This window comes from Triticum urartu, chromosome 2A (genome assembly GCF_056163025.1).
Source record: "Triticum urartu cultivar PI428250 chromosome 2A, HENAU_Tu73, whole genome shotgun sequence".
In the NCBI taxonomy this organism is placed as follows: domain Eukaryota; kingdom Viridiplantae; phylum Streptophyta; class Magnoliopsida; order Poales; family Poaceae; genus Triticum; species Triticum urartu.
In genome coordinates, this window is record NC_141874.1 from 36,361,287 (window position 1) to 36,428,852 (window position 67,566).

The 67,566-nt window shown below is 45.0% G+C and overlaps 2 pseudogenes; both read left to right on the forward strand.

Moving 5' to 3' along the window:
- The first annotated feature begins 12,148 nt into the window (after positions 1-12,148).
- On the forward strand, positions 12,149-60,487 carry LOC147983330 (F-box/LRR-repeat protein At3g26922-like; annotated as a pseudogene).
- LOC147983331 (serine/threonine-protein phosphatase 7 long form homolog) lies at positions 28,849-31,198 on the forward strand (annotated as a pseudogene).
- Positions 60,488-67,566: the final 7,079 nt, after the last annotated feature.

Sequence of the window (67,566 nt, forward strand, 5' to 3'; positions counted from 1 at the left end):
TATTTAAGCTACCGTTGTTCTAAGCAAATAAGATGTAAAACATGGTAAACATCACATGCAATCAAATAGTGACATGATATGGCCAATATCATTTTGCTCCTTACGATCTCCATCTTTTCGGCTCCATGATCATCGTTGTCACCGGCATGACACCATGATCTCCATCATCATGATCTCCATCATCGTGTCTTCTTGAAGTTGTCTTGTCATCTATTACTTCTACTACTATGGCTAATGCTTTAGCAATAAAGTAAAGTAATTACATGACGTTTATGTTGACACGCAGGTCATCAATAAATTAAGACAACTCCTATGGCTCCTGTCGGTTGTCATACTCATCGACATGCAAGTCGTGATTCCTATTACAATAACATGATCAATCTCATACATCACATATATCATTCATCACATCCTTTTGGCCATATCACATCACACGGCATATGCCGCAAAAACAAGTTAGACGTCCTCTAATTGTTGTTGCAAGTTTTTACGTGGCTGCTATAGGTTTCTAGCAAGAACGTTTCTTACCTACGCCAAAACCACAACGTGATATGCCAATTTCTATTTACCCTTCATAAGGACCCTTTTCATCGAATCCGATCCGACTAAAGTGGGAGAGACAGACACCCGCTAGCCACCTTATGCAACTAATGCATATCAGTCGGTGGAACCTGTCTCACGTAAGAGTACGTGTAAGGTCGGTCCGGGCCGCTTCATCCCACGATGCCGCCGAATCAAGATAATACTAGTAACGGCAAGTAAATTGACAAAATCGACGCCCACAACAACTTGTGTTCTACTCGTGCATAGAAACTACACATAGACCTAGCTCATGATGCCACTGTTGGGGATTATAGCAGAAATTTAAAATTTTCTACACATCACCAAGATCAATCTATGGAGTAATCTAGCAACGAGGGGAAGGGGAGTGCATCTACATACCCATGTAGATCGCTAAGCGAAAGCGTTGCAAGAAAGCGGATGAAGGAGTCGTACTCGTAGCGATTCAGATTGCGGTTGATTCCAATCTAAGCGCCGAACCACGGCGCCTCCGCGTTCAACACACGTGCAGCCCGGTGACGTCTCCCACGCCTTGATCCAGCAAGGGGAGAAGGAGAGGTTGGGAAGACTCCGTCCAGCAGCAGCACGACGGCGTGGTGGTGGTGGAGGAGCGCGGGACTCCAGCAGGGCTTCGCCAAGCACTACGAGAGACGAGAAGGGAGAGGGGTAGGGCTGCGCCAAGAGAGAGATCAAATCGTATGTTGGGCAGCCCCCATACCTCAAGTATATATAGGGGGAGGGGAGGGGGCTGCGCCCCTTCTAGGGTTCCCACCCCAAGGGGTGCGGCAGCCCCTGAACCCATCTAGGGTGGCGGCCACAAGGGGGAGAGGGGGAGGCGCACCTGGGGTGGGCCTTAGGGCCCATCTGCCCTAGGGTTTGCCCCCTCCCCTCTTGGAGGCGCCTTGGGCCTTGGTGGGAGGCGCCCCAGCCCACCTAGGGGCTGGTCCCTTCTCACTATAGGCCCATGTATACCTATGGGGCCCGTGGCCCCTCCCGGTGGACCCCCGGACCCCTCCGGTGGTCCCGGTACACTACCGGTGATGCTCGGAACATTTCCGGTGGCCAAAACCATACTTCCTATATATCAATCTTTACCTCCGGACCATTCCGGAACTCCTCGTGACGTCCAAGATCTCATCCAGGACTCCGAACAACATTCGGTAACCGCGTACATACTTTCCCTATAACCCTAGCGTCATCGAACCTTAAGTGTGTAGACCCTACGGGCTCGGGAGTCATGCAGACATGGCCGAGACAACTCTCCGGTCAATAACCAACAGCGGGATCTGGATACCCATGTTGGTTCCCACATGCTCCACGATGATCTCATCATATGAACCACGATGTCAAGGATTCAATCAATCCCATATACAATTCCCTTTGTCTATTGGTACGATACTTGCCCGAGATTCGATCGTCGGTATCCCGATACCTTGTTCAATCTCGTTACCGGCAAGTCTCTTTACTCGTTCCGTAACACACCATCCCGTGATCAACTCCTTGATCACATTGTGCACATTATGATGATGTCCTACCGAGTGGGCCCAGAGATACCTCTCCGTTTACACGGAGTGACAAATCCCAGTCTCGATTCGTGCTAACCCAAAAAACACTTTCGGAGATACCCGTAGTGCACCATTATAGCCACCCAGTTATGTTGTGATGTTTGGCACACCCAAAGCACTCCTACGGTATCCGGGAGTTGCACAATCTCATGGTCTAAGGAAATGATACTTGACATTAGAAAAGCTTTAGCATACGAACTACACGATCTTGTGCTACACTTAGGATTGGGTCTTGTCCATCACATCATTCTCCTAATGATGTGATCCCATTATCAATGACATCCAATGTCCATGGTTAGGAAACTGTAACCATCTATTGATCAACGAGCTAGTAAACTAGAGGCTTACTAGGGACATGGTGTTGTCTATGTATCCACACATGTATTTGAGTTTCCTATCAATACAATTCTAGCATGGATAATAAACGATTATCATGAACAAGGAAATATAATAATAACCAATTTATTGTTGCCTCTAGGGCATATTTCCAACACCTGACCCCTACTCCCACTCCATCATCTAGCCATGCTCCTTCGTCCGACTCTTCTGCTGCGCCGGACTCACCCGTACCCACCATACCCCCTCGTGCTATTCCTACAGCAGCCCCGATTAATGATCATCGCATGCGTACTAGGGCCAAATCAGGATTTCATCAACCCCAAAACCGCCTAAACCTTCATACCTCTGTATCTCTCACTTCCCTCCCAAAGAATTACAAAACTGCTCTACTTGATCCCAACTGGGCCGCTGCCATGCAAGAAGAATATAATGCTTTACTTCAAAACAACACCTGGCAACTTGTTCCTCGTCCTCCCAATACAAATATTGTTTCTGGCAAATGGATTTTTGCCAGGTGGGTTTGTCGTGGCTTTTCTCAGCAACAAGGAATTGATTACGAAGAAACATTTTCTCCTGTTGTTAAACCTAGCACCATTCGCACCGTTCTTAGTGTTGATGTCTCCTCTTCCTGGCCTATTCACCAACTTGATGTTAAAAATGCTTTCCTCCATGGTTCCCTTCAAGAAACTGTCTACTGCCAGCAACCTCTGGGTTTTGAAAATCCATCCTTTCCAACTCATGTATGTCTTCTTCAGAAATCTCTCTACGGTCTTAAACAGGCCCCACGAGCTTGGTTTCAACGCTTCTCCTCCTTCATCCAAACAATAGGCTTCACTCCATCTCTCTCCGACACCTCTCTTTTTGTGCATCATCAAACTTCTGACACTGCCTATTTACTTCTCTATGTAGATGATATCATTCTTACCGCATCCTCTCAAAAGTTCTTAGATCATATTGTCTCTCTTCTTAGATCTGAATTTTCTATGACTGACCTAGGACTCCTTCATCATTTCTTAGGCATTGCTATTGTTCGAGATTCCTCTAGCCTTTTTCTTTCCCAACGCTAGTATATTCTTGATCATCTTAATCGTGCTGGTATGCTTGACTGTCAATCATCTCGCACTCCTGTCGATACTAGTTTTAAACTTCCGGCTACCGGTGAACCCTTTCCCGATCCTACTCTCTATCGTAGCTTAACAGGTTGACTGATTAATCTAATTTTGTGCAGAGTAAAAAATGTGATGAACCCACTGGTGAGCCCCTCACCGTCAAGTTCTGGGAGGAGTCTGGTCCCATTGAGAACGTCGTCTCGCGCATCAACATGGTGACTTTCCGTGAGTTCAAAGGTGGCCGAGGCGAGGTTGGTTTCCTGGAGTTCGTCTTTCAGAGTGCGTGCGTTCTGGAGATGGTAGCTATTTTCATGGCCAATCCAAGCTTCACGCCGTTCTCGACGGACGAGGCGCTTGTCAAGGCGCAATACAGCGCTAGAAACCTGGCAAGTAAATCCTGCAAAAAGTGCATCATCTGCAGTAGCCGTCCTGAAGGCGGCAATCCTTGGAGCCTGAGAGTCGGGGCAGATTTCTCCTTCGAGGACCCGTTCACGGTGAGGGAGGAGGACAGCTGAGCTTATAGTTTCCGTGGAGAAGTGGACTCGCTTTTTGATGCAAACTATGACGTGTGGTGGTATTTGTTGCTCGCTGTGCTGCACTTGCGATGGTCTACTTTCAAATTTGTGGCTGGGTGCCTGGTAAACAGCAGACTAATCAACTGATATTTTGACTTGCTGTGTAATGCAACCCTGAAACGTTCCATTTCTGGTTGTGATTTGGTGATGATATATTCATATATTGCTCATCTGCACCACTTGATCAACTGCAAACCTTAACGTCTCTTTCTAGGCCTTCTCTAGTGAAAAATTCCCCGTTCTGGTGCTTATTTGTGAAGACATAATGCGTGACGTGTGAAAAACAGTTTGCAATAAGAGTAATACCATAGTTGTTGCATTTTGAATTGTCATGTTGCATTCAAATTTTTTGGCGATTATTGCCGGCCAAGTTCTACAAGTGCTGATAAGAACTAGCCGCCAGGTTGATAGTTTGTACTCGATTTTTTTCTTAATGTCTGTTCAAACTTGAGTAAATGAAGTGTTTGCTATAGTAGTGGATTCTCTAACATTTCAAATTCTCTTACCCAAGTTTTTGACTTTTTAGTTATTTATAGATGAGCCCTTTCTCAGTTTATGAGTAGCAAATCTTTTTCTTTTGGTTATTGTTGAATTATTTTCTACTAGTATGGTACACGTGCATTGCAAGCATGAGATTTGGCAACTAAATTATAAATAAATACCACACTAGCATGTAAGCTTTGAATCATATATGCATGATGTAGATGTTCGTTTAATTCTTATAGTTCAACTCGTTCAAAATCAATTAGTTTTTATAAAAAAATAATCTATTTAAGATTCATGGAATCGTGCGTTGTCAAGCATAAAGTAAAAACAAATAATGGCTATTCATCTAGAATTTTTTTTGGACAATTATGATACGAAAGATTCTAGAACAAAGGAGAAGTGTTTGTGTTTTGAGGTTTGTGCATTATGCTTAAGTTCAACCATGGAGTCTTCTAAATTGTACATGTGGCAGAATTTGGTGGAATGTAGATGATATCCAACGGCCAGTAGTGCTCGTATTTGGCATCTCTACACTGTCAGATTGGCTTCATCCAACGACCATCTTTCAAAGTTATTCACACACCATGTAGAGGTATATTATTTCCTAAAGTTGTTAATTTTTCGGATTTTTACTTTGTTTCTAGAGTTTATTTGAATCTTGTTTCGTCAAAATGCCAACAATTATACTTAGGCATCATAATATAAAACCATATTGAGAATGAGTGAGTCATCCGCAAAAAAAGAAAAAGAAAAAGAATTGAGAATGAGTGAAGTAATGATTTGTAGAGTGACGTGATGTCTTCTACCCTGTAGATCCGGTCCATAGTAAGTGAAATACAAATAAATGAAAAATTAAGAGAAATGAGACTTGGCTCATGTAGTGCTAAATATTTAAGGATCACAGAAAATAAGAGAAAAAATGGCGAACACAAATGAGAAAAAGAATACAAAACATAGTAAAAAGCAAAAAAAGTTGACGCTTCGTGGTCGGAGGAAGTAGAGGCCATGCACCATGGTGGATCCCCCTTTTTTCGAGCATGCATTCAGGTAGGGGGCGGAGGACCCGGAGGTGAGTCCGCACCAAGGGTTTTCGTGTCGGTGTGTGATTCAAACGCAATTGCGGCGGCACCATCGTTGCTGCAGCCGCCAGCGACGCCGAAGCGCACAGCTCCAGCTCATAAGAACCACTCACTCGCGTCGCAAGCCCCGAGAGGCAGCACCGGCCCTCGTCTATTCCTCGGGGGAGGAGAGGATGCGGCGCAGCGCACGCTTCTTCTTTGAAACTGCCTGGTTCGAAGTACCAGGCTTCGAGGAGATTTTCAGGGAGAAATGGTGGGCGTGTGTTAATTCGATAGGACCCCAGAGGGGCCCGATGGAATTTTGGAACGCGGTTGGGGGTCGGCTCAGGGCTAGCCTCAAGGGATGGGGTGCAAACCTAGGGAGGAGTGACAAAGAGCAGCGAGCCGCGATCCTAGCGGAAATCGCAAGGATTGATGCTATGGTTGATGCTCGGGCCTTTTCGGAGCAGGAATGGGCTCATCGCTATGATCTGGAGGGTCAGGTCGAAGCTTCACTTCGCGCGGAGGAAGAATACTGGCGCCGACGAAGTGGTCTGAAATGGATACTGAAGGGCGACACCAACACTAAGTATTTCCAAGCTTATGCTAACGGGCGTCGTCGGAAGTGCTCCATCCCGAGGTTGCAATCAGAGCAGGGGCTTCTGTTGCGACAGGAGGACATCTCTCGACACATATATGAGTTCTACATCAATTTGATGGGTACGTGTGAGGCCCAGGGGGCGGGCCTTCATGCGGACATTTGGGAGGACTCGTAACATGTGTTGGGCTGTGAGAACGACGCGCTGGGTCTCGCGTTCCTGCCAGAAGAGATTGACGCCGCTCTTCTTGGTATGAAAGTGGACACGGCGCCGGGCCAGACGGGTGGCCGGTGGCTATGTTCAAGCGCTTCTGGCCTCTCCTTAGGGGCCCTATTTTCAAGATATGCAACGGCTTCATGCGGGGGATGGTTGACATATCGCGCCTCAATTTTGGAGTCTTAACGCTCATCCCGAAGGTCCAAGGGGCAGACAACATTAGACTATTCCGGCCGATTGCGCTCATTAACGTGCCTTTCAAAATTTGTGCTAAAGCATGCGCCAATAGACTAGGACCGATAGCGCACCGCTCGATTAATCGTAACCAATCTGCTTTCATTCGCGGTCGCAACATTTTAGAGGGACCGCTCGCCCTTCAAGAGATTGTTCATGAACTTAAGCGCACTAAGGAATCGGCGGTGTTGTTGAAACTTGATTTCGAAAAAGCATACGATCGTGTGAATTGGGATTTCTTGTGACAGGTGCTTACCAGTAGAGGCTTTTCCGCGGTTTGGGTACACCGAATTATGCAATTGGTGTCGGGAGGCCAAACTGCAGTTGCGGTGAACGGAGAAATAGGGCATTTCTTCCGGAACAAACGCGGACTCAGGCAGGGTGACCCGATGTCCCCACTCCTGTTCAATTTTGTTGTAGATGCTCTGTCCGCAATGCTTCGGAAAGCGGCCGGGGCTGGCCACATCCAAGGGTTGGTAGGCCACCTCATTCCAGGGGGAGTGACGTATCTACAATACGCAGATGACACGCTGCTTTTGTTTCGCCCAGAGCACCACAACATTGCGTCGGTCAAGGTGATTCTTATTTGTTTTGTGCTCATGTTGGGGCTCAAAATAAATTTCCACAAATGTGAGGTGCTCACGATGGGGGTTGAGCCGGAGGAGGGTAGGCGCATAGCCGATTTGCTCAATTGCAAGGTGGGCAAATTCCCGCTGACATACCTTGGCCTCCCAGTTGACACCAAAAGACCTACGATGGAGGATTGGGAACCTCTGTGTGCTAAGGTGAGGGGTAGGGTGTGTCCTTGGAGGGGTAAATTCCTTTCAAAAGCGGCCAGGCTAGTTCTCACGAACTCAAGTCTCTCTTCCTTGCCAATGTTTGCTATGGGCCTGTTTTTGCTTGCAGAAGGGGTGCATGCGAAGTTTGACACACTCCGCGCTACGTTCTTTTGGGAAGGAACTAGCCCGAACCGTAAATACCTTATGGTTAAATGGGCCTGGGTGTGTCGACCCAAGGACTTGGGGGGCCTTGGGATCACCAACTTGAGACTGCTTAACATCGCTATGATGTGTAAGTGGATCTGGAAAGTTGTCCAGGGGGCGTCCGGTCTGTGGGTTGATCTCCTCAGGGCCAAATACTTCCCGAATGGGAATTTCTTTGAGGGTAGGGCAAGGGGCTCGCCTTTTTGGAATGATCTCCAGACGATCAAGTCGGCCTTTGCCTTGGGGGCTAAATTCTCGATTGGGGATGGTCGATCAACACGTTTCTGGACAGATCTATGGATAGGAACCCGCCCCTTATGGGAGGAATTCCGAGATCTGTACGACATCGCGGTGGATCCAGGCATGTCAGTGGCCGATGCGCTGCGATCAACTCCTCCGGAGATTTAGTTCAAACGTGAACTCCAGGGGCAAGAGCAGGCCAGCCTAGTGGCCCTGCGGCAGTTGATCGATCGGGTGGACCTTTCGGACCAACTGGACTCGGTGAGCTGGGCACACACCAGCTCGGGGAAGTTCTCGGTCAACTCTTTATACCGAAAGCTGTGCCCGGGGCCGTCGCAACTTGTGGTTGCAGGGTTATGGAAAGCGCGGTTACCACTGAAGATCAAACTATTTTTTTGGCAATTGTTCCGTGATAAGCTTCCCACCTCCCTGAACGTGGCCAAACGCAATGGTCCGGCCAATGGTCCATGCGCGTTGTGTGGGGACCCAGAGGATGCGAACCACGTTTTCTCTCGGTGCCCCTTAGCGCAGTTCGTGTGGAGCACAGTGCGGTCGGCGGCTGGGGTCCATTGGGACCCCCGCTCGGCAGCCGAGCTTATTCACATTTTAGACGTGTTGCAAGGCCCAACGAAAACGGGTCGTGTGGAGTTGTGTTGGGGCACTTCTTTGGTCCATGTGGCTTACTAGGAATAAACTCACGATTGAGGGTACTTTCCCAACGCATCCGGCTAATATCATCTTCAAATGCAATGTCCTTTTGCAGCAGTGGAGTCCGTTGGGGAGGCACAAGGATGCTGATTTGATCAAGATCGCTCAAGAACGAATCCTGCATGTGTATGCAGCGGCTAGGGAGCCGTGACTACGGTGGTCTCCGTGGTCTCTTTTGAGTGCTTGACAAGCCTGCGCGCTCTGTACGGGCTAAGCCTTGTAATGCGCATGTAGCTTCTTAAGCTCCGTCCGAACCTTATGCGTGGGCCGGTGTGGCTTCTGGGTGTTGTAAGACTTATTGGTGTTACTCTGCCGTTGGGGCTTTATTAATTTAAAGCCGGACGCATCTGACGTCTTCGTTCTAAAAAAAGGCAGCACCGGCCACTACTTCTGCCCTGCCACCGTGCTCGCCGCTCGGCATCACCCAGCAAGCACCCACGCCTGCACAAGACTTCTCCCGACAAAACCAACCAGGCCATGGACGACCACGATGCCATCGCTGGAGCTGCTCCTCCCGCAACACCGGAGCGGAGGGCGGCTTGCCTTATATTTCGTCGACCACACACCATGAGTGCGCCAGGAGCAACACCCAGCCAGCACGCCGGACGCCGGCCCATCGTGGTGGGCTCACTTTCTGCCACTTGGTTGCCAACCTTTAATACTGGGCAAGACGGGAGATTCACCGTGTATAGGTTCTGCAAGACTGTCATATATAGCTGTGTTTGGCTCAGAGTGTTTGAAAGAGCCAATTGTCACTGATACACCACGGTTGATGGCAATGAATGCCAGCAGGGGGTTTTCGGGGATGCTTTGTAGTATAGATTGTATATGCATTGGAAGTGGAAAAATTGTCATTCTGCTTAGCAGGGGCAATATAAATGCCATATCCAAGCTTGCACTGCCATACTTGAGGCCGTTGCTTCACAAGATCTCTGGATTTAGCACTCTTTCTTCGGCGTGGCCGGATCTCACACCGATATCAATGTGCTCCAGCGCTCTCCAGTGTTTCCTAGGATGGCACAAGGAAATTGCCCGAAGGTCAATGTTGAGATCGGTGGCCACCACTACAACAAAGGATACTATCTAACTGACGATACCTACCCACAGTAGACTACTCTTGCCAAGACAATTCCCAACCCTGTAGGAGAGAAGAGAAAGAGATTTTTTTCCAAGAGCAAGAGAGTGCTAGGAAGGATGTGGAGCGTGCCTTTGGTGTTTTGCAATCTCGATTGGGCATTGTTCGGTATCCTACATGAACTTGGAGCACCCAGAATCTTTGGAAAGGCGATGACTGCATGTGTGATCATGCACAACATGATCGTAGAGAATGAGCGTCCAAAACGTCTCTACAACCAAGGGGTTTAGTTTCAGGGTGACAACGTTGTGCCTACGCATGGAGGAGCGGCAACGTATGCACAGTTCACCGAGTTTCATCATCAAATGTGTGATTGGGAAACTCACATTCAGCTGCAAGATGATTTGGTTGAGTATATATGGACTCATGTTGGCAACCAATAGATGTATCGGCACTTTACTTTCAAATGCACTCCCTCCGTTCCTTTATATAAGGATTATTTGTTTTTTGACAAAATTTCAGAATGTAAGGTGCATTTCTTCTAATTTCTTATAATTCCATTGTTAGCCCTCCAAAAAAAGGAAATTATCTCTCTCCTGATTGTCTGTATCTCTCCTTGTAGCAAAAGAGGAAAAGTATCTCTTTGTCGATTGCATGTATCTCTTACTTTTTTGGACTAACTGATTTACTTGCCACTACCAATAAATTTGCCAAGGGTAATTTCATCGTAACATGTCTATAATTATGTGCCTTGGTCACCGTCCCGAAAATAATAAGAGTATTTGAGACAATTTAATGTTTATTTGGCTTGTAAACTATGAGATATTTATATGATTCTCGAACTATGCAATATTTTTATTTTTATTGAACTATGTTAATCTAGGGTCAAATTTTATACATATGTGTCAAAAACGATAAAAAAAATGTCTGCAAGCCCGCCGATCCAAACAAAAAATGTCTGCAAGCCCGTGTTGGGCGCACAGCTGGCCCAAACAAAAAATTGGACGGACATGCCGATCCAAACGAACAAAAGGCGGACAAACCGCGCATCTGTTTGGGTCACCCGGTTGGAGTTGCTCTAAGTTTCGTAAAAAGTATTACGTACGTATATGAAAGCGTGCTTCCATGGGCGTCCAAAAAAATTTGTTGTTGTTTCTGTTATATTTTCTTCCTTTCCAAGCTTTCCCCTTTCTAACCTTTTGTATATTTCAAAATTCTAAAAATATTTTGTCTAAAGGTTAGTTCACTTAATTTTATTTTTTAATCATATACTTACTTCCTCCATTCCATAATGTAGTGCTTCCTCTATCCTCGTGCTTCAACTTTGACCGTAAATTTAACTACCAAGACCGATTGCGGCGGGAGCAAAAGTTATATCAGTGAATTCGTATTCGAAAGAAGTTTTCAATTATACAATTTTTTTCTTCCACCACAGTCGGTCTCGTTGGTTAAATTTATGGTCAAAGTTAGACCTCGTGAAGCGCGGGCGCACTATATTTTAGAATGGAGGAAGTATAAAATGTTCACCGCTGAAAAAAATTTGTCACATATTTACGAAATGGACACCGACTAGTTATTTATGCTTGATTTGCAGAAGAACAGTTTGCAATGACAATAATATATACCCTAGTAGTTGCAATTTCATTTGTCAAATTGCATTAAACTTTAAGCCTTTACCAATTGTTACCCGCTAAGTTCTACCACTATTACCAATAAGAATTCTTTATTGTGTCCACCTATTCATTAAATTTACAAAGTGATGGTATATTGTTTTATAGATAGATATTGAAAATCAGGATTAGATGAAAAGAAGATATGATAGAAACTACTGCTTCTAGTTTACTAGCCATCGGTTTAGCAGTTCTATATTCAATTATTTCCTAGCAATGTTCGTTAAAGACATGGCGTTAAATGGTTATTGTTTTAGGGGGTTCTCTGACTTTAAATTTCTTCTATCCACTTTCTGAATTTAATATTCATTAATGAATGATTTTCTTTCTCCTGTTCACTTTAATAAAAACTAAAATTAATGTTCTTTCATTGACATATATATTTTTTTGTTAGATGTATTATGTTTGATGAATACGCTCTGACCATAGTTAAGAGAGGTACAAGTGATAAAAAATACCAGAAATGACACTTGACTCAAGTAGTATGTCTATAAGTTCACAAGCATGATAGAGATTAAACACTTCTTTTTTCTGAAATCATAAATAATAGTGTAGAAATTTAAAGGCTAGAAGGGGTAAAAACACACAAATAAGCGTCTGACTCGTGGGCCCGCGAGAACCCTATATGGGAATTTGGCCCAACTAAGCGACGGCCACGGACCATTCTCCCCACGGCTTCACTTGCCAGCCGCCACTCCCCCAAATCCCCAGCTTTCCCTCGTCGTCGACCATGGCCGGGGGGACACAGTTCGCCACCATGGACGTGGAGACGACCGCCGACCTCCGGAGCATGGGGTTCGACCCCTACGTGATGGACCGCGCCGCGCATCGGATGCTGATGTACATCCACACCTCGCTCGTCCCTGACCTGCCCGTCAGCGAAATCGGGCGGCTCACCGCCCTCCCGGCCTCCGACGGCGTCGACCGCATCAGCCTCCTCCCCGACGTGCTCCTGCGCGACATCATCTGCCGCCTCCCCGTCACAGACGCCGCGCGCACCACCGTGCTCGCCTCGGGCTGGCACCGCCTCTGGCTCTCCGCGGAGCCTATCCTGGTCGATGCCTACCTCCGGCCGGACGACCGCCGCAGGCCACCCACGCCGGCAGACTCGCCGGCCATCACCGCCACCATCGCCCGCATCCTCAAGGCACACCCGGGGCCCTTTCGCTGCGTCCACCTCACCTGCAGCCACATGAGCGCGCACCAGGCCCAGCTCCGAAAACATAAAATAGAACACCTGCACCAGGCCCAGCTCCGAAAACATAAAATAGAACACCTGCACCAGGCCCTCCTTATCTAGCCATCCATTCCGCGCATCGTGATCGTGCAAATACATTTCTCTTTTTTGTTTCTCTCGCTTAAAACATGTTTTGAAGTACAAACCTTTGTAGCGTAGCCAAGTTTTCTATCCAGAATTTAGGATAAATCTTTCAGATTTTTTTGTCAAATATAAATATACAAATTACGATTTTCTAGATTAAAAAATTATATTTTGTATATTTATGTTTGACAAAAAATTCTGATAGATTTACCCTAGATTCTAGATAGAAAGCTTTGCCACACTGCAAAGGTTTGAAATTCAAGACATGTTATGTGAGAGAAACAAAAAAGAGAAAATTTCATATGAAAAGTTAGTTATGTTGCACAGATCTTATAACAATATTGAACAGTCAAGATAGCAGGGCCAAAGTGCAGATGTTCTAAAGATCCACACTCGGCCCAGCTCGCGTGCTGGCTTCAGCTCCTCGCCGCCAAGGGCGTCTAGGAGCTCGTCCTCGTCAACCGCCCGTGGCCATTCGACGTGCCGCTTCCGGCCACGCTCTTCGCCATCTCCACCCTCACGCGCCTCTACGTCGGCGTCTGGAAGTTCCCGGACATGGCCGGGTTACCGCGCAGCACCTCCTTCCCACACCTCCGCAAGCTCGGCATCTGCGGCGTCTACATGGAGCAGGGGGACGTCGGCGCCCTCGTCGGCATGAGCCCCGTCCTGGAGATCCTGAGCATCCAGGGAATCATGTAGGGGCTGCGTCTCCGCCTCGTCGGCCAGAGCCTGCGGTGCGTGCAGAGCATCACGGTGCTGAAGGCTCCACAGCTGGAGCGCCTCATCCTGCAGCTACCTGGCAAGACGATTCGTGGCCTGATCAGGATTCTTGATGCCCCCAAGCTGCACGTTTCCGGGCTCCCACAAAATCATGTCCTTGAGAATCCGAGACATTATCATCATGCACAACTAGGGAAAACCTTATACACAGAATTTTAGCAGTAGCGCGTGTCAAAGAAGCACGCTGGTGCTAAGTAGCAGTAGCGCACCTGTGTAAACCGCGCTGTAGATAAAGTTTTAGCAGTAGCGCGTCTTGTTCTAAACACGTTACTACTAAAATTCCCACGGCTTAGCCGAAAGGCTATACATAGTAGTAGCGACCTATATCGAACCGCGCTACCGCTACTTTCTTTGTAGCAGCGCGTTTTAATCTAAACTCGCTACTGCTAAAGGATATAAAATTAAATGGAAAGCACATAGAAAGGTAATTGAAAATGAAAGAAATAGAATAAGGTGAAAGGAAAAAAATAAAATGTGAAGAAAACTAAATGAAAAAGGGGAAAAAAAGAAAGGAGTAGCAGTAGCGTGTATCCCAGAACGCGATGTAGCTAACGTAGCAGTAGCGCGCTTTCTGAAATGCGCTACTGCTACTTCTGACTTAACCGCGGGGTTCGTCCTTCCCCACGGCCACTTCCCCCAAATCCAGCTCTCCACTCTCGCCGCCGCTGTCGCCCGTCGGCCGCCTCGCGATCTCCGCACACCCTCTACGCCGCCCCGACCCCAGATTCAACGCCGCCCCCGCCCCCGACCTCAACGCCGCCCCGGACGCCGCCCCCGACCCCGACCTCGACGCCGCCATCCGCCGCGCGCCCGAGCCCCGACCCCGACCTCGACGCCGCCTGCCCCTCCCTCGTCGCAGGCACCCGAGGTGAGCACGCCTGCTCCTCCCTCTCCCCTACCTCTGCCTAGGGTTTCTTTATATTTTAGTTGCATCAAATTAGTTAGGGTTCATGTAAGAGTGGAAACGAATCGGATGCGGATGCGGCTCAAATGAGTTAGGGTTCATGTAGGTGGAAACGAATAAAATTTTTAAGATGAATCATAAAACGAGTAAAATTTGACAACTTATTTCACTTTATAGTTGGATAATTGGAATATCCACTACCACTTTCCACCCCTAGCTTCATCAAATTAGATGGTAATTAGGGCAGTAGTTCCTAGGTACTAATTAGTTAGTAAGAACTAGGTACTAATTAGGTACTAGTTTATTTTTATTTATAGTAAGTTTATTTTTAATAAGAACTAGTTGAATTAATAGAACTAGTTAGTAAGAACTTGTTGCTACTTTTTTAGTTAAAGCAATTTTTCCCGCATCGACGTGGACGATGCCTATCCTGCATCCTCGTCGTCGAGTCGGCGGAGGACGACACTTGCTTGACCAGATGGGCCATGTCTGGGACTAGACTCCGTCGGGGTGGTACTGGGAGGCGCTACCTACCGGGGGCGCAGGTTGGTGAGGAGCCAGCCTGTCGTTGACCCGAACCTTCTTTGGTGGCGGTCGCGTGGGCCAGTGACGGTCCAGAGGCTCGAGGACCCCGCGGAGGTGGTGCGTCACCATGTCAGTGAGGAGGACGCGCACGTCCGTCGCTACTTGTTTGCGTTGGAGCACAGGTTCTCCAATACCTGGCAGGATCTCCAGGGATCTCACTGGAGCTATGATCCCGTGATGGTTCCTTCTCTGTGGGTGTCCACCGCCCGCACCGATACCCGTCGTGTGCTAGGGTTATAGTTGTATTAGTGATGTTATATGTATGACACTATTCGGGATCTATTAGTGATAATATTCAAAGATTTATGGATGCATGAGATGATTTACTTTTGCTTATTGAATGCATGCTAATTTGAGTCCTATAAGATATTTTGAAATGTATATCTTGTGTTGCTCAAATAGGATATATGCTTGCCCAAGTGGCCGGTCATGTTTGCAGGTTACACCTCCGAGTGGCCTATGTTTTGCCGGAGTGTTGATTCATTTCCGTTCCGGAAAATTTCAGGCGCTCGATATGTCCTATTTTAGCAAAGGTCATGCCAGATTTTTCTGTGAATTTTGGCATGATTTGTGCCAAAAGATATAGGAAATATCGAGTGCCCCGGATTTGTGTGTTGAGTATCCTGGTAGTTGTCTTCGATTGATTTTCAATTAATGTTTTAACTATGAACATAGGAAATGTCTGACGACGAAAAGGATTTCGGTATTTGCAAATACTGCGAAGACGAGCGCAGCCTGTGCGGCGGAATCGCTACTCCTAATATCTCAGTTGGTAGGTCGCGTTCCGGTTTTTATTTTCGTCCCACCATTTTCGTCCGGTTTTTTTTCGCTGGTTTTTTTCGCCCTCTTCCCACCTCACCCATCCACGCAGCCACCCAAAAAAACCCCACCCCCCAAAAAAAAACTCCATCGATCCCATCTATCGTTGCCGCCGCCGCTGTCTGAGAGGGAGACGCCGCTCCCGACGCCGAACTCCGGGAAACGCCGCCGCCAAGTCTCTGGGGCAGGGCGGTTTCAATCCTTGCCGCCGAACTCCGGGAGACGCCGCCGCTGCGGCACAGGGTAGATTTCGCGTCTCCACGTGGTCGCACGCACACTTGCACCTCCACTCCCCCCCCTCGATCCCAATCGGATCTTTCTCTCCACAAAAATCGCCACCGCCGGCCTCCTTCGCTCGACTCGGCCATGGTGAAGCTACACCTCCCCCAATTCCTCCCGTCGTCATCGTCATCCTCCGTGTGACCCTGCCAAATTCCACGATTTGGGGATTCCCTATGAGGAGCCGGCGCGTCATCCTCATCGCAGGCGGGCGGGTGTTGGCATGTGCGCGTACGGAGGAGCTCCACCTCACCCACTTCAGCTTCCTCCTGTCGTCATCATCGTCCTCCGCGCGACCACGCTAGCTTCCATGGTTTGGGGGAGCCTTCCCTATGAGGATCCAGCGTGTCGTCCTCGTCGCACCCTAATTAAGTTCCTGGTGTGTCCGCACTGCCGCGCCCTAATTTGATTTCGACTGGAGTCTAGGACGTTAGCGCCACCAGGTACGTACATCTGGCTGTTCATCTTTCTTCCTCCGAACAAGCAGCGACCTATGCGTTTCTGATTCTAGATTTGTCCAGCGATTTGCCTGATTGTTTCTCCTCTCCGATCTCTATAGTTTACCAATCAGGTCGTTAGCACTGCCGTCCAGGTGATAATAAACGTCGTTCATCACAACAAGAGGTGAGAGGCAGATTCTAGATAAGGTATGCCTAGCAGGTTTTATGAACCAGAGGCGAGAGGCAGATTCTTGATGATGATTTTTAACTGGATCTTATATTATCATAGCTTTATGCTAATTTCTAAAAATAATTGTCCTTTTCAATTTTAGTACTGTCATGCCATCTCGAAAGTATGCATTGAGAAGAAATTGTTGGATGAGATAGATAGTTACTATCATTACTAATTTACTAATTTGCATCTCGGATGATTTTATTATTTGATATGCTTAATGATTTTAGATGCCCTTTTTTGGCCTCTAAATTTATGTCTACATAGATTGATTATTATTTAGACCTTTATACTAAAGGCCCTGGATTTTTGTTTCGCCCTGGGCCCCTAAAATCCGAGGACCGGACCTGCCGGCAGCACTTGATTCTATTTTAGCTGCAACCAAGTATCTACTTTAAAGTTATATAGACACTATTGTATATAGATCAGATTTTGTCGATAAAGCTGATTTTCCTGATCCTATAATCCTTGTTTTGTCAAGCCAAACATGTCATTTTCTTTAAGTTTGCATGACTGTATTTTTGATTTGTCAATTTTCTAAAGTTTTATGAACAGTTCTGTTTTTCTGTCGAGCACTAATAGAGAGAAAACTGTTTTCTTATTTTTTAATAGGGAGCAAACTGCGTAGCAAGATCAATAATGAATGGTTCAAGTCATGTGTTACAAGTTACAATGAGCAGGTGGTACTCAAGTCCGTTGATGATAAGGATATTATTCGAACATTTACTGCAATGAGGTCTCGGAAAGGGCATTTGCCTCGTGATTGTCTTTAGTGCGCTGTCGGTATTCGGTATGTTCCATCTGACCATCTCTATTCTTGCAAGCTTTTGATTTGTAATATATTCAAATAATTTGTATTTAAAAATTATGGGTTAGTAGATCCGTTTTAATTTGCATTTCTATTCTTACAAGTATTCGGTATTTGCATTCTTTTGTCCATGCTTTAATTCCTAGATCCCGTTTGTTTCGGCAGCATTGTTACTTTGTTGTTTCTTCTACTACAAGGCCCATGGTTATAGTAAACCTTCTTATTTTAAGCATCCTATCAAACCTACTTAAACAAACGTGTGCCTTTTTGCCCACATCTTCATGCTATTCATCTGCATGTTGCCTTGCATATATATATTTGGTCAAAAAGCATACGGTTTCACCACAACAAGTAACACACAGGCCATATGTGTCCTCTGCTTATGGATCTGTACTTGTGTTTCGTATATGCTAACCATACTTTTTGTTGCTCTCGCCAAACTCTCGTGTTAACTGTTGAGTGATGGGATCAGTTCATGACCTAACTAAAACCTCTGATCCAACACCTCATCACACTTTTGGTCAGACATGCATATTAGGCCAACGGCACATTTTAGTGAATGAAAACTATGAGATGAGAATAAATAGGCGCTCTGTTTGGTTCAGATATTTTCATACATAATTTGATGTACTTCTCATGGATATCTTCTTACTCATGAGCTTATTTTGAAGATGATAATAAGTTTCTGCCTTAGAGTTAATGCATAGTTTATGACCGTCAATCTCCAGTTCGAGGATGATTTTGGAGCAGCAACATACAAGCAGAGCTAAGATTGGTCCAGCCACTTCATTTATTTTCTAAAAAGGAATTGATGAATGAGAGTATATTTTGAGAGATCCATCTATATGGTACGTTCAATGTTGATTTGATAATTTTGCGCATGTCTCGTGCAGGCATGCCAGCGCCTTCGTCGACCTCCACTCGCCAATCTGTAACGCCTATGCCCGTGGTGGCGGGTCACACTCTGATGCAGCCGTGCACGCCGCCGCTACCAGACGACACCCCCATTGAGTAATACACCCCAGTCGAGATTTTCTATATCATCTCTGCCAAGGCGCAGTCATCGGAAGAGATTCAGGTAAGATTATCCTTGTTTTCTACATCAAATTTTGCATGTTCATCTATCTAATCTTTGATACTACATTTCTTAGCTAATGTCCTCCTTGCCTGTACCATGTTCATATGATTAAAGCCCGTTAGGTGGATATATACTACTCCCTCCATTCCTAAGTATAAGTCTTTTTACATATTCCAATATGGACTACTGAATGAATCTACACTCTAAAGAATGTCTATATGCATCCGTATGTAGTCCATATTGAAATTTCTAAATGGACTTATATTTAGAAACAGAGGGAGTACTTCAGTTTGCATGAGAGAATAATCACTTATATGTGTGCCTTGATATTATAGTAGGATTGCTTGGATTATTTCTGTAGTACTTTGTCCAAAAATGTTTTTCTAATCCCTAGCTCACTTGAACCTGGGTGAATAGTAAAATAATTAAAAAATCTGATTTTTTGTGTGAAACATTGACAAATGTTTTCATAGCGAATAGAAATTTTTCACCAGATGACATTCGTGGAAAATAGGAAGTTAGAGTTATGGAGACAAACCCGTGAATCGAAAGGGTTTAGGCTTAGTAGAACTAAAACCGAGTACATGATGTGCGGTTTCAGTACTACTAGGTGTGAGGAGGTGGTTAGCCTTGACGGCCAGGTGGTACCTCAGAAGGACACCTTTCGGTATTTGGGGTCAATGCTGCAGGAGGATGGGGGTATTGATGAAGATGTGAACCATCGAATCAAAGCCGGATGGATGAAGTGGCGCCAAGCTTCTGGCATTCTCTGTGACAAGAGAGTGCCACAAAAGCTAAAAGGCAAGTTCTACAGGACGGCGGTCCGACCCGCAATGTTGTATGGCGCTGAGTGTTGGCCGACTAAAAGGCGACATGTTCAACAGTTAGGTATGGCGGAGATGCGTATGTTGAGATGGATGTGTGGCCACACGAGGAAGGATCGAGTCCGGGATGATGATATACGAGATAGAGTTGGGGTAGCACCAATTGAAGAGAAGCTTGTCCAACATCGTCTGAGATGGTTTGGGCATATTCAGCGCAGGCCTCCAGAAGCTCCGGTGCATAGTGGACGGCTAAAGCGTGCGAAGAATGTCAAGAGAGAGCGGGTAGACCGAATTTGACATGGAAGGAGTCCGTCAAGAGAGACCTGAAGGATTGGAGTATCACCAAATAGCTAGCTATGGATAGGGGTCCGTGGAAGCTTGCTATCCATGTGCCAAAGCCATGAGTTGGTTGCGAGATCTTATGGGTTTCACCTCTAGCCTACCCCAACTTGTTTGGGACTAAAGCTTTGTTGTTGTTGTTGTTGTTGTTGTTGTTGTTGTTGTTGTTGTTGTTGTTGTATGACATTCGTGGAAAATATGTCCAAAAAATAGCTGCAAATTTATCACCAGATAACATTGTGGAAAATAGTTGCGTCCGTACAGTGTATTCTTTGTCGAATTTGTGTTTGATTTTTTCACTATATATTACTTCTTGCTTGCGCGAGGGTGGTGTAGATTTGTTATTTTTTGCCCCGAAAAGAAGGTAGCCGGATTAGTAGTCTAATTGAGTAGATGCTGGTGAGGGAGGGTTACTTGATTTTTATTGAGTACATTATGCTCTGCTTTGTGACGAGGTTTGAATTTGATGGTTCTCATGTGTAATAGAGGGGGCAAAAGTGTTATCCATTTCATTGTTTCTGTGCATGTTTACGTTGACCATCGGTGGCGGGAGGCGGCATTGCTGGCGGCCGAAGGGGTGCTTGTGGAAGCAGGTGGAATAGTCGGCAGCTGTGGGGATTCATTATTCTCCGAGGTTGGCGGGCTCGACGCGAGGCTCGATGGGGCTGCGGGATTGTCAAGTAGGTAAAGTTCGTCAACTCGTCCAGTTTGATGCTTTTCAACTGCTGGATAATGGTTTCGTGCCATGCGTCGTCTCCATGTATTTACTAAAACATTTACTATGCTCTTCTATTTGGAGAAAGAAGCATGGTGCAGCCTACCAAGCTGGGGAGAGCCATATAATGCCCATCTTGGAATTAGCTGTTCGACTGAGATGTGCTGGAAAAAAATATTACCAGTTCCTTTGAGTATGCTTGACTTGTATAATGTGATTTTCATTTTTTAGAGTGAATTACATAATATATAGATATGCATTATTTTGGCTTTAGTAACTAATTTTCTCATGTTTAGAAACATGCGAGGTTGGGGGGGGGGGTCTTCTAGCATTCCAATCTGCACTACTTTTGCTTTGTTTCATCGACAGACATCATGCAATTGAAATAGTTTGATTTAGGACACCAAGCGTTTGGGAAAGTGGCATGATGCTGGTCCTTGAAATTGATGTTCTTAGTGATTTATGATGGAGTTTTATCTGAATTTAACATCGCTGTCCTCAACATCAATTTTGTTGACTCATAGGCGGGTGATTGCTCAACGATGACTGGAGACGATCTTCGGTATTACAACTGGTTTATACCAATGGGTTATTTGCATCTCAAGTTAAATTAGTCACTGTTGATCAACAATGAGATGTGGCCATTGTTTGATGGATCATTGATGGTATGGATGTGCAATGAAACAATGATATACCCACTATATTGGACCCAAACACCTTCCTGAAAATTGTTCTGAAGGGTGAGACACTGGACCACCACACAATTTCAGAACTATATCTTTATATTATATCTCTTATTTTTCCCTTATTTGAATTTTATAATCCTTACTTTTCAATACATATCTAAATAGACTTGATGTTTTTGACTAATGGGTTGCAGGGTTAGCACAAGGAAACTATTGTTATGACTTGCGAGGTCTGCTGGAGGTGACCGGATCCGGACGACTTGAGCAAAGCTGTGAAAATTCACGTATACCGTTTACCAAACTCAATTTGTTTGGTCTAGATGCATGACTTTCAGAATAAATTTAGATTGTATGTTTACTCATTGTCGTGATCTTTGTACATCTGTAACTACACCCTACAACCTGAGCCACTTGACGACCTGAAATTAGATGTTACAAAATATAGATACAATATGTTAATTCTAAGGTGGCATCAAATTCCTAATAATTCATACCTGAAATAAAATTGTGATTTATTCACTACTTACTATCATATCCGCGTCGAGCACAACCGAATGCCTCTATTTCCGGTGAGGCCAACTATCCAGAATCCTCCCACCATCTTAAATCCATTGATGTTTTCTGTTAAAGGCTTTGCTCTATGTAGATACTGAAATTAGCAACGCCAAACTTTTATTTTGGAAATATCACATTTTTGTGTGAACTGGAAATATCACTTTAGAGTACTTTGGTCTGTAAGTGTTTTGCGCTGCTGTATTTTAAAGACGCGGTTTGTATTGGAAAAGATTACATTAAAGATGGTGTCGATCCTGACGACAGGCTGCCTTGCAGGGCAAGGGATGGGGGTACAAGGCATGGGTCTGCGGCGCCACACCTTGCTATTCCCTGCCGGTGGCCAGCGAGCTGTGGCGGTGCTTCTCTGTTGCATGGCGAGGGACTGGGGTGCAAGGCGTGCATCTGCAGTGCCACTCCTGGGGCATGCCTCTCCCGCGACATTGCCGGCATACACAACATACCTTACTACACGGGGATTTCCTCTCTGAACTTAATATTATGTCAGAACTGAATATTACGTCCGAAGACTGAAACATCCAGAAAGCTTATTGAGACTATTCATTGATGGTGTTTCTCTACTACACGAGGAAGGTAATTGTCGTTTATGTGCTTCTTTTCCTATTTCAATGCACCATTGTGTTATTTTGGTTGAAAAATTAAAGTTTCTACATATTTTCATGGTTTATGAAAAGTAGCTGAGATCCGTTGTTTTATTCCTACATATTGAGGAAATTTTGGTGAAGCTAAAGTTGGTGTTGTTTCTCTTTTTTTCTGCCATTTAGTACTGTTGACATAGTTGCTAAAATTTATCATTTCAAAAGATCAGTGTAGTGGTGCAGGCTAACAAAATCGTATTGTCTACAAGCCTGAGGTACACAAAAATAACAAGTGATGAAAGAAGAACATATTTGTAACTTGTTGCCCGCTGACTATAAACAGAAGAACATTGAAACACTCGTTATTGCATTATATATTTTAGTTGCAATAGTATTTGATTTTGCATGAAGAAATATGTTGAGTGTTTCTTCGTTCAGTTTCATGTGCCAATTAGGCATGGACGACGACGGCCATGATCCCATCATCGCAAGCTCACGGGAGGGAGACACACGTCTCATCCAGTGTAATAGCACGCTCCAAAAAATCCCGAACCCTCCATGGAGCCATTGCCAGGGTGATGAGATCAACACCACCCACCAGCACCACCACCGAGCTGTAGACGGCGTGTCATGGTGCTCCCTAGCTCTTCCCGCCTCTTAAGAGACCACATGGCGTTCTGGCAGTTCTGGTGCAGTTTTTGGCCAAGGCCGGAAGCCAAGAACACTTAATTTTGTTCATGGACGTGACATTGTGGTCGGCGTTGTGTGGTGCAGTTCAAAGTTTTCTTGCCTGGCGTATAACAATGCATGTTCAATGGGGTAGCCTCTTCTCAGGCACGAGTATCCGAGGCAGACCACGACATCTATTTAGAATAGCTACAGCAAAATTGTGACAGAGATGGTTAGTGGGAGAAGGAACTTGAGACCACAGTCAATTCTGTTGTAGGGGCTGTGTGTAGAAGATAGTAGTAGCAAACATAGAAGTCACTTTGGAAAAAAAGTGTGCATATATTGTTGTACTAGAGATCCATTCCTATATTTCACTGATATGCATGGTTGAATTGTAGTATGTGTGGTAAGTGAGAATAATGTAATATGAAGCGAAACGTGGTGGAGAGGGCTTCACATTGTTGTTTTTCAGTAGAATATGATGTTCGTCTCTTTTTCATATGGATTACAATATGGTCAATGGTAGCTTGCTGAATAGGTTAAGCTAGACCCAAGACATAATTTCACAGCGAGAATTTGACATGTTTAATTTTTTATGGAAAGAATATTTGCTACTAATAATTAATGATACAAGTTCTAATTTGTTAGCGCAACATTATCTTCCATGTATATAGATTGAACAAAATATAAGCTAAAGTGGAATGTCAAGCCTTAATTTATACTAAAGAATGATATAGGTTTTCTCTATGTGTAGAATAGGATTATTTTTCCTTGGAGAATCTACTGGCTGGAGTGGTCAATGTCGATATCCTTGTGAAAGTTCGCATGATCTTAGCATGAACCAACTCACAATGTTATCTCGAGCAGTGCTTTATTCACTTAAGTATCATTTTTAGGAAAATACTAGGTAAAAAGCCTATTGCAAAAAAATTAGACACGAAGTTTATAAGGGTTACATGTATGCAATCTACACGGGCCTATCTAATGTTAGAGTTTCATGCCTCTAATTATTTGTATTTATGTATTCTAGCTATGGATACCCGTAGCCTTAGTTCTTTTAAAGTACTGCATCTATAAACTTTACTATTTAGATATTGTATATGAAAATATCAAGTAATTATAAATGCCATTTATGATCACAGACAATCTTGTTGTATGATTTTTTTCATGGCCTTCAAAGGAGAGATATCCAAGAAGTTGAGTGCAGTTGGAGGGGCCTCGGTCCTTTTGAGCCAAGAAAAGTTGATGGGGCCTGTCCAAGCTATGAATAGTATATGGGAAAGTGTTGAAATATTTTGTGTTTCCATGGTTTCTAATTGGTAGGAGGTATGTGTAGTAACCTGTACGGTTTCAAGTGCCTAATTTCATGTGTAAAAGTTTGCCAGGGAATTCTGGTTGTAGAATCTTGGAATAAGGAAACAAAATCCTACATGTGTCATATTGAAATAATGAGTGAAGTGCACTGTAGGTCCTTGAACTATTTCAGGGGTGTGATGTAGGTCCTCAAACTATGAAAATCGTCATCCAGGTTCTCGAAGTGCAGTAAGTGTGTTATTCAGGTCCAAAATCTCCCTGGCCCCCTCTAACTGGCCAGCTGATGCCGTTAACCGTGAACACTAAACAGTAAACCGTGAATAGTAATAATAGCGTTCCAGTTCCAACATCATTTTTGTTCATGGTTTATTGTTCAGTGCTCACGGTTAACGGCGCCAGATGGCCCGTTAGAGGGGGAGATTTTGGACCTGAATGACACATTTACAGCACTTAGAGGACCTGGATGACGATTTTCGTAGTTCGAGGACCTACGTGACACCCCTGAAATAGTTGGAGGACCTACGTGACACCCCGGAAATAGTTTGAGGACCTACAATGCACTTCACTCTTAAATAATGGATAATAACAGACATGCTTTCATGAGATGATTAATCTTAAACATAAAAGGGCCTCCATGTGCCACCTATCATTTGTAATGCCCAATAAAGAGTTCTATGTTTTTGTATGACTTTATTTGTTTTGTTCATTATATCTGGTCGTATATGTTACCGAATTACATTGCAAGTGAAGTGGATCTCAATATTTTCGTATGTGATTGGCTATCTTTTCTATACATGTGAAATTTGATATGCAATCAGTAACAACCAACCTGCAATGAGAAGGAAGGCATAGTGATGTAATCAGTAGCCCGATATTGAATACTAATAATAATATCAATAAAAGAATGTTCTCAATTTTTAAGGCCCGTGGCAACGCACGGGCACTCTACTAGTCTTCCTAGATGATGATAGGCGCTTCAGCATCAAGCTGGACGAGAACTTCGAAGTGGATACAGTAAGTCACAACGACAAGTCTTTTTTCGTAATTAAGCATGACATTTGCTTCATTTGCTTCAACTTATAATTTAAGCATGACATTAAGCATGACAAGTCTTTTTTTACTATTCTACTAGCGTATCCCCTGCCATGCAAGAGTTTTTGTATTGGATAAGATAGGTTTCAGTCGTACTATGGAGGAAAAGAAAGTTTACTTGAAGACCGAGCATGGTTATATTTTCCACGCAAAATTATACAATTCAGATGACTACACCTATTTTGGATGCAAAACATGGCGATCACTATGCAAGACTTATGCATTTGAGCCTGATATGGTTATCACCTTTGATATTCGTCCAGAAGATGATATTGAAGGTAATACTGACATCTGGGTCGATGTGCAGACGCCTCCAGGTATACCATTATGTAAGTTTCTCAACCATATTTATGTCTTTGATATTGTTTATTCAAAAATAGTTGACAACTAATTTGTATTGTCAGCTTATTTCAGTGCAAGCAAACATGTCCAGCGCTTGGTAGACAGGACCTACTACTGTCCCGAGGCTGAACTAAACTATGAGGAGCTAAGTCATTATGTTTCATGGCTTGAGGATCTTGATACTGTCAAGACAAATTTTCTTCCTGCATTTAGAAATGTTAGTACTGAAAACGTGCGACCAATAGTGTTCGTAATGAACTACGGTCACATCTATTTAGGAAGGATGGTAAGATTTTTACTATTTTTCATCAGTGCATCTTTTCCATACATTATTTTTGAAGCTAAACTTCATTGCTAAGTATGTTACCATACGATGTTCTTCAACAGGGACTCCCGATGAATGTTGTGCCTTATGGGATCGAGACTAAAGGTACCATGAGTATTATTAGCTTACGGCCAAGATATCCTACAGATTACTTTAGTGCATTCAAGATTAGCGACGGATGCTTAATAGTCTAAGACTGGGCCAAATGTGTGATGGAGAAGTGCAGAGAAGTACTAGGGGGCAGCAAACAGATGCGCTACCCACGATTAGAAGACAGGTTCATCTGCATGCTCCAACTTGATCAAGGAGGAGAGCTACACATGTTTTATGTTATTTTACCTAAAAGAGAGCAGCAGGAGTGATTAGCTAGCTAGAAATGAGTTTGAGGATGATGATGTGCTACACTATTACTATGATGATAAAATAGCTAGTGTTGGTGGTAATGACTATGATGATTATTATTAGCTAGTGTTAGTGGTGATTAAATAAATAATGTTGGTGGTAATGACTATGATGATGATTAAATAGCTTGTGCTGGCGGATTATTTTCAAGTGGAGGCAACATGTGGTGCACATCGAAAGTACTACTAGTCCAAACTGATCAAGTTTGGATTAGTAGTATACTTTTGACATGCATCACATATTGCCTCCACTTGAACATAATTCACCTTCATTTGACACACTGTTATGGACATAATGATGTAAACCTCATAACTGGTATTATACCAATATGTACGATGGCGCATAAATACACTAGAAATAAAAAAATAAAAAAAGAATACTAGTAGCGATAGAGAGGAAACACGCTGCCAGTAGTTACATTAGCAATAGCGTGGGAGTGAACAAACGCTGCAGCTATTTGTCCTAGCAGTAGCGCGTGCGAACACGCGTTACTGCTAAGCAATAGCTATAGCGCCTTATTAGTAGCGCGCCTACCCGCGCTACTAGTGAGCACAAAACCAGCGGTACTGCTAGGGTTTTCCCTACTAGTGATGGTACGTACATACAATTGTCTTTTTCAGTTTGTCCATGTGTGGAGTTAACAAATATGTGAAGGTACATTACATGACCTAACTGTGTCATCTTTGGTCTTAAATTGGGTGAATTTCAGTCTGGGATGAAGGCCATCCTGAGCACCATTGTCCCAAGCGTGAAGATCCTGAGCTTAAAAGTGTGTTTCGATGTCCGTGATGAGGCAGAGATGGTGCCCGTTTTCCTCAAATGCTTTCCCAATGTCGAGTGACTGCATATCATGGTATTTGCCGCCAGCCCATGTTTTACTTGCTTACACTCATCTGTTTATTGTATGGCATTTGGTGATAAATGTTTCTCATGGAAGAATTTTTATTATTTCTGTTGCTTCTTGAGTTCTTATTCATTTTTTCTCAAAGAGATGCGTCACGATCAAACGGATGTCTGCATTCGCGTTTGTAGAGTGTCGTAAGCTAGTATATTAGTGCTATGGATATTGCGAGGGGACATCCGGACATGCATTGGTAACTTCAGATCTGTAAGAGTTACACAAAATTAACTTGCACATTGGTTCCTACAGTTTCATAGAGGTCTCTCTGTGGTATACTATAGTACCATATATATGCAACTATACTAGTTGCATAATTTCAGGGCATTTCTCTGATAAACTAATTACTGAAAAAGGTTATCATGAGTCAATGACTTCGATCCCGGAATTGGTCTTAAAGAGCACATTCAGCTAAATTTGTGCACTTACGAGATTCCATCGGAGTTTGGGCTTCTGTAGCTTCATTCTTAAAAAAAGAAAATTCTCTGCACTACGGTGCTACTTGTTAGTTCATATTTTCTGCTTGTTTCATCATGCACATGGAAACATTAATTGACTTGTCACTACTGAGTACTGACCACTACCACAAATCTGTTCCAGCATTCAGTATACATGAGTATAGTATATGGTGAAAAATCACAAAACTGGCCCTTTGGCCGAAGTTCAGCACAAAATGGCCCTACATGCATGACGCCCGCACCCGGGGTGCCATGCTAGACAACATAACGCCTCGGTCAAGGGCGCCATACTGGTCAGCGCTGACTGCCACGTCGGCTTGGCCTTGGGCCCATGACACCTTGGCCCAGGGCGCCATGGGCTGTACCACGACGCCCCGGCCCGGGGCACCATACCCCTTCACTACATCGCCGCCCGAGCCCCTCTCCTCTTTGTTCGTTCTGTCTTTCCTCTCTCTGTTCTTTCCCCACTCCATGGCGCCCCTGAAATCGCCCCTCCCTCTCCCCACTCTAGAGCTGCGGATCAGAGCCGAAGATCGGTGGATCCGGTTTCCCTTCGAATCCTGAAGGTATTCTCCTCCCTTTCCCCTCTATCTATTGGTTGAAATCTCTCCATTTGATTGATTTGGGTGAAACCCTAGTTCATCTTTTTGTTGAAATGTATAGTGGATTTTGCTGTGATAATGTAGGGATTAGTGTGATTTAGGATATGTATGGCTTACAATATGTATGATATAGGTTTATTATGAAAGTGCTATGAATTTGGTTAGGATATGCACGCACATATATATGGTGTATGGAAGAATTAGTGCAAATATCTGGTGTATTATGTTGTAGAAAATTATATGCACATATATGGTGTATGGAAGAAGAATTAGTGTAGAAATTTTGCACATGTATGTATGTTTTTGCACTAATGCAGATATTTGCAAATGACAAAGGGGCTTACCATATACATTTGTAATTTGCAGGATGGCTTCTCTTATCCATCCATCATATGGTCAATTGCATCGTGGACGGTTCATGGCAGATGAAGGAAGGGTTTTTGATCAGCTTCACCTGAGGTCCGGTTCGGTTCATGACACTCGTGTCTCGTTCATGGCAGTATGACGAGCGATACACGGAGTATATCCGGAAGACCGGGCTTCTCCCTTTCATCTCACTCGTGTCTCGTTCGATGCCGAAGATGAACCCTTGTGCGATCACGACACTCGTTGACCGATGGCGCCCTGAGACACATACTTTTCACTTCTATGCTGGGGAGATGACTGTCACTTTGCAGGATGTTTCTCTGATCACTGCACTTCCCATCAAAGGAAAGCCTATTTGTCTTAGCACAGATTTAGATGGATGGCGTGAGATTATGGTTGGACTCATAGGGAGGGAGCCAGGGGGATGCCCGGCTGATGCGGACGCTGAAACAGTGCAGCAGTATACCAGGGCATACTTGTGGTATGTAGTCAGCCGGACTCTTTTCTCTGACGGCACTGGCGTGAACGCTTTCTTTATGTGGCTTAAGCTGTTTGCTGGGTGGGAGCATGGACTCAGTTGGGGTACGGCGGCATTGGCTTATTTGTATCGTCAGGTAAGTAGTTTTTCTTATAATATTGTGTTCACCATGTAGAAATTTTCTCTAGTTTGTAATGACATATTTCTTGTTTGTGTGTAGCTGGATGAGGCGTGTCGTAGGGGCGCGAATCCAAGAAACATTGTAGAGTCAAAGGAAGCCAACATCGGTGGTCCGATGCTTCTATTATCGATCTGGAGTTGCGGGCACTTGCCAGTGGGGCGGCCGACACCAAAGGCTTACGACTGGTGGGATGATCGTCATGACCCGGACCGTATGCCTACATGGGCATATAAGTGGGCCAAGGTTGAAGGTTTTGTTGGCAGTTCAAAGACTATGTATTTGCACTACTGCAACGAGCTTGACATCATGACCCCGGAGCAGGTATCTTAGTAGCCTCTTGCTTCGTCTCTTCGGTTTGTTCGGTTTTCCAAAATTCATACTAACAATGTAGTTTTTTCTTAATCTTTGTTTATAGGTTACCTGGGAACCATACGGAACGGAGGGCAATATTGGTAGGGGAGCTGGTTTTATTACTTTCAGACTTAACCCAAAGTGTCTATAGGAAGCACACTTATGGCGGATGTGTTGCCCGTTGATTTGTTATTATGCTGTTGAGTTTTATCAGCCACAATGAGTTATGACACAGTTTGGCTTATTTCAAGAGACCCCACCGAAGTACAAGGACACTTCGCTACATTTGCATAGGTAAGTGCTTAGCGGCGACTAATGCTTTCTCCATTGTTTTCAAAATACTAACAAAAATGCAATTGTCAAATGCTATGCAGTCTTGACAAGATGAAGCAGAAGCGTATAAAAAATGGGATCGAGAGCATGACATGTATATCTAGGAGTTCAAGCACAAGCTCAATAAGATTGAGCTTTCATTGCGTCAATCGACTTCTAAGCCTCGCCTGCGGCCTTTTGATACGGAAGCATTCAACAATTATCTTGTGTGGTTTCGTTCTGTTGCCCGTACTCAACTTAACGCACCCGTATTTCAGCCAGGGGACATATTACATGAACCTAATCCAGGTTTTGATCGGATGGCCAATATGGAGTACAACATGCTTATTAGAGATGGTAGACGGTATGAATTGGCGCCAATTATCCGCTTTGTGGTAAGTTACCGTTATATCTATATGCTTGCCTACATTGTGCCAAAATGATTTGTCCTATTGTGTCCAACAGCAAAACGAGCTCTCGAAGCATGTGAACGACGCCGGTGAGGCACTCAAGTACCCTCCAGGTGAAGAGTCGTACAATAAGCTTAATGCTTTTGTTGAGGTATGACATTTGATAATTTGTTTTTCATACACATTTTTTAGGCATATCTCCTTACTTCATGATATGTCAATTTCATAGCAGAGCAAGTCTTGGGCACGTGGTCTTGGTGCTCTACTAGGCTGCCGCTCCACCGATGTCGCCGTCCCTATAGCTTCGAGGTCGAGATCATCATCCAGCGGCACTCAACAGCAAGGCGAAGAATCGGTTGATGACATGGAGGAGGAGGGGGATGAACAGACGCATGATGAGATTAACACCTCGCAGATGCCCGATGCGCCTCAGCCTAGTCAAAGGCGTGGAAAGTATACTCCGGGCAAATACGCAAGGAAGGCACGTAAGGACCCAGTGATCGAGGCCGCCTCAGAGGAGGAGGAGGAAGAGGAGGTGGAGGTGCCGCTGCAGAGGAGAAGGCGCTTAGTGAAGGGGAAGGATGCTGCACCAGCTAAGAGGGGGAAAGGAAGGAAATAATGCATTTGTCTTCAACTTTGTGGTGAACTATGTATGAAACTAGATGCATTTGTGGTGAACTATGTATTTGTGGTGAAACTTGATGCATTTGTGGTGAACTTGATGTACTTGAAGCATCAGCAAAACTTGGTGTATGATGAAGGAAATATGCCCTAGAGGCAATAATAAAGTTATTATTTATTTCCTTATTTCATGATAAATGTTTATTATTCATGCTAGAATTGTATTAACCGGAAACATAATACATGTGTGAATACATAGACAAACAGAGTGTCACTAGTATGCCTCTACTTGACTAGCTCGTTAATCAAAGATGGTTATGTTTCCTAACCATAGACAAAGAGTTGTTATTTGATTAACGAGGTCACATCATTAGTTGAATGATCTGATTGACATGACCCATTCCATTAGCTTAGCACCCGATCGTTTAGTATGTTGCTATTGCTTTCTTCATGACTTATACATGTTCCTATAACTATGAGATTATGCAACTCCCGTTTACCGGAGGAACACTTTGGGTACTACCAAACGTCACAACGTAACTGGGTGATTATAAAGGAGTACTACAGGTGTCTCCAAAGGTACATGTTGGGTTGGCGTATTTCTAGATTAGGTTTTGTCACTCCGATTGTCGGAGAGGTATCTCTGGGCCCTCTCGGTAATGCACATCACTTAAGCCTTGCAAGCATTGAACTAAATGAGTTAGATGCGGGATGATGTATTACAGAACGAGTAAAGAGACTTGCCGGTAACGAGATTGAACTAGGTATTGGAATACCGACGATCGAATCTCGGGCAAGTAACATACCGATGACAAAGGGAACAACGTTTTTGTTATGCGGTCTGACCGATAAAGATCTTCGTAGAATATGTAGGAGCCAATATGGGCATCCAGGTCCCGCTATTGGTTATTGACCGGAGACGTGTCTCGGTCATGTCTACATTGTTCTCGAACCCGTAGGGTCCGCACGCTTAAGGTTACGATGACAGTTATATTATGAGTTTATGCATTTTGATGTACCGAAGGTTGTTCGGAGTCCCGGATGTGATCACGGACATGACGAGGAGTCTCTAAATGGTTGAGACATAAAGATTGATATATTGGAAGCCTATGTTTGGACATCGGAAGTGTTCCGGGTGAAATCGGGATTTTACCGGAGTACCGGGAGGTTACCGGAACCCCCCGGGAGCCATATGGGCCTTAATGGGCTTTAGTGGAAAGGAGAAAGGGGCAGCCCAAGGTGGCGGCGCGCCTCCCCCCTCCCCTAGTCCTATTAGGACTAGGAGAGGTGGCCGGCCCCCCTCTCTCTCTTTCCCCCTCGGGGAATCCTAGTCCAACTAGGATTGGGGGGGGGGAGTCCTACTCCCGGTAGGAGTAGGACTCCTCCTGCGCCTTCCTCCTGGCCGGCGGCCCCATCCCCCTTGGCTCCTTTATATACTGAGGCAGAGGCACCCCAGAAACACATATGTTGATCCACGTGATCTATTTCTTAGCCGTGTGGGGTGCCCCCAGCCACCATAGTCCTCGATAATACTGTAGCGGAGTTTAGGCGAAGCCCTGCTGTTGTGGTACATCAAGATCGTCACCACACCGTTGTGCTGACGGAACTCTTCCCTGACACTTTGCTGGATCGGAATCCGGGGATCGTCATCGAGCTGAACGTGTGCTCGAACTCGGAGGTGCCGTAGTTTCGGAGCTTGATCGGTTGGATCGTGAAGACGTACGACTACATCAACCAAACGCTTCCGTTGTCGATCTACTAGGTATGTAGATCACACTCTCCCCTCGTTTCTATGCATCACCATGATCTTGCGTGTGCGTGGGAATTTTTTTGAAATTACTACGTTCCCCAACAGTGGCATCCGAGCCTAGGTTTTATATGTTGATGTTATATGCACGAGTAGAACACAAGTGAGTTGTGGGCGATATAAGTCATACTGCTTACCAGCATGTCATACTTTGGTTCGGCGGTATTGTTGGATGAAGCGGCCCGGGCCGACATTACGCGTACGCTTACGCGAGACCGGTTCTCCCGACGTGCAGCCACGTAAAACTTGCAACAACAAAGTAGAGGACGTCTAACTTGTTTTTGCAGGGCATGTTGTGATGTGATATGGTCAAGACGTGATGAGATATAAGTTGTTGTATGAGATGATCATGTTTTGTTGAAGTTATCGGCAACTGGCAAAATCCTTATGGTTGTCTCTCTATTGCATAAGATGCAAGCGCCCAATAACTGCTTTACTTTATCGCTCTGCGATAGAAATAGTTGCAAGAGCAATTGTTGGCGAGACGACCACGTGACGACACATTGATATAGATCAAGATGATGGAGATCATGGTGTCATGCCGGTGTTGATAGAGATCATAACAGTACTTTGGAGATGGAAATCAAAGGCGCAAGATGATGATGGCCATATCATGTCACATATTTTGATTGCATATGATGTTTATCTTTTATACATCTTATTTTGCTTAGTTTGACGGTAGCATTTTAAGATGATCTCTCACTAATTATCAAGAAGTGTTCTCCCTGAGTATGCACCGTTGCGAAAGTTCTTCGTGCTGAGACACCACGTGATGATCGGGTGTGATAGGTTCTACGTTCAAATACAACGGGTGCAAAACAGTTGCACACGCGGAATACTCAGGTTATACTTGACGAGCCAAGCATATATAGATATGGCCTCGGAACACGGAGACCGAAAGGTCGAGCGTGAATCATATAGTAGATATGATCAACATAGCGATGTTCACCAATGAAACTACTCCATCTCACGTGATGATCGGACATGGTTTAGTTGATTTGGATCACGTGATCACTTAGAGGATTAGAGGGATGTCTATCTAAGTGGGAGTTCTTAAGTAATATGATTAATTGAACTTAAATTTATCATGAACTTAGTCCTGGTAGTATTATGCAAATTATGTTGTAGATCAATAGCTCGCGTTATTGCTTTCATATGTTTATTTTGATATGTTCCTAGAGAAAAATTGTGTTGAAAGATGTTAGTAGCAATGATGCGGATTGGATCCGTGATCTGAGGTTTATCCTCATTGCTGCACAGAGGAATTATGTCCTTGATGTACCGCTAGGTGATAGACCTATTGCAGGAGAAAATGCTGACGTTATGAACGTTTGGCTAGCTAAATATGATGACTACTTGATAGTTTAGTGCACCATGCTTAACGGCTTAGAATCGGGACTTCAAAGACGTTTTGAACGTCATGGACCATATGAGATGTTCCAGGATTTGAAGTTAATATTTCAAGCAAATACCCGAGTTGAGAGATATGAAGTCTCCAACAAGTTCTATAGCTAAAATATGGAGGAGAATCGCTCAACTAGTGAGCATGTGCTCAGATTGTCTGGGTACTACAATCGCTTGAATCAAGTGGGAGTTAATCTTCCAGATAAGATAGTGATTGACAGAATTCTCTAGTCACCATCACCAAGTTAGTAGAACTTCGTGATGAACTATAGTATGCAAGGGATGACGAAAACGAATCCCGAGCTTTTCATGATGATGAAATCGATGAAGGTAGAAATCAAGAAAGAGCATCAAGTGTTGATGGTTGACAAGATCACTAGTTTCAAGAAAAGGGCAAAGGGAAGAAGGGGAACTTCAAAAAGAACGGCAAGCAAGTTGTTGCTCAAGTGAAGAAGCCCAAGTCTGGTCCTAAGCCTAAGACTAAGTGTTTCTACTGCAAAGGGACTGGTCACTGGAAGCGGAACTACCCCAAGTGATTGGCAGATAAGAAGGATGGCAAAGTGAACATAAGTATATTTGATATACATGCTACTGATGTGTACTTTACTAGTGTTTATAGCAACCCCTTAGTATTTGATACTAGTTCAGTTGCTAAGATTAGTAACTCGAAACGGGAGTTGCAGAATAAACAGAGACTAGTTAAGGGTAAAGTGACGATGTGTGTTGGAAGTGGTTCCAAGATTGATATGATCATCATCGCACACTCCCTATACTTTCGGGATTAGTGTTGAACCTGAATAAGTGTTATTTGGTGTTTGCGTTAAGCATGAATATTATTTGATCATGTTTATTGTAATACGGTTATTCCTTTAAGTAAGAGAATAAATTGTTGTTCTGTTTACATGAATAAAACCTTATATGGTTACACACCCAATGAAAATAGTTCGCTGGATCTCGATCGTAGTGATACACATAATCATAATATTGAAACCAAAAGATGCAAAGTTAATAATGATAGTGCAACTTATTTGTGGCACTGCCGTTTAGGTCATATTGGTGTAAAGCGCATGAAGAAGCTCCATGCTGATGGGATTTTGGAATCACTTGATTATGAATCACTTGATGATTGCGAACCATGCCTCATGGGCAAGATGACTAAGACTCCGTTCTCCGGAGCGAGCAACTAACTTATTGGAATAATACATACTGATGTATGCGGTCCGATGAGTGTTAAGGCTCACGGAAAGTATCGTTATTTTCTGAATTTCACAGATGATTTGGGCGGATATGAGTATATCTACTTGATGAAACATAAGTCTGAAACATTTGAAAAGTTCAAAGAATTTCAGAGTGAAGTGAAAAATCATCGTAAAAGGAAAATAAAGTTCCTACGATTTGATTGTAGAGAATAGTATTTGAGTTACGAGTTTGGCCTTCAGTTTAAAACAATGTGAAATAGTTTCACTACTCACGCCACCTGGAACACCATAGTGTAATGGTGTGTCCGAACGTCATAACCGTACTTTATTGGATATAGTGCGATCTATGATGTCTCTTACCGATCTACCACTATCGTTTTGGGGTTATGCATTAGAGACAACTGCATTCACGTTAAATAGGGCACCATCTAAGTCCGTTGAGACGACACAATCTGAACTATGGTTTGGCAAGAAACCAAAGTTGTCGTTTCTTAAAGTTTGGGGTTGTGATGCTTATATGAAAAAGTTTCATCCTAATAAGCTCAAACCCAAATCAGAGAAATATGTCTTCATAGGATACCCAAAGGAGACTGTTGGGTACACCTTCTATCACAAATCCGAAGGCAAGACTTTTGTTGCTAAATTCGGAGTTTTTCTAGAGAAGGAGTTTCTCTCGAAAGAAGTGAGTAGAACTTGATGAGGTAACTGTACCTCCTGCCTTATTGGAAATTAGTACATCACAGAAACCGGTTTCTGTGACACCTACACCAATTAGTGAGGAAGCTAATGATGATGATCATGAAACTTCAGATCAAGTTACTACTGAATCTCGTAGGTAAACCAGAGTGAGATCCGCACCAGAGTGGTACGGTAATCCTGTTCTGGAAGTCATGTTACTAGACCATGACGAACTTGCAAACTATGAGGAAGCGATGATGAGCCCAGATTCCGCAAAATGGTTTGAGGCCATGAAATCTGAGATATGATCCATGTATGAGAACAAAGTATGGACTTTGATGGATTTTCCCGATGATCGGCAAACCATAGAAAATAAATGGATCTTCAAGAGGAAGACGGATGCTGATAGTAGTGTTACTGTCTACAAAGCTCGACTTGTCGCAAAAGGGTTTCGGCAAGTTCAAGGGATTGACTACGATGAGACCTTCTCACCCGTAGCGATGCTTAAATCTTTCCGAATCATGTTAGTAATTGCCGCATTTTATGAAATCTGGCAAATGGATAAACAAAACTGCATTCCTTAATGGATTTATTAAGAGTTGTATATGATGCAACCAGAAGGTTTTGTCAATCCCAAAGGTGCTAACAAAATATGCAAGCTCCAGCGATCCATCTATGGACTGGTGCAAGCATCTCGGAGTTGGAATATACGCTTTGATAAGTTGATCAAAGCATATAGTTTTATACAGACTTGCGATGAAGCCTGTATTTACAAGAAAGTGAGTGGGAGCACTACAACATTTCTGATAAGTATATGTGAATGACATATTGTTGATCGGAAATAATGTAGAATTATTCTGCAAAGCATAAAGGAGTGTTTTGAAAGAACTTTTTGAAAGAAAGACCTCGGTGAAGCTGCTTACATATTAAGCATCAAGATCTATAGAGATAGATCAAGAGACTTGATAAGTTTTTTTTCAATGAGTACATACCTTGACAATATTTTGAAGTAGTTCAAAAATTGGAACAGTCAAAGAAAGAGTTATTGGCTGTGTTACAAGGTGTGAAATTGAGTAAGACTCAAAGCCCGACCACGGCAGAAGATAGAAAGAGAATGAAAGTCATTCCCTATGCCTCAGCCATAGGTTCTATAAAGTATGCCATGTTGTGTACCAGATCTATTGTATACCCTACACTGTGTTAAGCAAGGGAGTACAATAGTGATCTAAGAGTAGATCACTGGACAGCGGTCAAAATTGTCCTTAGTGGAATAAGGAAATATTTCTCAATTATGGAGGTGACAAAAAGGTTCGTCGTAAAAAGTTACGTCGATGCAAGTTTTGACACAGATCTGGATGACTCTAAGTCTCGATCTAGATACATATTGAAATTGGGAGCAATTAGCTAGTGTAGCTCCGTGCAGAGCATTGTAGACATAGAATTCGCAAAATACTTACGGATCTGAATATAACAGACCCGGTGACTAAAATTATCTCACAAGCAAAACATGATCACACCTTAGTACTCTTTGGGTGTTAATCACATAGCGATGTGAACTAGATTACTGACTCTAGTAAACCCTTTTGGGTGTTGATCACATATCGATGTGAACTATGGGTGTTAATCACATGGTGATGTGAACTATTGCTGTAAATCACATGGTGATGTGAACTAGATTATTGACTCTAGTGCAAGTGGGAGACTAAAGGAAATATGCCCTAGAGGCAATAATAAAGTTATTATTTATTTCCTTATTTCATGATAAATGTTTATTATTCATGCTAGAATTGTATTAACCGGAAACATAATACATGTGTGAATACATAGACAAACAGAGTGTCACTAGTATGCCTCTACTTGACTAGCTCGTTAATCAAAGATGGTTATGTTTCCTAACCATAGACAAAGAGTTGTTATTTGATTAATGAGGTCACATCATTAGTTGAATGATCTGATTGACATGACCCATTCCATTAGCTTAGCACCCGATCGTTTAGTATGTTGCTATTGCTTTCTTCATGAGTTATACATGTTCCAATAACTATGAGATTATGCAACTCCCGTTTACCGGAGGAACACTTTGGGTACTACCAAACGTCACAACGCAACTGGGTGATTATAAAGGAGTACTATAGGTGTCTCCAAAGGTACATGTTGGGTTGGCATATTTCGAGATTAGGTTTTGTCACTCCGATTGTCGGAGAGGTATCTCTGGGCCCTCTTGGTAATGCACATCACTTAAGCCTTGCAAGCATTGCAACTAAATGAGTTAGATGTGGGATGATGTATTACAGAACGAGTAAAGAGACTTGCCGGTAACGAGATTGAACTAGGTATTGGAATACCGACGATCGAATCTCGGGCAAGTAACATACCGATGACAAAGGAAACAACGTATGTTGTTATGCGGTCTGACCGATAAAGATCTTCGTAGAATATGTAGGAGCCAATATGGGCATCCAGGTCCCTCTATTGGTTATTGACCGGAGATGTGTCTCGGTCATGTCTACATTGTTCTCGAACCCGTAGGGTCCGCACGCTTAAGGTTACGATGACAGTTATATTATGAGTTTATGCATTTTGATGTACCGAAGGTTGTTCGGAGTCCCGGATGTGATCACGGACATGACGAGGAGTCTCGAAATGGTCGAGACATAAAGATTGATATATTGGAAGCCTATGTTTGGACATCGGAAGTGTTCCGGGTGAAATCGGGATTTTACCGGAGTACCGGGAGGTTACCGGAACCCCCCGGGAGCCATATGGGCCTTAATGGGCTTTAGTGGAAAGGAGAAAGGGGAAGCCCAAGTTGGTCGCGCGCCTCCCCCCTACCCTAGTCCTATTAGGACTAGGAGAGGTGGCCGGCCCCCCTCTCTCTTTCCCCCTCGGGGAATCCTAGTCCAACTAGGATTGGGGGGGGGAGTCCTACTCCCGGTAGGAGTAGGACTCCTCCTGCGCCTTCCTCCTGGACGGCGGCCCCCTCCCCCTTGGCTCCTTTATATACTGAGGCAGAGGCACCCCAGAAACACATAAGTTGATCCACGTGATCTATTCCTTAGCCGTGTGCGGTGCCCCCAGCCACCATAGTCCTCGATAATATTGTAGCGGAGTTTAGGCGAAGCCCTGCTGCTGTGGTACATCAAGATCGTCACCACGCCGTTGTGCTGACGGAACTCTTCCCCGACACTTTGCTGGATCGGAGTCCGGGGATCGTCATCGCACTGATCGGAGTCCGGGGATCAGTGCCAGCGCGTTAAGACCATTGGCGATGAGCTCCGCGAACTCGGCGATACAGTCAGCGACTCACAGCTAATCAACATCGTCGTTGTCGGCCTCAGCGAATACTTTGACAAGCAAGACTCGTTCATACCGATGATACGGCCTCCTCCTACCTTCGCTGAAGTTCGTTCCCTACTACAACTCGTGGCGGAAACACAATCCCGCAAGGACTCTCGCCCCAAAGTCTTTCATGCTGCGGCTCGTCCTCCTCTGTCGTCTACACCAGCGTCGCCTTCCATGCCGGCTCCTGCCGCCGGGCCGTCCGCATCGTCATCTGCTCAACCCCCCCAGGTTGGCGCCCTAGTCCGAACTACCACGACAAAAACCCTATCTGCAGGCCGCCGTCGACTTGTTCGGTTCCACCTACGACATCACCAGCACCAAGTCGTGCACCACCCACCAGTGCTCCATCTGCGGTTGCATGGCGGCCTCCTCATGATCCTTGGACGGGGCTCGTTCAGGCATGGCCCATGCCCTGGTCCGCTCCGTCCACCCTCGGTGCTCCGCCGGCATACTCAGGTGCTTGGCAACCCGGCCTTCGGCCGCCTACTGGTGCTCCCGGGGTTCTCAACCCCCGACAGCCGGCCAATGCCTATCACGCTGCCCCGACGTATGCTCCTTATGGCCATTGCACCACCGACAGCGGCGCCTACTACACACCTCAGCCGGCCCTGCTCCCGACGCCACCCTCACCACAGTCGGCCAATGCCTCTCACGCTGTCCCGACGTATGTTCCTTATGGTCACTACTCCACTGACAGCGGCGCCTACTACACTCACCAGCCAGCCCTACTGCCTTCACCATCATATCCGCCGGCACTGCTCCCGACGCCACCCTCACCTGCGACGCCGAGCTGGGATCAAGCTGCTTTTCTCCAGGCCATGAATAACTTTGCTACACAAGGAAACTCAGGTACGGATTGGATCTTTGGTTCAGGGGCCTCTAGTCATATGTCTGCATCTAGTAATTGGTTATCATCTTGCACTAAATCTCCTTTCCCTTCCATTACCCTTGGAGATGGATCATCTATTCCTATATATTGTGTTGGTCAGGCTCAAATTCCCTCTTCCACTAAACCTCTTCTACTTCGTGATGTTCTAGTTGCACCCGCCCTCATTAAAAATCTTATTTCTGTTCGCCAGTTTACTTGCGACAATCTAGTTTCGACTGAATTTGACCCTTTTGGTTTATCTGTGAAGGATTACCTGACCAAGGCCGAGATCGCTCGCTTCAATAGCTCCGGTGATCTTTATTCTCTTAATGGAGTTCCTGCCGCCACCCCTCCAACATCCATGCTAGCCTCCGTCGATCTCTGGCATCGTCGCTTGGGCCATCCCAACCCTGCCGTCTTAGCTTCTATGCTTAGTGAATTTACCATACCATGTAATAGGGACTCTCATAATTCTGTGTTTTGCGAGTCATGTCAATTAGGCAAACATGTGCGTCTTCCCTTTAGTTCCTCTAGCTCTTGTACCACTTATCCCTTTGAATTAATACATTGTGATTTAATTATGGACCTCTCCCATTGCAAGTGTTTCGGGTTTTAAATAATACCTTGTTATCCTAGATGATTTCACCCACTTTGTCTGGACTTTCCCTCTACGCAACAAATCCGAGGTCCATTCTCTCTTCCTTAATTTTCAACGCTATGTGTCTGTTCACTTCTTCCTCCCTATTCGCTTTATCCAATGTGACAATGGTCGCGAGTTTTTTAACATTAAAAATCGTACTTTCTTCTTACAACATGGCATCTTGCTAAGGTTCTCATGTCCCTACACCTCCCCTCAAAATGGTAAAGCCGAACATTCTCTTCGCACCCTCAATGATATTGTTCGCACTCTCCTCAATCATCTATGCCTCCCAAGTTTTGGGCTGAAGCCCTACACATGGCCACCTTCCTTCTAAACATTCGCCCTTCTAAAACTAAACCCAACACTACTCCCTATTATTCCCTCTTTCTTTCCCATCCCGACTACTCCGCGGTTCGTATTTTTGACTGTCTCTGTTTTCCCAATGCCTACGCCACTTCTGCAAATAAATTGTCACCACACTCTATCCCATGTGCCTTTCTTGGCTTCTCTGACGAGCACAAAGGCTATCGCTGTCTTGACCTTCACACTAGACACGTTCATGTCTCTCATCATGTCACGTTTGCTGAGCACATTTTTCCTTTCTCACAACGCACTACTACACCATCAAACACCCCTAGCTCCACAAACACCCCCTCTCCCCGTCCTTTCCAACTATATACTCCCCTACCTTCTAAACACAACACACCACCACCACCATTAACACCCGCCATAGCCGATACCAACCCTACCCTCACCCCACCCGAGACATCCCCAACACCTCCGACCCCTTCTCCCTCCCCACCACCCCTAGTGTTGGGGATCGTAGCATAAGTTTAAAACTTTCTACGCATCACCAAGATCAATCTATGGAGTAATCTAGCAACAAGGGGAAGGGGAGTGCATCTACATACCCTTGTAGATCGCTAAGCGGAAGCGTTGCAAGAACGTGGATGAAGGAGTCGTACTCGTAGCCATTGTTGAGGAAATCGTTAACTGGTAGCTGCTCGGTCGGCTGGTGAGTAGGGGATTAATAGGCTAATCGGCAAGTTAATCGGCCATTTAATCAATTAATCGGACGATTTATCAGGTAATCGGCTACTCGGGGACCCTATGAGTAGGGATTAATCGGCAAGTTAACTTGTTAATCGGATGAATTCTTGAACAGGGCTCGTAGCGATTCAGATCGCGGTTGATTCCGATCTAAGCGCCGAACCACGGTGCCTCCGCGTTCAACACACGTGCAGCCAGGTGACGTCTCCCACACCTTGATCCAGCAAGGGGAGAAGGAGAGGTTGGGAAGACTCCGTCCAGCAACAGCACGACGGCGCGGTGGTGGTGGAGCACGGGACTCCAGCAGGGCTTCGCCAAGCACTATGAGAGACGAGGAGGGAGAGGGGTAGGGCTGCGCCAAGAGAGAGATCAAATCGTATGTTGGGCAGCCCCCATACCTCAAGTATATATAGGGGGAGGGGAGGGGGCTGCGCCCCTTCTAGGGTTCCCACCCCAAGGGGTGCGGCAGCCCTTGATCCCATCTAGGGTGGCGGCCACAAGGGGGAGAGGGGGAGGCGCACCTGGGGTGGGCCTTAGGGCCCATCTGCCCTAGGGTTTGCCCCCCTCCCCTCTTGGAGGCGCCTTGGGCCTTGGTGGGAGGCGCCCCAGCCCACCTAGGGGCTGGTCCCTTCTCACTATAGGCCCATGTATGCCTCCGGGGCCCGTGGCCCCTCCCGGTGAACCCCCGGACCCCTCCGGTGGTCCCGGTACACTACCGGTGATGCCCGGAACACTTCCGGTGGCCAAAACCATACTTCCTATATATCAATCTTTACCTCCGGACCATTCTGGAACTCCTCGTGACGTCCGGGATCTCATCCGGGACTCCGAACAACATTCGGTAACCGTGTACATAGTTTCCGTATAACCCTAGCGTCATCGAACCTTAAGTGTGTAGACCCTACGGGCTCGGGAGTCATGTAGACATGGCCGAGACAACTCTATGGTCAATAACCAACAACGGGATCTGGATACCCATGTTGGTTCCCACATGCTCCACGATGATCTCATCGGATGAACCACGATGTCAAGGATTCAATCAATCCCGTATACAATTCCCTTTGTCTATTGGTACGATACTTGCCCGAGATTCGATCGTCGGTATCCCTATACCTTGTTCAATCTCGTTACCGGCAAGTCTCTTTACTTGTTCCGTAACACATTATCCCGTGATCAACTCCTTGATCACATTGTGCACATTATGATGATGTCCTACCGAGTGGGCCCAGAGATACCTCTCCGTTTACACGGAGTGACAAATCCCAGTCTCGATTCGTGCCAACCCAACAGACACTTTCGGAGATACCCATAGTGCACCTTTATAGCCACCCAGTTACATTGTGACGTTTGGCACACCCAAAGCACTCCTGCGGTATCCGGGAGTTGCACAATCTCATGGTCTAAGGGAATGATACTTGACATTAGAAAAGCTTTAGCATACGAACTACACGATCTTGTGCTAGGCTTAGGATTGGGTCTTGTCCATCACATCATTCTCCTAATAATGTGATCCCATTATTAATGATCCCTATGTATTTCGCAAAACTTTATGTCATATCGCAGATGCTGCTACCACATTCCACTTGGATCTATTCCAAATTGTTGCTCCATTATACGTATCCGGTATCTCTACTCAGAGCTATTCGGATAGGTGTCAAGCTTGCATCGACGTAACTCTTTACGTCGAACTCTTTATCACCTCCATAACCGAGAAACATTTCCTTATTCCTCTAAGGATAATTTTGACCGCTATCTGGTGATCCACTCCTAGATCACCTTTGTACCCTCTTGCCAGACATGTGGCATGGCACTCATCTGGTGCGGTACTCAGCATGGCATACTGTATAGAGCCTATGACAAGAGCATAGGGGAAGACCTTCGTCCTTCCTCTTTCTTCTGCCGTGGTCAGTCTTCAAGTCTTACTCAACTTCACACCTTACAACTCAGGCAAGAACCCCTTCTTTGACTGATCTATTTTGAACTCCTTCAAAAACATGTCAAGGTGTGCGTTCTTTGAAAGTATCATCAGGCATTTTGATCTATCTCTATAGATCTTGATGCCCAATATGTAAGCAGCTTTATCCAGGTCTTCCTTTGAAAAACACGCTTCAAACAACCGTTTATGCTTTCCAGAAATTCTACATCATTTCGAATCAACAATATGTCATCCACATATACTTATCAGAAATGTTGTAGTGCTCCCACTCACTTTCTTGTAAATACAAGTTTCTAGCAAACATTGTATAAACCTAAAAGCTTTGATCACTCCATCAAAGCATATATTCCGACTCCGAGATGCTCGCTCTAGTCCATAGACGGATCGCTAGAGCTAGCATACCTTTTAGCATCCTTAGGATTGACAAAAACTTTGATTGTATCCAATACAACTCTTTCTTACGAAAACTAGTAAGAAAACTTTTTTTTGACATCCATCTGTCAGATTTCATAATCAAAAAATACAGCTAATGCTAACATGATTCCGACGGACTTAAGCATCGCTACGGGTGAGAAAATCTCATCGTAGTCAACTCCTTGAACTTGTGAGAAACTCTTTTCCACAAGTCGTGCTTCATAGACGGTGACATTACCGTCCGCGTTTGTCTTCTTCTTAAAGATCCATTTATTCTCAATGGCTTGCCGATCATTGGGCAAGTCCACCAAAGTCCATACTTTGTTCTGATACATGGATCCTATCTCGAATTTCATGGCTTCTAACCATTTGTCGGAATACGGGCCCACCATCGTTTCTCCACAGCTCGTAGGTTCATTGTTGTCTAACAACATGATATCTAAGACAGGATTACCGTACCACTCAGGAGCAGTACATATCCTTGTCGACCTACGAGGTTCGATAGCAACTTGATCCGAAGCTTCATGATCACTATCATTAACTTCCTATTCAGCAGACGTAGGCGCCACAGAAAACATCTTCCTGTGTTGCATCACTCTCTGGTTGAAGTAAAGGTTCGACAACCTCATCAAGTTCTATCTGTTGGGGAACGTAGCATAAATTCAAAATTTTCCTACGTATCACCAAGATCTATCTATGGAGAAACCAGCAACGAGGGGAAGGAGAGTGCATCTACATACCCTTGTAGATCGCTAAGCGGAAGCGTTCAAGTGAACGGGGTTGATGGAGTCGTACTCGTTGTGATTCAGATCACCGATGATCCTAGTGCCGAACGGACGGCACCTCCGCGTTCAACACACGTACAGCCCGATGACGTCTCCCACGCCTTGATCCAGCAAGGAGAGAGGGAGAGGTTGATGAAGATTCAGCAGCACGACGGCGTGGTGGTGGATGCAGGGCGTCACAGTAGCAGGGCTTCGCCTATACTACGAGAGAGAGACGTAACGGGGAGAGAGGGAGGGGCTGCACCAAAGGCAAAAGGTGTGTTTGAGAGGCCCTCCTACCCTACTATATATAGGAATCCCAAGGGGGGGGTGCGCCAGCCCCTAGGAGATCCAATCTCCAGGGGGGCAGCGGCCAGGGGAGGAGTCCTCCCCCCCCAAGGCACCTAGGAGGTGCCTTCCCTCCTTGGGACTCTTCCTTAGGGTTTCCCCCTTCACCCTAGGCGCATGGGCCATAAGGGAAGTGGCGCCCCAGCCCACTTTGGGCTGGATCCCTTCCCACTTCAGCCCATGGGACCCTCCGGGATAGGTGGCCCCACCCGGTGGGCCCCCGGGACCCTTCCGGTGGTCCCGGTACAATACCGATGACCCCAAAACTTGTCCCGATGGCCAAAACAGGACTTCCTATATATAAATCTTTACCTCCGGACCATTCCGGAACTCCTCGTGACGTCCGGGATCTCATCCGGGACTCCGAAAAATATTCGGGTTACTGCATACACATATCTTCATAACCCTAGCGTCACCGAACCTTAAGTGTGTAGACCCTACGGGTTCGGGAGACATGCAGACATGACCGAGACGTTCTCCTGTCAATAACCAACAGCGGGATCTGGATACCCATGATGGCTCCCACATGTTCCACGATGATCTCATCGGATGAACCACGATGTCAAGGACTTAATCAATCCCGTATACAATTCCCTTTGTCTAGCGGTATGTTACTTGCCCGAGATTCCATCGTCGGTATCCAATACCTAGTTCAATCTCGTTACCGGCAAGTCTCTTTACTCGTTCCGTAACACATCATCCCGTGATCAACTCCTTGGTCACATTGCGCATATGATGATGTCCTACCGAGTGGGCCCAGAGATACCTCTCCGCTTACAAGGAGTGACAAATCCCAGTCTCGATTCGTGCCTACCCAACAGACACTTTCGGAGATACCTGTAATGCACCTTTATAATCACCCAGTTACGTTGTGACGTTTGATACACCCAAAGCACTCCTACGGTATCCGGGAGTTGCACAATCTCATGGTCTAAGGAAATGATACTTGACATTAGAAAAGCTTTAGCATACGAACTACACGATCTTTGTGCTTGGCTTAGGATTGGGTCTTGTCCATCACATCATTCTCCTAATGATGTGATCCCGTTATCAACGAAATCCAATGTCCATGGTCAGGAAACCGTAACCATCTATTGATCAACGAGCTAGTCAACTAGAGGCTCACTAGGGACATGGTGTTGTCTATGTATCCACACATGTATCTGAGTTTCCTATCAATACAATTATAGCATGGATAATAAACGATTATCATGAACAAGGAAATATAATAATAATCAATTTATTATTGCCTCTAGGGCATATTTCCAACAGTCTCCCACTTGCACTAGAGTCGATAATCTAGTTCACATCGCCATGTGATTAACACTCACAGGTCACATCGCCATGTGACTAACACCCAAGAGTTTACTAGAGTCAGTAATCTAGTTCACATCACCATGTGATTAACACTCAATGAGTTTTAGGTTTGATCATGTTGCTTGTGAGAGAGGTTTTAGTCAACGGGTCCGAACCTTTCAGATCCGTGTGTGCTTTACAAATCTCTATGTCATCTCCTAGATGTAGCTACCACGTTCTATTTGGAGCTTATTCCAAATAACTGTTCCACTTGGAGCTATTCTAAATTATTGCTCCATTATATGCATCCGGTATCTCTACTCAGAGCTATCCGGATAGGTGTTAAGCTTGCATCGACGTAACCCTTTACAACGAACTCTTTTTAACACCTCCATAACCGAGAAAATTCCTTAGTCCACTAGTTACTAAGGATAACTTTGACTGCTGTCCTGTGATCCATTCTTGGATCACTCTGGTACCCCTTGACTGACTCATGGCAAGGCACACTTCAGGTGCGGTACACAGCATAGCATACTATAGAGCCTATGTCTTAAGCATAGGGGACGACCTTCGTCCTTTCTCTCTATTCTGCCGCGGTCGAGCTTTAAGTCTTAACTTCATACCTTACAACTCAGGCAAGAACTCCTTCTTTGACTGATCCATCTTGAACACCTTCAAGATCACGTCAAGGCATGTGCTCATTTGAAAGTACCATTATGCGTTTTCATCTATCCTTATAGATCTTGATGCTTAATGTTCAAGTAGCTTAATCCAGGCTTTCCATTGAAAAATACTTTCCCAATAACCCTATATGCTTTCCAGAAATTCTACATCATTTCTGATCAACAATATGTCAACATATACTTATCAGAAATTCTATAGTGCTCCCACTCACTTCTTTGGAAACACAAGTTTCTCATAAACTTTGTATAAACCCAAAATCTTTGATCATCATCAAAGCATACATTCCAACTCCGAGATGCTTACTCCAGTCCTTAGAAGGATTGCTGGAGCTTTGCATACTTATCAGCATCTTTCAGGATTGACAAAACCTTCCGGTTGTATCACATACAACCTTTCCTCAAGAAAATCGTCGAGGAAACAATGTTTTGACATCCTATCTGCAAGATTTCATAAATAATGCAGTAATCGCTAATATAATTCCAACAGACTCTTAGCATCGCTACGAGTGAGAAAATCTCACCGTAGTCAACTCCTTGAACTTGTCAGAAAACATCTTAACGACAAGTCGAGCTTTCTTAATGGTGACATTTTACCATCATTGTCCGTATTCCTTTTAAAATCCATCTACACTCAACAGCCTTACGACCATCAAGTAGTTCTTCCAAAGTCTACACTTTGTTTTCATACATGGATCCTCTCTCGGATTATATGGCCTCAAGCCATTTATCGGAATCCAGGCCCACCATCGCTTCTCCATAGCTCGTAGGTTCATTGTTGTCTAGCAACATGACTTCCAAGATAGGATTACGTACCACTCTGAAGTAGTACGCATCCTTGTCATCCCACGAGGTTTGGGAGTGACTTGATCCGAAGTCTCATGATCAATATCATAAGCTTCCACTTCAATTGGTGTAGGTGCCACAGGAACAACTTCCTGTGCCCTGCCACACACTAGTTGAAGAGACGGTTCAATAACCTCATCAAGTCTCCACCATCCTCCCACTCAATTCTTTCGAGAGAAACTTTTCCTCGAGAAAGGACCTAATTCTAGAAACAATCCCTTATTGCTTTCGAATCTGAGACAGGAGGTATACCCAACTGTTTTGGGTGTCCTATGAAGATGCATTTATCCGCTTTGTGTTCGAGCTTATCAGCCTGAAACTTTTTCACATAAGCGTCGCAGTCCCCAACTTTTAAGAAATGACAGCTTAGGTTTCTCTAAACCATAGTTCATACGGTGTCATATCATCGGAATTACGTGGTGCCCTATTTAAAGTGAATGTGGTTGTCTCTAATGCCTAACCCATAAACTACCGTGGTAATTCGATAAGAAACATCACGGTATGCATCATATCCAATAGGGTGCAGTTATGATGTTCGGACACACCATCACACTATGGTGTTCCAGGCTGTATTAGTTGTGAAACAATTTCCACAATGTCTTAATTCCGTGCCAAACTCGCAATTCAGATATTCATCTCTATGATCATATAATAGATCTTTTATCCTCTTGTCACGATGATCTTTCAACTTCACACTGAAATTACTTGAACCTTTCAATAATTCAGACTTGTGATTCATCAAGTAAATATACTCTACATCTACTCAAATCATCTGTGAAGTAAAAACATAACGATATCCACTACATGCCTCAGCACTCATTGGACTGCACACATCAAAAATGTATTACTTCCAACAAGTTGCTTTCTAGTTCCATTTTACTGAAACCGAGGCTTTCAGCCATCTTGCCCATGTGGTATGATTTGCATGTCTCAAGTGATTCAAAATCTAGCGAGTACAAAACGGTCCATTTGCATGGAGTTTCTTCATGCATATATACCAATAGACATGGTTCGCATGTCTCAAACTTTTCAAAAATGAGTGAGCCCAAAGATCCATCAACATGGAGCTTCTTCATGCGTTTTATACCGATATGACTTACGTGGCAGTGCCACAAGTAGGTGGTACTATCATTACTATCTTTTGGCATGAACATGTGTATCACTACGATCGAGATTCAATAAACCATTCATTTCAGGTGTAAGACCATTTGAAGGTATTATTCAAATAAACAGAGTAACCATTATTCTCCTTAAATGAATAACTGTATTGCGATAGACATAATCCAATCATGTCTATGCTCAACGCAAACACCAATCTCGATTGTAGAGGGAGCGTGCGATGCTTGATCATATCAACATTGGAAACATTTCCAACACATATCGTCAGCTCACCTTTAGCTAGTCTCCGTTTATTCCGTAGCTTTTATTTCGAGTTACTAACACTTAGCAACTGAACCGGTATCTAATACCCTGGTGCTACTGGGAGTACTAGTAAAAGGACACATTAACATAATGTATATCCAATATACTTCTATCGACCTTGCCAGCCTTCTAATCTACCAAGTATCTAGGGTAATTCTGCCCCAATGGTTGTTCCCCTTATTACAGAAGCACTTAGTCTCGGGTTTGGGTTCAACCTTGGGTTTCTTCATTAGAGCAGCAACTGATTTGTTGTTTCATGAAGTATCCCTTCTTGCCCTTGCCCTTCTTGAAACTAGTGGTTTCACCAACCATCAACAATTGATGCTCCTTCTTGATTTCTACTTTCGTGGTGTCAAACATCACGAACATCTCAAGGATCATCATACATGTCCCCGATATATTATAGTTCATCACGAAGCTCTATCAGCTTGGTGGTAATGACTTCGGAGAAACATCACTATCTTATCTGGAAGATCAACTCCCACTTGATTCAAGCGATTGTTGTACTCCGACAATCTAAGCACAAGCTCAACAATTGAGCTTTTCTCCTTAGTTTACAGGTTAAGAAAATCGTCGGAGGTCTTATACCTCTTGACGTGGGCACGAGCCTGTAATTCCAATTTCAGCCCTCAAAACATCTCATATGTTTCGTGACGTTTCAAAACCGTCTTTGGTGCCTCAACTCTAAACCGTCTAACTGAACTATCATGTAGTTATCAAAACGTGTATGTCAGATGTTCGCAACATCCACAGACAACGTTCGAGGTTCAGCACACTGAGCGGTGCATTAAGGACATAAGCCTTCTATGAAGCAATGAGGACAATCCTCAGTTTACGGACCTAGTCCGCATAATTGCTACTATCAACTTTCAACTAAATTTTTCTCTAGGAACATATCTAAACAGTAGAACTAAAGCGCGAGCTACGACATAATTTGCAAAAACCTTTTGACTATGTTCAGGATAATTAAGTTCATCTTATGAACTCCCACTTAGATAGACATCCCTCTAGTCATCTAAGTGATTACATGATCCGAGTGAACTAGGCCGTGTCCGATCATCACGTGAGACGGACTAGTCAACGTCGGTGAACATCTTCATGTTGATCGTATCTACCATACGACTCATGCTCGACCTTTCGGTCTTCTGTGTTCCGAGGCCATGTCTATGCACATGCTAGGCTCGTCAAGTCAACCTAAGTGTATTGCGTGTGTAAATCTGTCTTACACCCGTTGTATGTGAACGTAAGGATCTATCACACCCGATCATCACCTGGTGCTTCGAAACGATGAACTGTAGCAACGGTGCACAGTTAGGGGGAACACTTTCTTGAAATTATAATGAGGGATCATCTTATTTACTACCGTCGTTCTAAGCAAATAAGATGTATAAACATGATAAACATCATATGCAATCAAATAATAGTGACATGATATGGCCAATATCATATAGCTCCTTTGATCTTCATCTTGGGGCTCCATGATCATCTATTACAAGAACATGATCAATCTCATACATCACATATATCATTCATCACATCCTTTTGGCCATATCACATCACATAGCATACCCTGCAAAAACAAGTTAGACGTCCTCTAATTGTTGTTTGCATGTTTTATGTGGCAGCTATGGGTTTCTAGCAAGAACGTTTCTTACCTACGCAAAACCACAACGTGATATGCCAATTGCTATTTACCCTTCATAAGGACCCTTTTCATCGAATCCGATCCGACTAAAGTAGGAGAGACAGACACCCGCTAGCCACCTTATGCAACTAGTGCATGTCAGTCGGTGGAACCACTCTCACGTAAGAATACGTGTAAGGTCGGTCCGGGCCGCTTCATCCCACGATGCCGCCGAATCAAGATAAGACTAGTAACGGCAAGCATATTGAACAAAATCAACGCCCACAACTACTTTGTGTTCTACTCGTGCATAGAATCTACGCAATAGACCTAGCTCATGATGCCACTGTTGGGGAACGTAGCATAAATTCAAAATTTTCCTACGTATCACCAAGATCTATCTATGGAGAAACCAGCAACGAGGGGAAGGAGAGTGCATCTACATACCCTTGTAGATCGCTAAGCGGAAGCGTTCAAGTGAACGGGGTTGATGGAGTCGTACTCGTCGTGATTCAGATCACCGATGATCCTAGTGCCGAACGGACGGCACCTCCGCGTTCAACACACGTACAACCCGATGACGTCTCCCACGCCTTGATCCAGCAAGGAGAGAGGGAGAGGTTGATGAAGATCCAGCAGCACGACGGCGTGGTGGTGGATGCAGGGCGTCACAGTAGCAGGGCTTCGCCTATACTACGAGAGAGAGACGTAACGGGGAGAGAGGGAGGGGCTGCACCAAAGGCAAAAGGTGTGTTTGAGAGGCCCTCCTACCCTACTATATATAGGAATCCCAAGGGGGGGGGTGCGCCAGCCCCTAGGAGATCCAATCTCCAGGGGGGCGGCGGCCAGGGGAGGAGTCCTCCCCCCCAAGGCACCTAGGAGGTGCCTTCCCTCCTTGGGACTCTTCCTTAGGGTTTCCCCCTTCACCCTAGGCGCATGGGCCATAAGGGAAGTGGCGCCCCAGCCCACTTTGGGCTGGATCCCTTCCCACTTCAGCCCATGGGACCCTCCGGGATAGGTGGCCCCACCCGGTGGGCCCCCGGGACCCTTCCGGTGGTCCCGATACAATACCGATGACCCCGAAACTTATCCCGATGGCCGAAACAGGACTTCCTATATATAAATCTTTACCTCCGGACCATTCCGGAACTCCTCGTGACGTCCGGGATCTCATCCGGGACTCCAAACAATATTCGGGTTACTGCATACACATATCTTCATAACCCTAGCGTCACTGAACCTTAAGTGTGTAGACCCTACGGGTTCGGGAGACATGCAGACATGACCGAGACGTTCTCCTGTCAATAACCAACAGCGGGATCTGGATACCCATGATGGCTCCCACATGTTCCACGATGATGTCATCGGATGAACCACGATGTCAAGGACTTAATCAATCCCGTATACAATTCCCTTTGTCTAGCGGTATGTTACTTGCCCGAGATTCGATCGTCGGTATCCAATACCTAGTTCAATCTCGTTACCGGCAAGTCTCTTTACTCGTTCCGTAACACATCATCCCGTGATCAACTCCTTGGTCACATTGCGCATATGATGATGTCCTACCGAGTGGGCCCAGAGATACCTCTCCGCTTACATGGAGTGACAAATCCCAGTCTCGATTCGTGCCAACCCAACAGACACTTTCAGAGATACCTGTAATGCACCTTTATAATCACCCAGTTACGTTGTGACGTTTGATACACCCAAAGCACTCCTACGGTATCCGGGAGTTGCACAATCTCATGGTCTAAGGAAATGATACTTGACATTAGAAAAGCTTTAGCATACGAACTACACGATCTTTGTGCTAGGCTTAGGATTGGGTCTTGTCCATCACATCATTCTCCTAATGATGTGATCCCGTTATCAACGACATCCAATGTCCATGGTCAGGAAACCGTAACCATCTATTGATCAACGAGCTAGTCAACTAGAGGCTCACTAGGGACATGGTGTTGTCTATGTATCCACACATGTATCTGAGTTTCCTATCAATACAATTATAGCATGGATAATAAACGATTATCATGAACAAGGAAATATAATAATAATCAATTTATTATTGCCTCTAGGGCATATTTCCAACACTATCTTCCTCCCACTCAATTCTTTCGAGAGAAACTCCTTCTCGAGAAAGGACCCGTTCTTAGCGACAAACAATTTTCCCTCAGATCTGAGATAGAAGGTATACCCAACTATCACCTTTGGGTATCCTATGAAGATGTGTTTGTCCGCTTTTGGGTTCAAGCTTCTCCGGCTAAAGCCTTAAGCATCGCAACCTCAAACATTAAGAAACGATAACTTTGGTTTCTTGCCAAACCAATGTTCATACGACGTCGTCTCAACGGACTTATATGGTGTCCTATCTAAAAGTGAATGCAGCTGTCTCTAATGCATAACCTCAAAATAATAGTGGTAGATCGGTAAGAGACATCATAGATCGCACCATATCTCATAAGGTTCGATTACGACGTCCGGACACACCATTACGCTGTGGTGTTCCAGGTGGCTTCAACTGCGAAACAATTCCACAATGCCTTAAGTGATTGCCAAACTCATATCTCAGAAAATCCCCTTTGATCAGATCGTAGGAACATGATCTTCTTGTTATGATGATTCTTAACTTCACTCTAAAATCGCTTGAACTTTTTAAATGTTTCAGACTTGTGCTTCATTAAGTAAATATACCTATATCTACCCAAATCGTCAGTGAAGATGAGAAAATAGCGATATCCACCGCACGCTTCAATTCTCATTGGATCACACGCATCAGCATGTATGATTTCCAACAAGTCACTTGCCCATTTCATTGTACCTGAAAACGGGGTCTTAGTCATCCTGCCCATGAGGCATGGCTCGCATGTTTCAAGTGATTCAAAATCAAGTGACTCCAAACATCCATCGATATGGAGTTTCTTCATGCATCTTACGCCAATATGACCTAAGCGGCAGTGCCACAAGAAAGTGGTACTATCATTATTAACTCTACATATTTTGGCGTGAACATGTGTATTACCACGACCGAGATTCAATGAACCATTCACAAAGGGTGCATGACCATGAAATGTATTATTCATGTAAACAGAATAACCAGTATTCTCTAACTTAAATGAATAACAATATTACAATGAACATGATCTAATCATATTCATGCTCAACGTAGACACCTGATAACATTTATCTAGGTTCAATACTAATCCCGAAGGCAGATGGAGCGTGCGATGGTGATCTCATCAACTTTGGAAACACTTCCAACACACATCGTCACCTCGCTCTTAGCCAGTCTCCGTTTAGTCCGTAGCTTTTGCTTCAAGTCACCAATAATAGCAACTGAACCGGTATCCAATACCCAGGTGCTACCAGGAGTACTATTGAGGTACACATAATAACACATATATACTTTGTTGAAGTTGCCAGCCTTCTTATCTACCATGCATTTGGGGTAATTCCGCTACCAGTGACCGTTCCCCTTACAATAGAAGCACTTAGTCTCGGGTTTGGGTTCAACCTTGGGTTCCTTCACTGGAGCGACAACTGGTTTGCCATCCATGAAGTTTCCCTTCTAGTCCTTGCCCTTCTTGAAACCAGTGGTTTTGTTAAACCATCAACACTTGATGCTCCTTCTTGATTTCTACCTTTTGCGGTCTTAAGCACCGCGAACAGCTCCGGGATCAACTCCATCCCTTGCATGTCATAGTTCATCACGAAGATCTAGTAGCTTAGTGATAGTGGCTAGAGAACTCTATCAATCACTGTCTTATCTGGAAGTTTAACTCCCACTTGATTTAAGTGATTGTAGCACCCAGACATTCTGAGCACATGCTCACTAGCCGAGCTATTCTCCTCCATCTTGTTGGCAAAAGAACTTGTCAGAGGTCTCATACCTCTCAACACGGGCATGAGCCTGAAATCCCAATTTCAGCTCTTGGAACATCTCATATGTCTTATGGCGTTCAAAACGTCATTGGAATCCTGATTCTAAGCCGTAAAGTATGGCGCACTAAACTATCAAGTAGTCATCAGGATGTGTCTGTCAGGTGTTCACAACATCCACAGACGACGTTGTAGGGGTTTGCACATCGAGCGGTGCATCAAAGACGTAAGCCTTCTGCGTAGCAGTGAGGACACTCCTCGGACTACGGACCCAGTGTGCATCATTGCTTATAATATCTTTCAACTTGGTCTTTCTCTAGGAATGTATTGAAACAGGGAGCTACAACGTGAGCCATTTATCTACAACATATTTGCAAAGAAAATTTAGACTATGTTCATGATAATTAAGTTCATCTAATCAAATTATTCAATGAACTCCCACTCAGATAGACATCCCTCTAGTCATCTAAGTGAAACATGATCCGAGTCAACTAGGCCGTGTCCGATCATCACGTGAGACGGACTAGTCATCATCATTGTTGAGGAAATCATTAACTGGTAGCTGCTCGGTTGGCCAGCGAGTAGGGGATTAATCGGCTAATCGGCAAGTTAATCGGCCATTTAATCAATTAATCGGATGATTTTTTGGTTTATCAGCTACTCGGTGACCCTATGAGTAGGGATTAATCGGCAAGTTAACTAGTTAATCGGATGAATTCTTGAACAGGGGTCATCATCGGTGAACATCTTCATGTTGATCTTATCTTCTATACGACTCATGTTCGACCTTCCGGTCTTCCGTGTTTCGAGGCCATGTCTGTACATGCTAGGCTCGTCAAGTCAACCTAAGTGTATTGCATGTGTAAATCTAGCTTACACCCGTTGTATTCGAACGTTAGAATCTATCACACCCGATCATCACGTGGTGCTTCGAAACAACAAACCTTCGCAACGGTGCACAGTTAGGGGGAACACTTTCTTGAAATTATTACGAGGGATCATCTTATTTAAGCTACCGTTGTTCTAAGCAAATAAGATGTAAAACATGGTAAACATCACATGCAATCAAATAGTGACATGATATGGCCAATATCATTTTGCTCCTTACGATCTCCATCTTTTCGGCTCCATGATCATCGTTGTCACCGACATGACACCATGATCTCCATCATCATGATCTCCATCATCGTGTCTTCTTGAAGTTGTCTTGTCATCTATTACTTCTACTACTATGGCTAATGCTTTAGCAATAAAGTAAAGTAATTACATGACGTTTATGTTGACACGCAGGTCATCAATAAATTAAGACAACTCCTATGGCTCCTGTCGGTTGTCATACTCATCGACATGCAAGTCGTGATTCCTATTACAATAACATGATCAATCTCATACATCACATATATCATTCATCACATCCTTTTGGCCATATCACATCACACGGCATATGCCGCAAAAACAAGTTAGACGTCCTCTAATTGTTGTTGCAAGTTTTTACGTGGCTGCTATAGGTTTCTAGCAAGAACGTTTCTTACCTACGCCAAAACCACAACGTGATATGCCAATTTCTATTTACCCTTCATAAGGACCCTTTTCATCGAATCCGATCCGACTAAAGTGGGAGAGACAGACACCCGCTAGCCACCTTATGCAACTAGTGCATATCAGTCGGTGGAACCTGTCTCACGTAAGAGTACGTGTAAGGTCGGTCCGGGCCGCTTCATCCCACGATGCCGCCGAATCAAGATAATACTAGTAACGGCAAGTAAATTGACAAAATCGACGCCCACAACAACTTGTGTTCTACTCGTGCATAGAAACTACACATAGACCTAGCTCATGATGCCACTGTTGGGGATTATAGCAGAAATTTAAAATTTTCTACACATCACCAAGATCAATCTATGGAGTAATCTAGCAACGAGGGGAAGGGGAGTGCATCTACATACCCATGTAGATCGCTAAGCGAAAGCGTTGCAAGAAAGCGGATGAAGGAGTCGTACTCGTAGCGATTCAGATTGCGGTTGATTCCAATCTAAGCGCCGAACCACGGCGCCTCCGCGTTCAACACACGTGCAGCCCGGTGACGTCTCCCACGCCTTGATCCAGCAAGGGGAGAAGGAGAGGTTGGGAAGACTCCGTCCAGCAGCAGCACGACGGCGTGGTGGTGGTGGAGGAGCGCGGGACTCCAGCAGGGCTTCGCCAAGCACTACGAGAGACGAGAAGGGAGAGGGGTAGGGCTGCGCCAAGAGAGAGATCAAATCGTATGTTGGGCAGCCCCCATACCTCAAGTATATATAGGGGGAGGGGAGGGGGCTGCGCCCCTTCTAGGGTTCCCACCCCAAGGGGTGCGGCAGCCCCTGAACCCATCTAGGGTGGCGGCCACAAGGGGGAGAGGGGGAGGCGCACCTGGGGTGGGCCTTAGGGCCCATCTGCCCTAGGGTTTGCCCCCTCCCCTCTTGGAGGCGCCTTGGGCCTTGGTGGGAGGCGCCCCAGCCCACCTAGGGGCTGGTCCCTTCTCACTATAGGCCCATGTATACCTATGGGGCCCGTGGCCCCTCCCGGTGGACCCCCGGACCCCTCCGGTGGTCCCGGTACACTACCGGTGATGCTCGGAACATTTCCGGTGGCCAAAACCATACTTCCTATATATCAATCTTTACCTCCGGACCATTCCGGAACTCCTCGTGACGTCCAAGATCTCATCCAGGACTCCGAACAACATTCGGTAACCGCGTACATACTTTCCCTATAACCCTAGCGTCATCGAACCTTAAGTGTGTAGACCCTACGGGCTCGGGAGTCATGCAGACATGGCCGAGACAACTCTCGGGTCAATAACCAACAGCGGGATCTGGATACCCATGTTGGTTCCCACATGCTCCACGATGATCTCATCATATGAACCACGATGTCAAGGATTCAATCAATCCCATATACAATTCCCTTTGTCTATTGGTACGATACTTGCCCGAGATTCGATCGTCGGTATCCCGATACCTTGTTCAATCTCGTTACCGGCAAGTCTCTTTACTCGTTCCGTAACACACCATCCCGTGATCAACTCCTTGATCACATTGTGCACATTATGATGATGTCCTACCGAGTGGGCCCAGAGATACCTCTCCGTTTACACGGAGTGACAAATCCCAGTCTCGATTCGTGCTAACCCAAAAAACACTTTCGGAGATACCCGTAGTGCACCATTATAGCCACCCAGTTATGTTGTGATGTTTGGCACACCCAAAGCACTCCTACGGTATCCGGGAGTTGCACAATCTCATGGTCTAAGGAAATGATACTTGACATTAGAAAAGCTTTAGCATACGAACTACACGATCTTGTGCTACACTTAGGATTGGGTCTTGTCCATCACATCATTCTCCTAATGATGTGATCCCATTATCAATGACATCCAATGTCCATGGTTAGGAAACTGTAACCATCTATTGATCAACGAGCTAGTAAACTAGAGGCTTACTAGGGACATGGTGTTGTCTATGTATCCACACATGTATTTGAGTTTCCTATCAATACAATTCTAGCATGGATAATAAACGATTATCATGAACAAGGAAATATAATAATAACCAATTTATTATTGCCTCTAGGGCATATTTCCAACACCTGACCCCTACTCCCACTCCATCATCTAGCCATGGTCCTTCGTCCGACTCTTCTGCTGCGCCGGACTCACCCGTACCCACCATACCCCCTCGTGCTATTCCTACAGCAGCCCCGATTAATGATCATCGCATGCGTACTAGGGCCAAATCAGGATTTCATCAACCCCAAAACCGCCTAAACCTTCATACCTCTGTATCTCTCACTTCCCTCCCAAAGAATTACAAAACTGCTCTACTTGATCCCAACTGGGCCGCTGCCATGCAAGAAGAATATAATGCTTTACTTCAAAACAACACCTGGCAACTTGTTCCTCGTCCTCCCAATACAAATATTGTTTCTGGCAAATGGATTTTTGCCAGGTGGGTTTGTCGTGGCTTTTCTCAGCAACAAGGAATTGATTACGAAGAAACATTTTCTCCTGTTGTTAAACCTAGCACCATTCGCACCGTTCTTAGTGTTGATGTCTCCTCTTCCTGGCCTATTCACCAACTTGATGTTAAAAATGCTTTCCTCCATGGTTCCCTTCAAGAAACTGTCTACTGCCAGCAACCTCTGGGTTTTGAAAATCCATCCTTTCCAACACATGTATGTCTTCTTCAGAAATCTCTCTACGGTCTTAAACAGGCCCCACGAGCTTGGTTTCAACGCTTCTCCTCCTTCATCCAAACAATAGGCTTCACTCCATCTCTCTCCGACACCTCTCTTTTTGTGCATCATCAAACTTCTGACACTGCCTATTTACTTCTCTATGTAGATGATATCATTCTTACCGCATCCTCTCAAAAGTTCTTAGATCATATTGTCTCTCTTCTTAGATCTGAATTTTCTATGACTGACCTAGGACTCCTTCATCATTTCTTAGGCATTGCTATTGTTCGAGATTCCTCTAGCCTTTTTCTTTCCCAACGCTAGTATATTCTTGATCATCTTAATCGTGCTGGTATGCTTGACTGTCAATCATCTCGCACTCCTGTCGATACTAGTTTTAAACTTCCGGCTACCGGTGAACCCTTTCCCGATCCTACTCTCTATCGTAGCTTAACAGGTTGACTGATTAATCTAATTTTGTGCAGAGTAAAAAATGTGATGAACCCACTGGTGAGCCCCTCACCGTCAAGTTCTGGGAGGAGTCTGGTCCCATTGAGAACGTCGTCTCGCGCATCAACATGGTGACTTTCCGTGAGTTCAAAGGTGGCCGAGGCGAGGTTGGTTTCCTGGAGTTCGTCTTTCAGAGTGCGTGCGTGCTGGAGATGGTAGCTATTTTCATGGCCAATCCAAGCTTCACGCCGTTCTCGACGGACGAGGCGCTTGTCAAGGCGCAATACAGCGCTAGAAACCTGGCAAGTAAATCCTGCAAAAAGTGCATCATCTGCAGTAGCCGTCCTGAAGGCGGCAATCCTTGGAGCCTGAGAGTCGGGGCAGATTTCTCCTTCGAGGACCCGTTCACGGTGAGGGAGGAGGACAGCTGAGCTTATAGTTTCCGTGGAGAAGTGGACTCGCTTTTTGATGCAAACTATGACGTGTGGTGGTATTTGTTGCTCGCTGTGCTGCACTTGCGATGGTCTACTTTCAAATTTGTGGCTGGGTGCCTGGTAAACAGCAGACTAATCAACTGATATTTTGACTTGCTGTGTAATGCAACCCTGAAACGTTCCATTTTTGGTTGTGATTTGGTGATGATATATTCATATATTGCTCATCTGCACCACTTGATCAACTGCAAACCTTAACGTCTCTTTCTAGGCCTTCTCTAGTGAAAAATTCCCCGTTCTGGTGCTTATTTGTGAAGACATAATGCGTGACGTGTGAAAAACAGTTTGCAATAAGAGTAATACCATAGTTGTTGCATTTTGAATTGTCATGTTGCATTCAAATTTTTTGGGGATTATTGCCGGCCAAGTTCTACAACTGCTGATAAGAACTAGCCGCCAGGTTGATAGTTTGTACTCGATTTTTTTTCTTAATGTCTGTTCAAACTTGAGTAAATGAAGTGTTTGCTATAGTAGTGGATTCTCTAACATTTCAAATTCTCTTACCCAAGTTTTTGACTTTTTAGTTATTTATAGATGAGCCCTTTCTCAGTTTATGAGTAGCAAATCTTTTTCTTTTGGTTATTGTTGAATTATTTTCTACTAGTATGGTACACGTGCATTGCAAGCATGAGATTTGGCAACTAAATTATAAATAAATACCACACTAGCATGTAAGCTTTGAATCATATATGCATGATGTAGATGTTCGTTTAATTCTTATAGTTCAACTCATTCAAAATCAATTAGTTTTTATAAAAAAATAATCTATTTAAGATTCATGGAATCGTGCGTTGTCAAGCATAAAGTAAAAACAAATAATGGCTATTCATCTAGAATTTTTTTTGGACAATTATGATACGAAAGATTCTAGAACAAAGGAGAAGTGTTTGTGTTTTGAGGTTTGTGCATTATGCTTAAGTTCAACCATGGAGTCTTCTAAATTGTACATGTGGCAGAATTTGGTGGAATGTAGATGATATCCAACGGCCAGTAGTGCTCGTATTTGGCATCTCTACACTGTCAGATTGGCTTCATCCAACGACCATCTTTCAAAGTTATTCACACACCATGTAGAGGTATATTATTTCCTAAAGTTGTTAATTTTTCGGATTTTTACTTTGTTTCTAGAGTTTATTTGAATCTTGTTTCGTCAAAATGCCAACAATTATACTTAGGCATCATAATATAAAACCATATTGAGAATGAGTGAGTCATCCGCAAAAAAAGAAAAAGAAAAAGAATTGAGAATGAGTGAAGTAATGATTTGTAGAGTGACGTGATGTCTTCTACCCTGTAGATCCGGTCCATAGTAAGTGAAATACAAATAAATGAAAAATTAAGAGAAATGAGACTTGGCTCATGTAGTGCTAAATATTTAAGGATCACAGAAAATAAGAGAAAAAATGGCGAACACAAATGAGAAAAAGAATACAAAACATAGTAAAAAGCAAAAAAAGTTGACGCTTCGTGGTCGGAGGAAGTAGAGGCCATGCACCATGGTGGATCCCCCTTTTTTCGAGCATGCATTCAGGTAGGGGGCGGAGGACCCGGAGGTGAGTCCGCACCAAGGGTTTTCGTGTCGGTGTGTGATTCAAACGCAATTGCGGCGGCACCATCGTTGCTGCAGCCGCCAGCGACGCCGAAGCGCACAGCTCCAGCTCATAAGAACCACTCACTCGCGTCGCAAGCCCCGAGAGGCAGCACCGGCCCTCGTCTATTCCTCGGGGGAGGAGAGGATGCGGCGCAGCGCACGCTTCTTCTTTGAAACTGCCTGGTTCGAAGTACCAGGCTTCGAGGAGATTTTCAGGGAGAAATGGTGGGCGTGTGTTAATTCGATAGGACCCCAGAGGGGCCCGATGGAATTTTGGAACGCGGTTGGGGGTCGGCTCAGGGCTAGCCTCAAGGGATGGGGTGCAAACCTAGGGAGGAGTGACAAAGAGCAGCGAGCCGCGATCCTAGCGGAAATCGCAAGGATTGATGCTATGGTTGATGCTCGGGCCTTTTCGGAGCAGGAATGGGCTCATCGCTATGATCTGGAGGGTCAGGTCGAAGCTTCACTTCGCGCGGAGGAAGAATACTGGCGCCGACGAAGTGGTCTGAAATGGATACTGAAGGGCGACACCAACACTAAGTATTTCCAAGCTTATGCTAACGGGCGTCGTCGGAAGTGCTCCATCCCGAGGTTGCAATCAGAGCAGGGGCTTCTGTTGCGACAGGAGGACATCTCTCGACACATATATGAGTTCTACATCAATTTGATGGGTACGTGTGAGGCCCAGGGGGCGGGCCTTCATGCGGACATTTGGGAGGACTCGTAACGTGTGTTGGGCTGTGAGAACGACGCGCTGGGTCTCGCGTTCCTGCCAGAAGAGATTGACGCCGCTCTTCTTGGTATGAAAGTGGACACGGCGCCGGGCCAGACGGGTGGCCGGTGGCTATGTTCAAGCGCTTCTGGCCTCTCCTTAGGGGCCCTATTTTCAAGATATGCAACGGCTTCATGCGGGGGATGGTTGACATATCGCGCCTCAATTTTGGAGTCTTAACGCTCATCCCGAAGGTCCAAGGGGCAGACAACATTAGACTATTCCGGCCGATTGCGCTCATTAACGTGCCTTTCAAAATTTGTGCTAAAGCATGCGCCAATAGACTAGGACCGATAGCGCACCGCTCGATTAATCGTAACCAATCTGCTTTCATTCGCGGTCGCAACATTTTAGAGGGACCGCTCGCCCTTCAAGAGATTGTTCATGAACTTAAGCGCACTAAGGAATCGGCGGTGTTGTTGAAACTTGATTTCGAAAAAGCATACGATCGTGTGAATTGGGATTTCTTGTGACAGGTGCTTACCAGTAGAGGCTTTTCCGCGGTTTGGGTACACCGAATTATGCAATTGGTGTCGGGAGGCCAAACTGCAGTTGCGGTGAACGGAGAAATAGGGCCTTTCTTCCGGAACAAACGCGGACTCAGGCAGGGTGACCCGATGTCCCCACTCCTGTTCAATTTTGTTGTAGATGCTCTGTCCGCAATGCTTCGGAAAGCGGCCGGGGCTGGCCACATCCAAGGGTTGGTAGGCCACCTCATTCCAGGGGGAGTGACGTATCTACAATACGCAGATGACACGCTGCTTTTGTTTCGCCCAGAGCACCACAACATTGCGTCGGTCAAGGTGATTCTTATTTGTTTTGTGCTCATGTTGGGGCTCAAAATAAATTTCCACAAATGTGAGGTGCTCACGATGGGGGTTGAGCCGGAGGAGGGTAGGCGCATAGCCGATTTGCTCAATTGCAAGGTGGGCAAATTCCCGCTGACATACCTTGGCCTCCCAGTTGACACCAAAAGACCTACGATGGAGGATTGGGAACCTCTGTGTGCTAAGGTGAGGGGTAGGGTGTGTCCTTGGAGGGGTAAATTCCTTTCAAAAGCGGCCAGGCTAGTTCTCACGAACTCAAGTCTCTCTTCCTTGCCAATGTTTGCTATGGGCCTGTTTTTGCTTGCAGAAGGGGTGCATGCGAAGTTTGACACACTCCGCGCTACGTTCTTTTGGGAAGGAACTAGCCCGAGCCGTAAATACCATATGGTTAAATGGGCCTGGGTGTGTCGACCCAAGGACTTGGGGGGCCTTGGGATCACCAACTTGAGACTGCTTAACATCGCTATGATGTGTAAGTGGATCTGGAAAGTTGTCCAGGGGGCGTCCGGTCTGTGGGTTGATCTCCTCAGGGCCAAATACTTCCCGAATGGGAATTTCTTTGAGGGTAGGGCAAGGGGCTCGCCTTTTTGGAATGATCTCCAGACGATCAAGTCGGCCTTTGCCTTGGGGGCTAAATTCTCGATTGGGGATGGTCGATCAACACGTTTCTGGACAGATCTATGGATAGGAACCCGCCCCTTATGGGAGGAATTCCGAGATCTGTACGACATCGCGGTGGATCCAGGCATGTCAGTGGCCGATGCGCTGCGATCAACTCCTCCGGAGATTTAGTTCAAACGTGAACTCCAGGGGCAAGAGCAGGCCAGCCTAGTGGCCCTGCGGCAGTTGATCGATCGGGTGGACCTTTCGGACCAACTGGACTCGGTGAGCTGGGCACACACCAGCTCGGGGAAGTTCTCGGTCAACTCTTTATACCGAAAGCTGTGCCCGGGGCCGTCGCAACTTGTGGTTGCAGGGTTATGGAAAGCGCGGTTACCACTGAAGATCAAACTATTTTTTTGGCAATTGTTCCGTGATAAGCTTCCCACCTCCCTGAACGTGGCCAAACGCAATGGTCCGGCCAATGGTCCATGCGCGTTGTGTGGGGACCCAGAGGATGCGAACCACGTTTTCTCTCGGTGCCCCTTAGCGCAGTTCGTGTGGAGCACAGTGCGGTCGGCGGCTGGGGTCCATTGGGACCCCCGCTCGGCAGCCGAGCTTATTCACATTTTAGACGTGTTGCAAGGCCCAACGAAAACGGGTCGTGTGGAGTTGTGTTGGGGCACTTCTTTGGTCCATGTGGCTTACTAGGAATAAACTCACGATTGAGGGTACTTTCCCAACGCATCCGGCTAATATCATCTTCAAATGCAATGTCCTTTTGCAGCAGTGGAGTCCGTTGGGGAGGCACAAGGATGCTGATTTGATCAAGATCGCTCAAGAACGAATCCTGCATGTGTATGCAGCGGCTAGGGAGCCGTGACTACGGTGGTCTCCGTGGTCTCTTTTGAGTGCTTGACAAGCCTGCGCGCTCTGTACGGGCTAAGCCTTGTAATGCGCATGTAGCTTCTTAAGCTCCGTCCGAACCTTATGCGTGGGCCGGTGTGGCTTCTGGGTGTTGTAAGACTTATTGGTGTTACTCTGCCGTTGGGGCTTTATTAATTTAAAGCCGGACGCATCTGACGTCTTCGTTCTAAAAAAAGGCAGCACCGGCCACTACTTCTGCCCTGCCACCGTGCTCGCCGCTCGGCATCACCCAGCAAGCACCCACGCCTGCACAAGACTTCTCCCGACAAAACCAACCAGGCCATGGACGACCACGATGCCATCGCTGGAGCTGCTCCTCCCGCAACACCGGAGCGGAGGGCGGCTTGCCTTATATTTCGTCGACCACACACCATGAGTGCGCCAGGAGCAACACCCAGCCAGCACGCCGGACGCCGGCCCATCGTGGTGGGCTCACTTTCTGCCACTTGGTTGCCAACCTTTAATACTGGGCAAGACGGGAGATTCACCGTGTATAGGTTCTGCAAGACTGTCATATATAGCTGTGTTTGGCTCAGAGTGTTTGAAAGAGCCAATTGTCACTGATACACCACGGTTGATGGCAATGAATGCCAGCAGGGGGTTTTCGGGGATGCTTTGTAGTATAGATTGTATATGCATTGGAAGTGGAAAAATTGTCATTCTGCTTAGCAGGGGCAATATAAATGCCATATCCAAGCTTGCACTGCCATACTTGAGGCCGTTGCTTCACAAGATCTCTGGATTTAGCACTCTTTCTTCGGCGTGGCCGGATCTCACACCGATATCAATGTGCTCCAGCGCTCTCCAGTGTTTCCTAGGATGGCACAAGGAAATTGCCCGAAGGTCAATGTTGAGATCGGTGGCCACCACTACAACAAAGGATACTATCTAACTGACGATACCTACCCACAGTAGACTACTCTTGCCAAGACAATTCCCAACCCTGTAGGAGAGAAGAGAAAGAGATTTTTTTCCAAGAGCAAGAGAGTGCTAGGAAGGATGTGGAGCGTGCCTTTGGTGTTTTGCAATCTCGATTGGGCATTGTTCGGTATCCTACATGAACTTGGAGCACCCAGAATCTTTGGAAAGGCGATGACTGCATGTGTGATCATGCACAACATGATCGTAGAGAATGAGCGTCCAAAACGTCTCTACAACCAAGGGGTTTAGTTTCAGGGTGACAACGTTGTGCCTACGCATGGAGGAGCGGCAACGTATGCACAGTTCACCGAGTTTCATCATCAAATGTGTGATTGGGAAACTCACATTCAGCTGCAAGATGATTTGGTTGAGTATATATGGACTCATGTTGGCAACCAATAGATGTATCGGCACTTTACTTTCAAATGCACTCCCTCCGTTCCTTTATATAAGGATTATTTGTTTTTTGACAAAATTTCAGAATGTAAGGTGCATTTCTTCTAATTTCTTATAATTCCATTGTTAGCCCTCCAAAAAAAGGAAATTATCTCTCTCCTGATTGTCTGTATCTCTCCTTGTAGCAAAAGAGGAAAAGTATCTCTTTGTCGATTGCATGTATCTCTTACTTTTTTGGACTAACTGATTTACTTGCCACTACCAATAAATTTGCCAAGGGTAATTTCATCGTAACATGTCTATAATTATGTGCCTTGGTCACCGTCCCGAAAATAATAAGAGTATTTGAGACAATTTAATGTTTATTTGGCTTGTAAACTATGAGATATTTATATGATTCTCGAACTATGCAATATTTTTATTTTTATTGAACTATGTTAATCTAGGGTCAAATTTTATACATATGTGTCAAAAACGATAAAAAAAATGTCTGCAAGCCCGCCGATCCAAACAAAAAATGTCTGCAAGCCCGTGTTGGGCGCACAGCTGGCCCAAACAAAAAATTGGACGGACATGCCGATCCAAACGAACAAAAGGCGGACAAACCGCGCATCTGTTTGGGTCACCCGGTTGGAGTTGCTCTAAGTTTCGTAAAAAGTATTACGTACGTATATGAAAGCGTGCTTCCATGGGCGTCCAAAAAAATTTGTTGTTGTTTCTGTTATATTTTCTTCCTTTCCAAGCTTTCCCCTTTCTAACCTTTTGTATATTTCAAAATTCTAAAAATATTTTGTCTAAAGGTTAGTTCACTTAATTTTATTTTTTAATCATATACTTACTTCCTCCATTCCATAATGTAGTGCTTCCTCTATCCTCGTGCTTCAACTTTGACCGTAAATTTAACTACCAAGACCGATTGCGGCGGGAGCAAAAGTTATATCAGTGAATTCGTATTCGAAAGAAGTTTTCAATTATACAATTT